Genomic DNA, 72,089 nt, shown 5'->3' on the forward strand with positions numbered 1-72,089 from the left:
TAATGTGCATTATATATAACCTGCCCCTCGTATCATTATTTCAAACCCACGATTTATAAAATATCGTGAACAGTAATTCTGGCATTGTTAAATAATGTAAGATTTCAACATTAGGAATATATAAAATTATTAAAATTAAATGAATCATTCAGTTTTAAAAGCAGCTATGTGAATAATGTCATGTCAAATAAATCTTGAGTAACATGAGAGTTTTTCTGAATCATTAATAGTTAACCGTAAGAATAATACCACGAAGGTTAACTATGATTATATCGTATTATTTTTTTTTTAAGAGAAAGTATTATGAGAGAGATTTGTGTATGTGTTTTTGTTTTTGAGAGCATTGTTATGTTTTATATAGAAGAATCTGGCAGGATTTGAAAATCCTAGCAGAATTATGGTTAGTTTTAACTTTTTTTTTATACGTAGTAATTTTATCTCATTGATTAATATGTAATTTATACTGTATTTTTGGGATTTTACAAATAAAATTTAAAAATTGAGAAAATTATCAAATATTTTATAATTTTTTTACACCTTATTTGAGGAACAAAAAAATATTGAGAAAGTACAGACAGAAGCTATAAAAATAAATGTTTAAATTAACCATATGAGGTTTTTAAAAAACTTGATCTTTGTGCAAGGAAATATAACATAGAAGTTTGGAAGGCAGTATAATATAGTGCGTGGAAACATTAAATCTGATCAGGATGTAATGCCACAATCATTAATGTTATTAATGAATACAAAAGTAGCCGTCTAACATTATTAGCTAATAATTTGTGTTTCTGTAAATAAATTATTTATAAAATAATTTATAAATTATTTTATGATAATTTATAAAACTCTTTGAAGTGTACTACTATATTTCTATATTAATATATGTAGAACTACATATATTCTAATAAATTAAATCATAAAAGTTAAAAACAATTGTTTTATTAGAACATTTTTTTTGTAAACCAAAATGATAAAAAAAAGTAGTGAAATAAAAGCCCATACGGTATCAACGGTAAAAGAAAGCTGTAAAGATTAAGTATTGTTCATTTTTATGAATGTATATTAAGTTGGACAACTTCAATAGTTTTAGACAACTGCCATCCCTGTAAATTAGAAAGCTAAACACAAGAATAATAACCATTCAATCATCCATTTCCAAACAAACTAACAAAATATGAAGTGAAGTACTTTCCCGTTCCCTTATTCAGTACGTCGAATATATTAATACAAATCGGCATGTCGATATTACATCATGCAACCCTTCAAGCAGGAAATTACTGCTTAATATTCGGTCCTAAAAATTACAGTAGAGCTTCATTTATTAGAAGAGTTGAAATCCGGGCGAAATCTTTCGCTAGCCCTAACTCAAAACCAAAACGTTTGCAAACTTATGTTTATATGAAATTTTTTCATTATTTTCATTTGCAGTACACGTCCTGAAATTTTCTTCATGGGACACTCTGTATATAAAAAAATTAAACAAAGACTTACTTATTCTGCTTTATTTTCTTTTATCACGCAAATGCTCAATTACAATTATAATTCTATTCAATTACAATTATTTATGGTACTTCTGAGCAATTACTTGATGAACTTCCATTTTATTCGTACTTTAATATACATAGTAAATATCTTAGGATCAGAAAAACACAATATCTAAATGTCGGAAAGCAGATTTGGACAGCGGATGACCACAACAAGGCAAAATTCTGCATCACATTATTAGTACTCTAATCGATTAGCAATCAATTTTGTGTCACGGTGACCTCTTCAGATCCTAATCCGTTCCGTGGAGAGAGGTTAGGGTTAAGGTTAAGGTTATAATTAAAGGGTGAAAGAGTTGATTATGAGTTTATATGAGTTGATTATAAGGTTAGAAACCTTAACTATCATTTTCACCATACTGTGAAAACCCACAATTTCAAACTCTTTTTATAATCTTTTAAAGTTTTTTTTATATTCTTTTTATAGTCTATTTATAGTCTTGTGGAGAGAGGAATAAACCATAAATTAACCTTAATACTCATCAGATTCGGACTCGGAGTCAGCCGTTGAAGATAACTGACGGCGCTCTTTGCAAGGAAAAAACAAAAATCCACGAAATCATGACTAGTAGCACGTAACGTGAGGGGGTAATCTCTTTCTGTAATAGTATATTTCTGTTTAAACATAAATTTAGCCAAGCAGCCTACAAGATGGTGTTATTGTGATATCTTGATAATTTATCCCTAACTTCTCTCCACAAAAGTTTAACCTTAAACCTAACATCTCTCTACAGAACGGATTAGAATTTGAACAGGTCTCGATAACTCATAAAACTGTTAGCTAATAGCCTAGAGTACACATAACGAGGCACGGACTTTGACCTTGCACATCATTCTCTGTCCAAACCTGCTTTCTGACATTTAGATTTTGTATTTTCCTAATCCTAAGCATATCTGCTATGGTACATTAAAGTATGAAGAAAATTGAAATTGATTAAGTAATTGCTCAGCATTACCTTTTATTTATTTTATCGTGATGCAGATAGGAAATGAATATTTACAGCACGTAAAAAATATCTAGTCTCACCGGAGTTAAACCCAGAACATTTCGAATGTGAAGGTGAAATAGGTTACTTTTTAAACCACTTTACTTTTCATTATCGAATTAGTGACATAAAATATTTTCCAATAAATAATTATACATCAATTTTTTTTCTTATTGCATAAAATAAGCCCACCTGGTTGGTCTGGTGGTTAACTCGTCGTCGCAAATCAGCTGATTTCGAAGTCGAGAGTTCTAAGGTTGAAATCCTAGTAAAGGCAGTTACTTTTATACGGATTTGAATACGAAATCGTGGATACCGGTGTTCTTACGTGGTTGGGTTTCAATTAACCACACTTCTCAGGAATGGTCGACCTGAGACTCAAGAAGACTACACATTATTTACATTCATACATATCAACCTCATTCAACCTCTTAAGAAATACCTTACGGTGGTTCCAGATGCTAAAGAGAAAAAAAATAGAGAGAAATTGTATACATTAAATTATACTGTTTTGTTTCAATGCATTGTTTTAATCAACACTGGAACGTTTAAGAAGATATAAATATTTAAAAAATAACATTGAGCTAGGTTTGTGGAGGGGGAATATCGACTTAATTTATTTTTGTCTGTACTGTAACTAAAATTTAAAAAAAACATAATAATTTTTTGTTGTAAAATTTATGTTAATAAAATGTAATATTAATTAATAAAAATATTTTTGACAATGGTTTAGTAAGTAATATTGACTACAATAAATCGTTACATAACTAAACCGTTAGAATAGAAAAAAAATAAAAATACTACGTAGTTGTGTGTGTGTGTGCGGGAGTTAGTTGATGAGGGTCTAAATAATACAATTGTCGAGCAAGTTAATAAATTACACATAATAGGTATTCGTTTAATAGACAACGTATTTTGCTACTGTAAGATGTTGAGTAAGCAAGTGGTGACAGTAGGGAGCGTTTATTGCAGTCGGGTGTATTTGTCTGTGTCACTGTAGATGGAATAACAGTGTCTAGCAGTTACAGTGGAGGGAGTAAGAACAGATACCACGTTGTGTTGGTCTGTCGCGGTCAGTATAGTGTTTCCCAGTTATAATGTTAGGTTAGTTCTGACGTTCATTCGTTAAGTAGTCTTGAATGTCGTGTTAATTCTCTTTATAACAACAGCTAGTTTAAAACTGCAAGATATATTTAATCGATTGAATAACTGCATCATCAGTGTATTTACTGTGTCTCAGGTAATAATTGTTATACGTATTTAGTACTCTTTTAATTAATATTCAGACTTAATATTTTATTTATAATCCAATCACCATAAGATCTATTTTGGTTGAAGACTTGAGTGCAGAATATTTTACTTTTCATAACTATTAATAACTACAGCTTTCCAAATTTTCTATTACAATTATAAGTTATGTTTGTTAAAAAATATGACCTGTCCGAAAATTTATTACAACTATGTTTAACATTCAAACGTATTCAATTTACAAACAAACCAAAAAAATATTGTTTGATTATAGTTCTACGTATTAAGCTCGACTTAGACCATTGGAAATGTACTTTAACTGTAATTTTTCTATTTAAAATCATTGCATTGAATCCAAATGAAATTAATCTAGTACTTATCCAATAAAATAAGCTCTGATTAAAAACACCAGACGTTATATATTAATTGATTGCTGTAGATATTACACTAAAAATTTACAGTTAAAAATCAAAATATACAACAAGAAGTATAAAATTGAAATATTGTCGTACATAACCGTTACTTTCAAAACGGTATATCTTTAATGAATTAAAGTATTAATGATTTTAAAAAGATTGAACATATTTGATTCACAGACCATCTTCCAACCATGCAACCTTCTAGGCTCCCTCTAAATAACAAAACTTTAAATATTGAGATATTAATGACGTTCTGCTATAGGAAATTTATGTAAAATTTAATGATGCGTAGAAAACTGATCCTCTTTAACTTTTAGGTACCTTAAATTCCTTTACATGCTTAAATGAAGAAACTTGAAATATTGCAGTATTTTAATAGTTTTATTTTTTTAAATACGTTTTTTTCATATGCAAAAAATAAAAGAAGTAATAATAATGGCGCTAAAAAAAATGATAGTCCTTTAGTTGCTGTAGATGAATAAACTGTGTAGCCCTCTTATTTAACAAAACATTATTTAAATATTACTATTTATATTCATTCATACGACCTTTTTTTCTAAAAAAATCTGCTTCCAAGGAACTGTATAAAATTTAAAGTATTTGAACTGTTTTATTTTCAGGAATAAATTAAAAAAGCTTAATATTGAAATTCTACGTTAATCTACTCTTTCTAGCTACCAACTCACGCTACTAATCCGCTCAGTTAAAAAAGAGTTTATTAAGAAATTTTAAATCTTATAATGGAAAGATGTTCTGTCTTTAAGAGCCGGTAAATCATCATCAGTATATCGTAAATTTTAAGTCTTCTTTCTGACGCTAATTGTTTTTCTGAATCATAAAACTGCAGTAAATGAGTATTAAAAAAAACAACCCTTCATGGATATATCTGAAACTTAGAAGTTTTAATGAAATTTAAACTTTCAGGTTATTATCGCAAATTTATCTTACTAAATTTACAATATACAGATTTTTTTTTTCAGTCTAGACTTTAAGTTTATTTAATCTTTTTATGTAATTTTAATAAAACAATATTATCGTATAAAACGTTTTATTATTTTATTATGAAATCATTTGATTTCATAGAATGTTTGAAAAATTCATTAATAATTAAATTCGTAGCGTTGAATTACACTGATGTAAAATACTGACTGTCGATTGTCGGAAATTAGATATCACTGAAAATGACTTTTTACACCCATTTTTCTGCACCTATAACGGTGATCATGTTAATGAACTCGTTCCTATGTAGAGGTTAATTACCAGTTACTTAAAAATTTAAGTAATTAATGCCAAAAATGACTTAAAACAATCGAGTTTTATTGTAATTTTAATGAAGCGTATATTTTTAAGGTTGTATTAACATTTTTAATTACGTTATTTTATGATATAAAAATGTTCCTATTTTAAACAATAATAAATTTTGTTAATGTTTCCATAATACTTATATAACTTATTTGAAGGTAAACAGAAATAAACATATAAAATTTTATGTACAAATTCAGCTGAGATATCATCATTAAAGTTATCTGATATATAAAATTTGTAAACAAATAGGACACTTGACTTCCTTGTACGCCTATTGAATTAGATATAAGCATTTTTTTTTTAAATGAAAAGTACATAAACTTTTATTTCATTAATAACTTCTGATATTTTTTTTTATTGTTATTATTGAATTATTATTTATTGTAAATTTTGTTTACAATCAGAGGTTAATACTTACTATTAAATTAATATATTTAAATTTAAAAAAAAAAGGAGATGAAGTCTGATCTGACCCGATTTGCTTTCTCCTTGAAAGATTCAAATATTTCATTAGTTAAAATTTCATTTGGCTATCACTCTGGAACCAATAAAAATAAGTACCACTTACGTATGATATATTGTTGAAAAGCTCTCAATGAGGGCTTATTACTGCAGTTAAGTAAAAGTCCAAAATCCAATTTTTGTTGGATTTTGGTGTTTTTTTTAATACTTCAGGTTTACTCGATTACAATCAAAAGGGGAGGTGCACATCTAAATGTTGCAACAGTCCTAAATACAAACAACATTCTATGGCTAATCGTTTTTAAGTTGTGCAAGACACAAACGTACATGCAGAAGTCATGTCGAAACTAATCAAAATGGATTCAGGGATGGTCAAAAGGGATATTTCCGTTGAAATCTGAAAACCGAAATTTTTCGCGATCACAGAACTTACATTATTTCGTACAAGGAAGTATTAATTGTAACAAAATCTGAAATAATAATCGTTACTTTTAAAATTACAGCAAAGTATTTTATGAGTCGTGTAGGTTTTCGGTCTTAATGAATTGTGTATTTCTCAAAGGGTGTAAAATATTACCCAATTGAGTTTTTGTCTTTTAGATAGTTTTAAATCTGTAATCCAAGTGTAATCTGTTCAAATCATTCGAAGTAAAAAAAAAAAAACATCAAAAAACAAGAAACTGATGTTAAAAGGTTCGTAGGTACAAGTACGTGTAGATAAATGTGTTTATTCCTTTTTTCTGTTTATTTCAGAAACAATTATACTGAACTTATTATAAGAAATTTCGTGCAATACTATCACTTAGGGAGGGTGATTCTATTACATTTTTAATAAAATCATGTTTGGGGAAGAATAGAAACCGGTCTTATTTTTGAAATCTGTTGGACATGAATCGATGTAGCTTTTGACTAAAAAAGATAAAAACTGGAAATATGATTGAAATAATACGATTAAACTTCTAAAAACCAATAAATAGAAATCCCTTAGTACACTTTTGGGTGTTAGTCGTTAAGAGAAATTTTGTTAAAAGTAATTCTCATTGAAATTGATTCATACGGTAACAAGTAAGCTTAAACAACCACAGAAAATAAATCACGCGCGCGCGATTGGGAATGTTATTTCCACATACATAGACGAGATATGTTAAATTCAAAACCTCCTTTTATGATGCTGGTTAACATTTTGTTTAAATATTAATTAAATATTTACAGACCAAAATATTTTCACGATATAAAACTTTTTTTATGATATAGTAGTATCTTACTATACTGAATTTCAGTAATATTTATACATTTTGATTTGCAATGAATTATCTGAATAAAATTTACATCAAAGGGAAATAATTTAAATATTTTTTTGCTGGCGATGGTTTAAACATTAAACTCTACCAAATACTTGGAAAATTCAACACATTGTTTGCTTTCTTATTGTTATTATTAGGTCAAAATCCGTTATATGCCCATAACGGTTATTGAAACGCTACATTGATATAAGAAAATAAATATACTCCCTAACCTTGACTAGCGAACGAAGCGAGCATAGGTTAAGATTGGTTAGATCATGGAGTTCGTTAAAACTTCGTCGGTAAGAGACGACGAAGTCAATGAACTACAGTTCTAAACTGACCTAACCTAACAGTAAAATTAAAATTAAAAAAAAAAAAATTAAGCATGAAAACATTATACATCAGTTCAATTAGATTAGTAATAAAGAATAGATCTTTTGGGTTTAGTATTCTTTTTAGTCTTATTGTTATCCGAGAATGGGCCCTTTACACTCATCTCGGACTTTGTTAAATTCTATTAGCTTTTGGTTTTATTTTAGATTTTATCTGTGATATTAGTTGTACGTTTTATTCATCTTTTAGATTAGCTTTAATTTGTTTTATTTTTTTATTAAAAAAAATTCTGGGTGATAACGCGCAGGCGTTTTTCGCCTCCCCCCCCCCAAAAAAAAAGTATACTTTTAAAAAATATCTCAAATTTTGTTAGTTAACTTTTTTCCATTTGATGAACCGCGGGAATCGATTATGTTATTTTATTCATTTTTTACGGTGACTTTACGAATCTCGCCGTTAAATAGCAGTACTTAATAGTTCTACATAGCGCACAAAAACTTGATAATGTAGTTGAAATAATAAAATTTAAAAGAAAATATACTACGGTTTTCTTTTAATCGTAAATGCTGATATGTAAATGAAAGTACTGAAGATAAAATAATTTGTTTAATTCCCATCACTTCTTTAAAAGAAAATAAAAGCATTAGTTTATAAGAGATTATACTAGTTTTATTAAAAAGGGAATAAATAAAACAGAAATAAATTCGAATTTAACGATAAAATTCGAGGGTTACACTTGCAAAAATCCATGATGCCATGTGCAATATTACATCACGGATTTTCAGTTGGTAAAGCTCATTATACTAGTTTTATTAAAAAGGAAATATGGCATGAAGTGAATGATATCATCACTATTAACAAAAAAAAAAAAAAAATTATTCTCTAATGTATATATTACTTTTAATCTAAAGAAACGGTTCATTTTATTTATTCTGTAATTTTAAACCAGTCTTGCAATAGTTAATCAGAGTAGATTTAGTCAAAGTTATAAATATATGCCTATAATTATTTTATACAATCAACGAATTGCCTTAAATTAAGAATAGAAAACATTTTAGTTAAGGTATAATCTTTACTTTTTTCTAAATATATTTTTAAATTGATACAGAGGAAATTATAAAAAAATTCTCCGTACTAGTAAAAATAAAACCTTTTAAAAATAAGAAAAAAAAAACAATTTACATTTTACTTTTTAGAAATCATGTCAGTTTATTTATACTTGCAATAAAAAAAAATAATTTATTACATATTTTTTTTTAGACTGACTATATAAACAATTATATAGAAGATGTATTAAAATGAATACCTTAATAATTAACCCACCGGATTAGTCTAGTGGTTAATTCGTCGTCTGAAACTAATATAGCTGATCTACGAAGTCGAGAGTTCTAGGATTCGATTCCTTATAAATGCAGTTGTTTTTGTATGGATTTGTATGGTAAACTGTGGATACCGGAAGTGGTTGGGTTTCAATTAATCAGTTCTAAACTGACCTAACCTAACAGTAAAATTAAAATTAAAAAAAAAAAAATTAAGCATGAAAACATTATACATCAGTTCAATTAGATTAGTAATAAAGAATAGATCTTTTGGGTTTAGTATTCTTTTTAGTCTTATTGTTATCCGAGAATGGGCCCTTTACACTCATCTCGGACTTTGTTAAATTTTATTAGCTTTTGGTTTTATTTTAGATTTTATCTGTGACATTAGTTGTACGTTTTATTCATCTTTTAGATTAGCTTTAATTTGTTTTATTTTTTTATTAAAAAAAATTCTGGGTGATAACGCGCAGGCGTTTTTCGCCTCCCCCCCCCCAAAAAAAAAGTATACTTTTAAAAAATATCTCAAATTTTGTTAGTTAACTTTTTTCCATTTGATGAACCGCGGGAATCGATTATGTTATTTTATTCATTTTTTACGGTGACTTTACGAATCTCGCCGTTAAATAGCAGTTCTTAATAGTTCTACATAGCGCACAAAAACTTGATAATGTAGTTGAAATAATAAAATTTAAAAGAAAATATACTACGGTTTTCTTTTAATCGTAAATGCTGATATGTAAATGAAAGTACTGAAGATAAAATAATTTGTTTAATTCCCATCACTTCTTTAAAAGAAAATAAAAGCATTAGTTTATAAGAGATTATACTAGTTTTATTAAAAAGGGAATAAATAAAACAGAAATAAATTCGAATTTAACGATAAAATTCGAGGGTTACACTTGCAAAAATCCGTGATGCCATGTGCAATATTACATCACGGATTTTCAGTTGGTAAAGCTCATTATACTAGTTTTATTAAAAAGGAAATATGGCATGAAGTGAATGATATCATCACTATTAACAAAAAAAAAAAAAAAATTAACGAATTTTGACCTGTTATTATTATTTTTTTATGTTAGAGTGGGAATCAACAGCTATGGTCATTAGCTTGATGGAAATGGTAACGTATGAAAAAATGCCATGCCTAATCGGGATTCGAACCCGGGACCTCTGCACGAAATGCCGCTACCTACGCAGCCACAAAGATCGGCGTATAATATTAATAATATTATTATTTTATTTATTTTTTGTTAATACGAAGTAATACAATGGAGTTTGTCATAATAGACAGTAAGTGATAAGACAAGACACTGAATATCCAAAATATTCCAGGATCGATCTTCAGTGCAATGCTCTGTTTTTGGCGTTAGAAGTTGCGGAGAACAAAATTGAGAAAAAATGTACCTAGTTAATTTCCTGAAGGAAGCCTTTTCAATTTGAAATCAACAAGAAGACATTATATTAATAAATATTCGGATTAGTTAATGTTATTACATTCCGATAAAAACTAATTACATGTTATCTTTATATTCTACGTTTTATTTGTTCAATGATTTTTATAACCTGTATTTATTTCTATACTAATTTTAATAATAAATCCATTAATCATGATAAGTTCCTAATATCTATAGGAAGAGGTCTTATCTTATTAATGCTGCTGTGGAGTGCCTGTAAAAGGGTTTTAACTATAACCACTCTAACTTTGCCATCCGAAACGGATATTGCTTCTAGCTCTCGACCTAATTTTCATGTCGAAGAGGAACGTTATACTTATTCATTATGTCTAGTGTTCCAACGTAATATTGTTTGAAAATTTCTTCCGTATCGCCGATTAATTATATTTTTGTTATATGTATATATTGTTTCATTTTTTATCCGTAAAATAATGAATTAAACTTTTTATTTCCTTAACGACGACTAATCTTTGACGTTTCAGTTTTTCACTACAAAAGGAGTTACCTTCCTCATAAAAGAAAAGTGATTTAACTTTACTTTGTAAATGCTAAAAGGGTGATTGGTAAAGTGATATAAAATCAATAAATATGTACATGGTTACAGATTATTGGTTATTAGTACGTCTGATTGATCTAGCATTAAAAGGTTGTTAATTTGACCACTTGAGTAAAGTTTTATAATTTTCAATTAATTAATACCAGCCGAGATAAAAATTAAAATTTACTTATTTAACAACTTAATTACTGAAGGAAAAATGTAATTCGTATGAAATTAGTAGTTAATCATTCATTACACATCTTTCTATCTCTCTGTCTGTCTCTCACTTTATATGTAAATATATATATAACATATATATAACGTTATATAAATAACGTATAACATATATATAACGTTATATATATAACATATATAACGTAAAATAACATATTGTGTGTCATACATAATCTACGCATAATGAAGATAAATTGATGAAAATGTGTAATCAATCATGATCTTTTTACGGTATTAGTGTTCACTAACAAAGGATTTTTTTGAACTTCAGAGTTTAAAAAATTAAAATGGAGTAATAATGAAATTTACTTTTTTTTTAATTTCTCAGTAAAACTGTAGATATCAAAAAGATTTTTGGTGCGTTCGAAAAACGATTTTTAGAGATTCACATGAATCGCTAAATAGATTACAACTTGATTTTTGTTGTCTAATCTTCATGTGAATATCTAAACTCTAATTTTTCGATTTTTCAAAATTCGCCCTTGTAAGACATGAAGAAAGGTAAAAACTTTTTGACCAATATTTACAAATTTTTTACATTTTCGATTACACTAAACAAGATATTCAGTAGATTTGGGCTTGCAAATACTCTTCAGATAAATATATAAAAATCATTTTCGGTTTTTTTTTAAATTCCGATTTTTTAAGGCGTGCGACGGTGTACAGCGTGGCTCTACCAACACAGACACTGCTGGCAGTAGCTGTGTGTGTGCGCATACAGTAATACTGGAATTACTGTATGCGCGATGCGACTGGCAGCACTGCCTCCGCTTTCTTGAATAAAATATATAAAGTAAAAAAAAAAATTGTCCGCTACTGCAAACGCACTTGCATTTGCAGTACTCGCTACATATGGTTATTTAACCATATATAGCGGGCGAAACCGGGACAGAGATCTAATTGATCTTCGTAAAACATATCCATGTGTGAACTTTTACATATCTGTATTACAAATATATGTATTATGAAAGAATATGCCGTCAAAAAAATAATCATATGCAGTATATTTTTGACTAAAGTAAAAAATAATTAATGAATCTAAAGTTCTGTTTAGAACTAGGCCTTTGGGTTAGGCCTTTTAAAATTAGCCCACGGGGCTGGACTAGTGGTTAACTCGTAATCGCAAATCAGCTGATTTCGAAAACGACAGATCTAAGGTTCAAATCCTAGTAAAGGCAGTTACATTTATACGAATTTGAGTACTAGATCTGGGATACCGGTGTTATTTGGTGGTGGTTGGGTTTCAATTAACCACACATCTCAGGAACAGTCGATCTGATACTGTACAAGACTACACTTTATATACATTCATACAAACATCCTTATTCATTCTCCGAAGTAATACTTACCGTGGTTCCGGAGGCTAAACAGAAAGAGTTAGAAAGAAGTCGTTTTATTATGAGTAAAACAAATTTGAATTCTAAATAAAAATGTTTATATTAATATTTTTTTAATATTTATTTTTCGACTGTCCATGAAGTAAGTTTTTAAAAATATTATTTTAATAAGTAAAAAAAAAAAAAAACTGTTCATAATTATATTTATGTAATATGTGTCAATGGAGTGTCACATACATAATATGTTGGTAATGTAATTATTCAAACATCATATTTTACACATTTTTTTTTCTTTAATTTAAGCACTGCCGACCTTTCTGTTTATAAGTCTCTAATAAAAGCCAAAACCATGCAGGTAAATTGTAGTTGTCAAGCTTAAAATTACAATTTTTATCGAGGGGTATACGATAACTCTGATAAGATAATACCACAGTTGTGTTATTTCGTACTGAAATAAGACAAAACTTTATCCTAAAGTAAAATTTATCCTATAAGTAGTTTAATAATGTAGAAAAAGTACGTGTACTTAGAAAGTAGCATTGATGAAGGGTAGAATCGCAGTCTAGAAATCAAATGCAGAATTGTGAAGGCCAGTTCAGTTTTCTTCCGATTTAAGAACGTTGTTATGTTACTAGACCTTTCATCGGGCCTGCGTGCAGGAATGCTTAGATGCTCAATTGCTTAGTGTTCTTTGTCTTGTATGAAGCAGAATCCTGGATAATCACTGAGTAAAAGGAATTATCTATTAAAAAGCTTGAAACCTTTGAAGTTGTGGTCTTCTAACAATGCTTTGAACAGAATGATTTTCACAAATGAATCTATTCTAAGCCGGATTAAAAATAAACTATAAATTGTGCGCACAGTCAAAATTCGGAAATTATCCTATTTTATATATCATGAGAAATTCAAATAAATATTTCCTGGTTATATCATGAGACATCCGGATAAATATCTCCTGGTACATCTACTTATCCAGGGAAAGATACCAGGGCATCGTGGTCCAGGTAGGCGGAATAAATCACGGCTAAAAAATTTGAGACGATGGTTTGGAAGATCGAGTTAGGACTACAATATATTTTTTAACTGCCAGCATGATAACCAACGTTTGCTGTAGGTGCTAACGCTTAAGAAGAAAAAGTTTAATAATCGAATAATATAAGGTACGAGTATAATAAGGTGAATAGTGTGTAAGTAAAATAATCGTATAAGAAGGTATATAATATAAGATATATTTCTGTACGTTATTATAAAAAAATGAACAGCTGCATTATAGTTTAAAATTTAATAATACTTAATAATCTTATGAAATTATTTTCAATAGGAAAATAGTTAAATAAAACCAAATATAACTCTACGAACAAGAAGTCATAACGCGCTTGAGATTGAGTATTTTCTTTAGGCGTTTAAAACAGAAAAAAGGAAAATTAATTAAATTGGTAGCTGCAGTACAAATGTTTAAACGGGTTAGGTGTATTTATTTCATTAAATTCGAAATACGCGGGTAGAAAGGAAAATGTCCATAGGGAACTAGTGGAAGTCATTCGGGAGTAATTGTGAAGATGAAGTGCTTGCTAACTACCGCTGGGGACCGTTTGATGAATAGATCAGATACAAGTACTGATGAAGTAGCCGCACATATTCAGTTCTACATTCTAAGTTGTAAATTTAAAACTCTATTATTGTCTTAAGGGACGATATCTGCAGTATAAATTAACTATTTTATTCTTTCATTAAATATAAATCTTGAGATTTTACGATCAACTTTATCTTAAAGTAATCTTCTTCTTTTTTGTTTTAAAATTTCATCGTTTCGTAATGAGAATTATATTTTTAATTTATTCACATTTTGTGTCATGAATTCAGTTAAATTGTAAAGGTTTCTGTAAGAAAAAAAAATTTAATCTTATTTGACAATTATGACATGATGCAGTTTTATCTAACAACTTACCATTCTTATAAGTCAAAAGAATTACTGAATATGTATAAATATAACTGCAAGCTTCTTTAACAGTATTTTGTCGTCGTCTTGAATTCCTATCCTTCTTAACGAAGTAGACTTACTCTTAAATTAGTATAATACTGTAGTTCTTAATGAGGTATTATACAAAGTTGTACTTATTCTGTTTAAAACTTTACTTCTCTAATGTATATATTACTTTTAATCTAAAGAAACGGTTCATTTTATTTATTCTGTAATTTTAAACCAGTCTTGCAATAGTTAATCAGAGTAGATTTAGTCAAAGTTATAAATATATGCCTATAATTATTTTATACAATCAACGAATTGTCTTAAATTAAGAATAGAAAACATTTTAGTTAAGGTATAATCTTTACTTTTTTCTAAATATATTTTTAAATTGATACAGAGGAAATTATAAAAAAATTCTCCGTACTAGTAAAAATAAAACCTTTTAAAAATAAGAAAAAAAAAACAATTTACATTTTACTTTTTAGAAATCATGTCAGTTTATTTATACTTGCAATAAAAAAAAATAATTTATTACATATTTTTTTTTAGACTGACTATATAAACAATTATATAGAAGATGTATTAAAATGAATACCTTAATAATTAACCCACCGGATTAGTCTAGTGGTTAATTCGTCGTCTGAAACTAATATAGCTGATCTACGAAGTCGAGAGTTCTAGGATTCGATTCCTTATAAATGCAGTTGTTTTTGTATGGATTTGTATGCTAAACTGTGGATACCGGAAGTGGTTGGGTTTCAATTAACCACACGTCAATTAAAAAAGAGTGGTCGTCCTGAGTCTACTCCAGACTACATATCTACCAATATTTTTGCACTTACACTGCAGCTACGTCAGGTCTGGCAAACCGGTGCCGGTAATTGCATTTGCCTATATATACACACCCAGACCCGGTAGTAGCTGGAAAAGTGGTTGGAGAAAACAAGCCTTAATAATTCAATCTAAATAATTTTTTAATAATACGTTTCGAATGTACCTTCATTTGTTCTTTTATAAATAAAACTAATCTCTTCTTTTTTTTTACGAAAAAGCAAATATACTTTTTTATAACAATTTATTTAGTGTCGTTTATAAAATAATTGGCGGTAATTTTAGAAATATCTAATTAATAGAGATAAAGTATGAACTATTGAAGTTAGAATATCTTCTTTCAATTATACTGTTTGCTTTATTTCATTGATTTGAATAATATTATTGAAAGTTAGTTTGGTATTCATAATGAAACATTTAATAAAATTACCTCCACCCACACACATGCACGTACACGCAGTTATAAAAATAGTTTGTATTTATTTTTTCAACCAAAAAAAAAAATTGTTCTTTTTTTAATGCTTAATTTTATTCAACATTCTGAATTTAAAAAAATATATATATGTTAAAATATTTATTTATACTTATATATTTATTTTTATTATTGTTTTTAATTTTTCTTTTTATTCTTTGTTATTAATGTTTGTTCTTGTGGATTATATGGTGCTGAAATTAATGTTTTGTGATTTATTACTGAGCTTGAAATTTCATATTGGACTTTAGGTTTACTTGCAACTATTTATTGTGTATTTCCTATTCGGGGGTTCCTTAAGGACCCCCATTATAACGTGATTTTTTAAGGAGACATATAGCTCCGCAGGAGAGTTGATTTTGATTATAATTATTGAGCAGAAAAAATATTTTGATTACTTGAAAGATTTATCATTTATAAACTAAATATTTATACCTGAATGCCAAAATTGAAGTTAAAGGTATGTGCTTTAGGGCCATCATTATTTAATATGTTAAAAAATAATGATTTTCTTTTTTAATAAATAGGTCAAATAATGTGTTTTGTTTGTATTTATTATTTTTATTTAAATAGAGGAATTGGCTAGAAATGAATAAATTTATTTATTTTTACATGACTGCTCAAAAAGAAGTGTAATGTGTATAGGGTGTATGTATGTTAGTCCACCGTAGCAGCTCAACAACTGAGTATGTTCGTCCACCGTAGCAGCTCAACGGCTGAAACGATTTTGATGCATGACTCCGCGTTGGAATCCTTACATTAGCAGGAGTGGCATAGGCTATAAAAATATGTATATATACAGATGTTTAAATAAATTAAAAACATTGAAAAAAAATTTCTACTACATTAAAAATACAAAATATACAAACAAAAATATACAAAATTGTCACCCACACGTTCTTTAATTATCCTGTATTATTAATTATCCTATACTAGGAGACTCGTTAATGCTTCGCTATTGCAAGGTTTGAGTATATATGTAGATTAAATGAACACAATTGAAAGTGTGATAAAACATTAAAAAACTGAATTATTGAACTTGACAAAATTTTACCTTTCACTTTACAAAAGTCAAAATGTAATTAAATCCAATTGTCAAAATAACAGCAGTACCTATCGGATTCAATTCAAACTACTCTCTAAACACAATAGTCTGTTAATAATACCCCTAACTTCCTTTTTACTGGTCATATCGAGGATTTTACTAGCTTTAAATCTTCTCCGGACAACGCGGACCATTTTGCAAAAAGCCGTGCGTAAATCGGTCCAGTTATTTTTTAGTCTGTAGCGGACACACATAAGAACATTGCATTTTGTGTTATAGAAGAAGAAAGTCGCTTGGTACATTTGTTTGTTTCGTAAATATCTCGACACCAGTGTCACCTAATGGGTAATTTGTAAAAATGTTTCTTTTCATGTAACTAATATATATTCTGAGTTTAAGCCAATACGGACCATAAATACAACCTTTCGAAATTTCTCGTCCCTAGCGCTACGTACCGGGTCCAAACTAATTCAGAAACTTTCGCGGGCGTGCGCACAACAACTCACTAAAGTTTCATCGCAGTCGAATGAATAGTATAGGAACACATACGGGACAAGCAAACAAACATTCATTCATTTATATATATATATATATATATATATATGTAGAAGATTATTATATACAAGATTGTTAGGGATATAGGATGTAGAGGGTATACTGAAATGAAACGACTAGCACTAGATAGGAAATCTTGGAGAGCTGCATCAAACCAGTCAAATGACTGAAGACAAAAAAAAGAAAAATAGAAGATTAAAAAGCAATGTTTGTCAGAAATGTTCTTTTAGCGGTCCTTTTTTCTTAATTTTTAATATTTATTTCTTGTTTTATAAATAATCTGGAAGTATCCAGATATCTCACGCAGCTTTTTGGGTTTGAAGCCCGTATGCAGCCGTACCTTGTTCGTGACTTGTGTGTGGTGTAGTTTTTTACAGTCTGAGGCTAACTAAACCTGAGACTTAATTGAAAACCTACCACCAAACAACATCGGTATCCATGATCTAGTGTTCAAATCCAAATAAAAGAAACTAACTACCTTTACTAGGATTTAAACTTATAACTCTGAACTTCGAATACAGCTGATTTACGACGACGAGTTTACCACTAGACAAATCCGGCGGGTTATTTATTAATAAATAATACAGAGTGTATGTCCGTTGTTAAATACAATTCAGGTAATTATTTGAAGTAATAATTTCATTATTGAAACAAAAGTTATTATATTCATGAGGAATGGCTCTATAAAGATCTTAAAAGACTAGAAAAAAACTTTCTTTTCCCTGAAGTATAAAAGGACTGTGGTGCTACAGAAATTTTCGTTGCTATTCCTTATTCCTTGAACATTTTTCATCTGGTTTCTATTTTATTTACGGTAATTTTGTTAAGCCTGGCCCGTTGGCATTAAAATATAAATTATTTATGTAATAGTTTCCACTTACCAACAACAGTAATATTCGAGCGCTTTCGAATTATTAATCCATCCTCAGAAACAATGATGTGTTATACATTATAATTATTTACTTCACATATCATTGATTATACTAAACTGAATTTTATAAAAATATAAATATAACAACTGATCGTCAAAAGGTAAAATAATGTTAACGTTATCCGTCTTGTCAGTATGAAGGTGTCAATTGTAAACTACAATAATTAACTACTCATATATTATTATAACTGGAAACTATTGTATAAATTATTTTATTTTATTACACATTGAAATATTTTCATATTGTTAGTACTTTTTTTTTATTCATTGTAGTTACCCGTTAAATTATTTTTTCGCGTTAAATATTCTAAGCGGTTTAGACCCATTAAATAATAAATCTATAAAAAGGATATGAAATTACAGTAATTGGTAAAACGTCTTTTAAATTACAAAATGTGTAACTCTAAATCACTAAAATTAAAATTATTTGTTAATTATTTATAGCTTTATCAGTTTAGTGAATAAATATTAATTAATAAATGTCGGTAACAATAGGTTTTATTGAATACCCTTTATATTAGCCGTTATGAATCGTTATTTTAGTACATGAAGTTCATGAAATGTAATATTTTATTAGTTATTTGATTGGAGAATTCAATATACCGCTTTCATGTAGTATCCCTGCGTTCTTAATCCACCCTCTTCTAATACACCAATAAAGCAGTCCCACTGTATACGTTAACTAGCATGTAATTATTGATGACATGCAAAAATACCTGAACTGTTACCTGATTTTCTTTCTTTTTTTTATCAATTTTTGACTGGTTTGATGCTGTTCTCTATCCCTTTCTTTTCTCTTACCCTCAAACTTTACTGTTCCATCCTTAACTATCCTTTTCATATAATTTATTTGTATATTAAATTTTTTAAATATTTTATTTTTTATTATTTGTAACCTATCTGCTTCCTTTTCGAGAAAATGCATTAAATTTGTATCTAAATGTATTATTATTCACCGCTAATATTCTTTTAATGAATTTAATACAATTGTTTCTTTCTTCTGAAATTTTTCATATTATCTACAGTTCGTATTTTATCAACTCACCATATTTTTAATAATCATCCTGATAAACCAAAATTTTTAATTCATTTTTTTCTTTTTTCCATATTTCCTTGCCATAAAGCGCAAAACTCCATTTAAAATCTTTAATTTTTTTTCTGTTTTTCTAGTCTAATTTTGATACTAACACACTTGTTTTTTTGTGTAAAGCTTTTTCTGATTTTCTACGTCTGGTTTTGGTATTCCGTTCATTTCGCCCGTCCTTTGTACACTATTAATTAATTTTAACTAGTTAACGCAAAAAATTTTGTACATTGAAAGAAAGTAAGTGGTGTTTAGAATTGTATTATGTAAATTTAAGTTGAATTTCTCATTTAGCAATGAAATCATAACAATTATTATTTTTCTAAACCATTCTAATTTTAACAAAAATAAATATCAGTGATTTAAAAATTTGATTTCTTCATTCCTGGATTGCTACATAGATATCAATTTTTTTTCAGTTTTACATATATACAATAAACCAAAGACCTAGATTATATTCTTGTTTCACACCTTCCTGTATTACAGCTTATCTTTGATCTTTATGTAATTATTTATAAATAAGTTTTTTTTTCTATATAATTACCATGTTATATATAAAATCATTTCTTAAAGCATTGTATTTCGTTGTCCATCATAAAATTCTTTTTCACATACAAATTGTGGGTTTCGTTGCTTTATTTTAACCTGCATTCTAAAATTATGGTAAGAATTAAAATATATTTCGATGGTTTTCTTTGAACCTAAATTGTTCATTATTTTACAAACAATGTATTTGTCGTTCTATTTTTTTTTCTTTAAATTATTTTTATTAATAATTTGGAAGCCTGAGGTGTAAAACTTAGGAAAATGGTTTCCCAAACTAAGGAAAATAAAAATATTAAATGACTTATCCTAAGTAAAATCTATTTTTGGGTCTCTTCATAATTATTAAGAGGATTTGTAAAAGATTTTGTATTTTATTAATTTGTGTTAATTCAAATAGAAATAGCTGTAAATATAAGATTAAAAAAAGTAACAATAATTTGCTTAATTTGCATCAGGAGGAATGATTGGCATAAGTATTGTAAATATTCCCTTTTCATAATTGTAATTATTAAGTTTTATTTTGGAAAGATATCTGAAATAATAAATTTATAATAATAAATTAATAAATCATTATCAAAATACGATATAAATTTAACACGTTGAGAGGATTTTAAGTTAAATATATTTTACGCTTTAATTACTATGCGTTAATACAATCTGTGATCGGTTATGGAAATACAATTTGAATTAATGTTTACTATTGTCATTTCAGGCCATTACAGATAAGTTGAATATATTAATTAGACATTACCAAAACACTGAATGTTTTGAATTGAACGATTATACCGTGATTTGGAAATATTTCTCTATTCATTGAGCACTGTATGAAGAGCCTACTTTTATTGATTTATAAAAATACAGAACTGTTTGAAATTTCACAATATTAGCATAAGATTAGTCAATAATTGTAATTAGTATGTACCGAAATTCTGAACATAACATTTAGTAAAGTATTTTTAAATGATGGAGCTAGACTGCTTATTGTAAAAATTAAAATCTGGAAAATATACCTTCATAAATAATTTTAAAAAAGATTTAAGTTATCTGATAATTTTATAATTTATGTTTTATTAAATTAAGGTTTTACATTTTTCTGCGAATTTTTAAATTTGCTATTTTATCACAATTAGTTTGTTTAACATGTTTATTAAACGACTGCCCAAAGAGGAGTGTAATGTATTTATGGTGTTTCTGTGTACGTGTGTATGTATGTATGCATGTTTGTTCCACTGTAGCAGCTCAGCGGCTGAACCGATTTAGATGTATGACTCCGCGTTGGAATCCTTACGTTACCGGAAGTGTCATAACCTGAACACACACACACACACACACACACACATATATATATATATATATATGATTCAATAAATTTAAAAAAATATATACTATATACAAATACAACGAGGTCAGTAAATATAGTAATGAGACTGGTTCATAATTTTTCTTTTCACTCCAATTATACATGGACTCTCATCACGTACGAAATAGTTCCCTTGGAAAGCCACGCAACGCTTCAAACGATTTTCCCACTCTTCATAGCTGTGGTGGAATTCAGAAACTGGAATATCCTTCAGACGGTCGGTTACATTTTTTTTTATGTTTTCTACTGTTCCAAAATGTTGTACTTTGAGGTGTCTTTTAAAGTCAGGAAGAGGAAAACGTCGCAAGGACTTAATTCAGGTGAATAAGGTGGTTGAGGAACTACAGGAATATTTTTCTTTGCCAAAAACTCATTAATTGAGAGTGCAGTAAAAGGTATATTATCATGATGCAGCATCCAGTAGTCTTTGATGACTGGTCTCACGCAGGCAACTCTTTTCCGCAGTCTTTCAAGAATTTGTCGATACAACAGTCTTCCCTGTAGGAAAAACTCCTTATGTACAATGTCATTACTATCAAAAAAACAAATTAGCATGGTTTTGATTTGCTCATTTTTGATTTTTTGGGACATGGTGAGTTTGAAGGGTGCCACTCCTTGCTGTGGCGTTTTGTTTCTGGGTCGTACTCAAATATCCAAAATTCATCACCAGTAATAACATTTTTTTTAGAAAATCAGGATCAGTTTCAATTTTCCCTAGAAGATCGCGGCATACTTCCACTTTGTTGTTTTTCTGTTCAACAGTGAGGCTTTTTGGGGCTAGTTTTGCACAAATTTTTTCATGTCCAATTCCTTTGTCAAAATTTGATGGACTGTGGTATGGTTCAAATTCAATTGCTCTGAAATTATTCGGACAGGTAATCGCCGGTCGTACCGTATCAAGTTTCTGATTCGCTTAACATTGTCGTCAATTTTCAACGGTAATGGTCTTCCAGAGCCTCGATCGTCAGCAACTGATTTCCGGCCATTTGAAAATGCTTTAAACCACCTACAAACTTGGGCTTATAACAGAGCGTCATCTCCGTACGCCCTTTTCAGTTTTTTAAAAGTTTCAGTAGCATTCTCACCGAGTTAAACACAAAATTTGATTGCACAACGTTGCTTGTAATTAGTATCATTCACTTTTGTAACGCACAACAGAAACTCGTTTCACGAAAAGTTTTTTTACGTCTCACGTGTAGACTAAAAATATTAATACCTAATATAAATCAACTATTCATATAACGATATGTTTACTAGTAAATTTACAGTGTTGCCACTTTGGCAGCCAAAAAGAATTAGTCTCATTACTTTATTTACAGACCTCGTACATGCAAAATTGTCACCCGCACGCATTTTAATTATCATATACTATTAGTTATTATTATTCTCTTCATTAAATGGTAATTTTTTTTAGCAGTCGTGTTTTTTTAATTTTTAATAATATAAATAAATTTTAAAAGATCTTTAATTATCTAAGTAGATTTTAACAGTCTTGTTTATAATTAAACAGTTAAAGATTATTATTATAAAGATAAATTAAATAACACGGGTTGTAATTTTTATTGGTATTATGATGGTTATTTTTTATTTATTTAAATTTTAGGGTTGCTTCTATTTGTTTTTTCTAAAATGATTTTCTTTTTTTTATTTCGAAATAGCCTACTACGGATCACCCAGATATCATCTCTTTTTGGTATGTTTTCCATATTTCTTTACATTCTCGCAATGCACCTGTCTTCCTTCTTTTGTCCGTTTCTTCAGGTGCTCTTTGTTTCTTCATGAAAGAAAGCTTCGTGAAGAACATTTGCATTATAAATTATTTCTCTAAATTTAATTCTATCCGAAGAGGTTTTTCTCTCTTTTTCTTACTTTTTGAAGTTCGTTTTTCATCTGCTTTATAAGTCCTTATGTTCAAAAATTTGTCAAATTTTCTTTATTTAGTCCTTTTTGATTCATTTGTTATCAGTCAAAGACTGCAATTGAAGTAAGAAGTCAAAATGAAAAGTTAATATCTTGCTGTGTAAAATATTATAAATCACATTATCGTAAAGTAACAACTGATTTACTATTCTAAATTTCTAATATATTTTGTTAAATCTTAACATTTCTAAAAAATTGTTTAAATTTATTAAATAATTTACGGCTGAAAACATTTAACTGAATTTTAAAATTAAAATAATTGAACTAGCCATTTGATTTATAAACGTTGCAAATTATAATTATTATGCGTTATTGTTATTATTATTATAACTACTATTATCGTAAAAATTGTAATTATTAGTGTTTGGACCATTATTCCAAAATTAACCGTTTAAAGTTTGCTATTGGATGTAATTCTAAAGGTTATAAGAAATAAGAATGGTACTGTCGGACGTTTTATCCCCTTACAACCACACTGTTCCGTTTTTTGTAAATTTGATTGCTTGCAATTCGAAAAGGAAGATATTTATCGAGAAATAGTTTTTCCTATCATTTTTTTTGTAAAATTATATACTCAAATTAAAATCATGTATCACATGTCTACCTTCCTATTTTAAAAAAAAAGTTTGTTTTAATATGGATTCAAGATGGTGGACAATAATTTCAAACACAAAGAAGTAATTTTGTTATGTAAATCCGCACTTGTTTCTACTTCCTATTATCCCTCATTTTTAAATAGTAATCGATTTCCATACCTTAATATCACTCTCCACTTTTGTTATATTTTTAATGTAACATTCCTGTTTATAATTTCTTGTGGTAAATATAATGTTTAATATCTGTATTTTGAAATTACGTGCTTGTTTAGAAAATAAAGAATTTTTTTTAATGCTTTTAATATATAGCTTTCTTTTTTAGCCTCCGGGACCACCGTTATGTGTTGCTTCAGAGAATGAGATGAAATATCAATTTTATAGAGTGTGAAAATTGCATTCCTGACCGGAATTAGAACCCTTGGATCAATAAATAAGTAATAAATAAAAATTTATGTCATTTTTTTTTATGTAAGGTGTTATTACAAAAGACTCGTTTAAAATTATAGTTCACAATTTAATTGTCGACTGTTGTAAGATTCTAATTTTTTGGTTTTTCTGAGATTGGCGGGATAGAATTAACTAATCGCTAACATCAATATGTGAGTTTTACGCCACTTAACTTCCTTTTATTTGATAATTAAATATAAGTAGACCGATACTCTCCCTAAAGTTAAAGAACGAATGAGAAAATATTTTTTATTCGTTAATCTTTAATTAATTTCAGATTTGATCTTACACTTTAAAAGTACACATATTATCATATAAAGCTACTTAGCAGATTTACATCTACTATCTACATCAAAAGGAATTCATCAGTGAAATGGAATGTATAATTACGATCTTATTGTTCTTGTCTTTTTGTTTTTTTTTATTTAATTTAATTTCATCTCATAATTAAAATGCAAGTACAATAGTCCATAAGCACGGATGTTTGCTTAAAAGCGTTTTAAAGGATTTTAACATCGTTTTCATTTTTTCATTTATTTCCCAAATCTTTGGGTCTTTTTAAAGCTATTTTTCAAAATTTAAATTTTCTATGGTTCAATATTTTAATCTCAACATAGCGTAGAAATAATTAGATTAATTTCTAAGTGAAATCTCCTCTATTATGATTAGGTTACTTTTGTAGCAACATAACCTGAGGATGTCTTAAGAAGAATAGCTGTGCATTACTTTTTTACTAATTTGATTATTATGTAAGTTTGAATTCCTATATTAAAAAGAGAGATATTATTATTATTATTATCATTATTATTAGTACCAATAATCATCCTTACTAAAGCTAAATGTAGTGTTACCATTACATTACTACAATACATATTAATTAATGATATATATTAGACTGGCAATTAGCATTAGTATGTAAATTATGTTAGATTGTCCTATAATATGATTGTAATAATTACAACATAATATTATCTCATTACGCAGTACACTACATTTCTGATCATAGAATTTACTTGTTTATGGTTTCTATTAATCTATTATTATCTATTATGTAGAATTAATTACAATGAAACTAGGTTATTGGTATCTATTCATTTGACTGGTTTGAAAGTTTTTTCTTTTTTTTTTAAATCATTTAACTCAAAATTACTTGCCAATTCTACAAACTCGATTATGTATTTCAATTGAACTTTAAATATTTTTCTACCTTATATTTCAGTAGTTTTTTGCCTTAACGATTATTATCTGCGTTTAGAGTTAAATATTATAAACATTTTATTCAGATCTCTAAAGAAATATTTGATAATGTCGATAACATTTAACGATAATATTTGATTATTGTTATCGATTATTGACGTCGGGAAATGAGTTGAATTTGGGTTATTTTTTTACTTAAAAACACTCCTTTTCGGGGTTAGTCTAACTTTTCTTCTCAAAATCTTTTATATCATTAAACTAGAAAAACTATATTACAAAAAAAAAATAAATTTAATGTTTAAAATTCGTAGGAAATGTAAAAAATAATTTTGTTTTTTGGAAAGTTACTTTCAAGAAAATTACTTTTATTAAAATTTTCTATTCATGCATGAGTAAAAAAGAAAATCTTAGTACGGCTGTCGTATACTACGACTTTATAATATTAATTAGCGTAACTTTATAGTTTTGTTCTCCTTGTAACTCCGATAATGTATACGTAAATGTTCTTTTTATAAAATATAGAAATACTTGAAATTAACAATGCATTATTGTATTGCCACCCGACTTACGTCGCTGTGTAAAAAATTTCACCATTGTATGACGTCGGGAAATGAGTTTAATTAAGGTTGTCATTTCTTTTTCGTTTTTGAGTTACGGCCAATTTAAGGTGGAGAAAAATTGAGCGGAAAAATTTAGAACCGTAGTTCATTATAAAGCCAAAAGTTGAAATGTAGACATTTAATTAAATGCGGTATCTTTTGTTAGCAATATTAAACCAAATTAATCTTAAATCTAATTAAATTAACAAAAAGTCAGTCTTCATACGTAGAACTGCGCAAAATTTTTTGTTTATTAATTCGTTTATTTGTTACCATTTAATATAGTTGTTAAACAAAAACATATAACTTTGCTTTAAAGTAACGTAGTTTACCTAATTAAAAAATAAATTGTGTTATTTTATTCACAGTTCTTTTTCTAGCATAGTGTTAATATTTGTAAAATAATTTATTATATGAAGTTTATCTCAGAGGTAACTTTGTATATGAAAGCACTGAGAGGTAGGTCATGGAGCTCGAGCCATCCATCGACCTGTGGGACAGGTCGATGGATGGCTCAGATTGCAGCAAATGGAGTTGGAGTCCGAAAGATGCAGATGCTGTCTGTTGTGGGTCTGCACCTAACACATGAAATTGAAATTATGGTAGGCGGATTCAGGATAATGGAGTCACCTCAAGTGAAGTACTTGGGGCTGTGTTTGGATAGGTCTGGCCGATACAGCAAACATATAGCTGAGGTCGCTGCAAAGGCAGAGAAGGCCATATCAACCTTGAGCAAACCAAAGGGTGCCAAGAAGGGACCGAGAATGGCGAAATGAGGGCTGTTAATGGCGGCGGCGACCTCCGTGATATTCTACACGGTACCGTTGTGGTGTAAGGCCCTAGACGTCAAAACGAATGAAGGAAGCTTCTCTGAAGCGAGGCCAGGCTGGCCTCGCTTCAGAGAATGGCCGTGATCAAAATAATCGCGGCATTCAGAACGGTGTCTGGGGAGACTATGGGAGTTCTAGCGGGTGTCCCGCCAGTTCGACTGAGGTCTCTACAGTTGAAGCGAGTCTGTGAGGGAATGCCGCATCCTGAATCCGAAACTTCAGAAATAGCAGGAGAGGTAGGATGCTGCGAATACGGGAGCTTGGACCCGTCGGAGGTTCCAAGGTTGAAGGAATAGTTGGGGAGGAAGCATGGGGACGTTGATTACTACGTCTGCCAGCTCCTCTCTTGTCACAGAGGATTCGGATCTTACCTCTACAGGTTCTATTGTGGATTAGTGGATACTACGGAGCACACATTTTATGAGTGCCCTGGATGGGATGATATCAAGGCACGAGTGGACCTAGGACGGATCACGGCGGAGGACACAGTAGCTTACATGCTACGAATTGCCGAGCAATGGAAGACGGTTGCGGAAGAAGGAGTCAGAGTACAGCGTATGGGGTGCAGGCTGACTGTTGTGTAGTCTTGTGGTGAGGGGATCTACTAAAATGATGAAGCATGGGACGAAGCCCATGGCTTCAATGAAGCATGGGATGAAGCCCGTGACTTGGGTAGCCCCCAAGTCTAGCGTGTTCTTGTCCACCAACATGTAAGAGTGGGGTGTCCGAGCTACCCGAGGGGGAACCCTCAAGGTGTTAGAGGACGGGTCGCGTGGGGTAAACACCAGATGAAGGGCAGCTCTCCAGTTGAAAGATGGGTTGACTGTCTAGAAGAGGAAGTCGGCGTGTCCTGCCCGATTCAGGGGTTAGACAGGGAGGGCGAACTACTGCCATGACACCCAGAGGTGACTGTGTGATTGCCGGACTGGTTGCCTTAGGGGTGTTTAAATCAGAGAAGAAAAAATCTTATATATACCTTTTCATTTGTCTTAAGGAGTTATTCAGCAGTTTCTCTTGTATCAAAATTTTAGAGAAAATGTTTATTATCAATCTTTAATCCAAATCACTTGAATACGTGAATGACAACTTTGTATATTTTGTTTAGAATTTTAGATATTTTATAAGTTCTAAAACTTTATTAGGCATTGTTAAAAAAAAATCTAAACGTAAAGCGTAGTAATGCTACAGAAAAACAGTATTAAAAATAAATTTAATTACTATTTGAGTATACAACAGTAATCTATCGTAAACAAACAAAACCACCCCATTTTGGTATGTATGTTAAAGCTGTTTAGGAATGTAGAAATATGAACTACACTTGAAAAGGTAGACAATTTATTTGCATGAGGACAGTAATAAACATGAAATATTGAGAGCGAACAAAGCCGTTCTACAATAGAGTCCTAAACGCAGCAGCGCACCAGTAGAATGGCGACAACGCCAAAAAGTATTGTGCGGATGCAATACTTTTATTACAATAGCACACACAGCATGAAACAATTCCTAATGTGCAGGCTATGTACGAATATACTTCATTTGAAAAACAAACAGAAAATAAACGTTTATAGGGCTCAGAATCTGTTTCTCGCATTTTATAGAATTATTACAGTTTTGCACACAAATGTTAACGGCATTATATCTTTTAATTTAGCTTTTATTTTTTATCTTAATTTACAAAATCATTTTAAAAATCCAAAAGAGTTCAATACATAATTTTTTAATAAAAAGACACACACACACACACAGACGCATACGTTAACATATTTGTACCGATATTCGCTTAAAACTCAAGAATAGCTAGGCTGTCTGAATGATTCTTTTACCAGTGTATTTAGTGAATTTTGAAAATTATTTTTAAAGCCTAAACTTATCCAGTATTTAGTAAGCTGAGCTGAAAAAGAAAATCTTTGCATTTTATTGCATAATTTTTCATTAACGATTTGGAGTTGAATAATTCAAGGGCAATAGGATATATTTACATGAATAATACAGTTGAAATTCAGACATAAGCACTGAATTTTATTCCTCGCAATTGTATAAATATTACTTCGAATATTAGCTATTTAATAGAAAATTTTAACTAACCACAATCGATTGGTAAGTGTATAATGTACGTACGTTTTATTTATTAGAAGTTATTTTTATATTTAAAAAATAAAAAAATTAAACTTTTAGAGTTTAAGTTGACTTTTTTTTATTTTTTTATATTAAAGATATACAGTAAAAATTGTTGTGTTTTGTTTACATTTTTCTCTACATTCTGAAATAAGGTTTTTACTGTAATAGTTCTTTTTAAATTTGTACCCACTGAGAATTTATTTCTATTAATATCAATATATTGGTTTGAGTTTATCTTCCGCTTTCTAATCGGAATTATGAATACTTACTTTTAACAAAACTATAAAAAAAAGAAATATTTAAATTAACTACAGCAATCTACACAATTACATGATTAAAATAATATCTGCTATTTTGCTACTTCAAATATATCTTTTTTTTGTTTAGCCTTCGGAACTACCGTAAGATGTTACTTCAGAGAATGAATAAGGATGATGATATGTATGTATGTAAATGAAGTGTAGCTTTGTAGCGTCAGGTCGATTATGAGCTGTACGGTTAATTGAAACCCAACTACCAAAGAACATCGGTATCCACGATATAGTATTCAAATCCATATAAAATTAACTGTAACTGTATAAAAGTTACTGGATAACCTAGTAAAGGCAGTTACTTTTATTCGGATTTGAATACCAGATCGTGGATACCGGCACAAGTAATTCACTAGACACCAGATGTCAAAGCACACTGTCAAGAATTATATAACATTGAAATATAGCAATAGTAGTTGCGCAAAACATTTAATCCAAACATACTCTTCCATCTGCTAAGCTTAATAAAATTCGGCTATTACATTAAGATTTGGCAAAATATTTCGGGATGCACTTTAATAAAGGGTTTTGAGCAACTCAAAAAAAATGTTTAAAAAAATCAGAATTTTTTTCATTTTCCTTCACTAATTTCAAATGAATTTTTAACTAAATGTTATTCAATATCTGATACGTATGTGTATAAATAATCTATTGGTATTTATGAATCTGTTCCTCTTTGAGAACGCAATACACATCAACAGCTAACATTGGGACAAAAAAACAACTGAATATTGAATGTCTGAAAATTATCTCTGAACAGGTCAATAATTTATATTGGCAACTTTAAACCAATTTGAACCTATTACATCCAGTTATGGGAAAAATAAGCCGATGACATAAGTATATCACGTTTTCAATCCAAAGTATAAAGCATCTTCATACATACGGTACATTAAAAATAACGTACATCAAGAACCTCAGCTATACATACTGTCCCAGAAGAGATCTTGAGGTTTGCTTCAATATATGATTCATCGCTCAAAACCCATGCAAATATTCTGGTAATTAACCTTTCGGAAATCATTGAGCGCTTGTGGTAATTGTTTTATGTTTTTTGTTTCAAGTAAATTATGAACGTTCACCACTTCTATTCATTCTTCCGAGAAAACAGCTTGTAGAAATTAATTTCCCCCCAAAAAAATAATTTTATTATTTTTAATTACATGTACACACCACATTAGAAGTGCAATATTATTTTAATATATTACCACGTTTTTACTCGCTTTTTTTTGTAAGTAAGTTAAGAAATAATTTTCATAAATTATATCTATTTTATAAAATTGGGTAATAGAACATAATTTTTCTCATATTTTTTTTTTATAACTATGATGTAAATTATGCTAATGAGTTTTATAAGTTGAGTAATATAATTAGAGATATTTTTAAAACTGTGAGACGGTTTTTTGGGGGTAAACGTAAGATCTTTACGTTATATACTTCCTAAATCAATTTAAAAGCACGATGTGGGTGGTTAATGAAGATAGAATACTAATTAATCTGAAAAACACATCATAATATCGACATATGTTCAAAGTTTATATAGCCATACGCTGTTGACCGTGATATGTAGATATCGAACCATTTCATATGACACAGCCTGTAGGCTAGCTTCAGCCCCGCCAATTGAGCTGTAAGCGAATGAACGATTGAAGCGATATGAAGGTACGGGGAAACGTGATGCGATGGAGGCTACGAGAAATTCCTGGCAAATGAAATGGACGACAGGTGGAGATTGGATGATCTAATTGACAGGATCTAACGACAGGTGGATGATCTAATTGGATCAGGCGGCTAATTACAGACATAGATCTTTGGCAAAATAGGAGTCATGGCGAAATGAATTTCTTCATGACTCAAGTGTTAACAGGTCATGGGACTTTCGAGTATTATTTTCATAGGTTCAGCAGACGTCGTTCCCTCTGCTGCATGTATTGTGTTAGGGTACATACTGCGGAACATACACTCTTCGAGTGTGAGGAATGGGGCGTTTTACGTAGACAGGTTGGCCTGGATGGGCTCCAGCCAGAAAATTTAATACGTTTTATTTTGACATCAGATGAAAATTGGAGGTCTTTTAATTCGTTTGCCACTAAGGCGCTACGCAACACAATCGAGGAGGAGCGCCGGCGCGGATTTTAGAGTTAGGGAAGGGCGGATATCCCAGTTCGTGACGGCCGGCATGCCGAGGTGTGTCGGTTACGGTGATCGACCTGGGATTCCGGGGTCCTTAGGCTGTGATGGGGCAAAATAACAAACCCAGACCCGGCTGCTGTGTTGGGGGGGCTGGGTGCGACTTGGTCAAGCTCGGTTCTCCCTGCTCAGTGGTTAAAGGCGTGAAGCATGAAAAGTATAGACCGGGACCCGGTCTCCGGGGAGGGGCCCGGGAACGACATAGTCGGGTCCGGTACACCTGTTCTCGGAGATTAGAGGCAGGCGATAAAAATGATCCACCGGGGGAGGCTGAACTGCCATGCCGGACGTACTGCCAGTAATTGGGGAGGCCCTCTTAGAGTTAAAGGACGATTTCCTGGGCTGAGCTTTACTTGGTTATATGTCCGACCCAGGGGAGTAAGGGATTTTTGAAAAAAAATATCGACATATATTTTGTAATTCAATTTATGATTGTTTTTCTATACCGTTAAGATGTGGAGGTATATCGTTTATGTCGAAAACATTATTAGAATAAATTTATTGATACACAGCTCTAATCAAATTAAGTTTGCTGAATTGTGTAAAAGATCCAAAACATGGTATGTAAAAGTCGAATTGTTTTAAGTAATATCGTTTCATGGTATTCGCCAAACAGGAAATTTACTTGTACATCAACTTATTCTCTATAACTAGTTAAATTTATCTTGCATATAATTTAAAAGTTTATTTATTCTGTGAGAGGTTTTTTGTCACTACACTATCTTATAAATAATAGATCTCTGGAAACCTATTACTTTAAATTTCTTTGTCCTTCTATTTTAATTAATCTGTAAGATCAATTAATTGTAAATATAAATTAATCTATCTAATGGAATTGATTAATAATTAACCAGTGATAAGTTTTGTAGAATCTTTATCATCTTTAAAGAGTTCTTTTTCTATAATGTTACATGATCCAAGCTCAAAACAAACTATAACTTTGTTACGACCGTTGACTATATGTTCAAATTAATTACTTTGCTCAATAAAGGTCAGGTTTAGTTTCCATATGATCTCACGTTGAAATATTGTGAATTCTAACATAAAAAAAGTAAAACGAATATTTTTTATCTTATGTATTACTTTTTTTGTTTCATAAATTTTCAGTAACATTTAATTTTGATAAAAATTTATTCTAAGTAAACATCAAAATTACTTCAAAAACAGGAAGTAATCTTTCCTTTTTGTGTTTTAAAGGTATCTTTTATGAACGATATGCAGAATGTTGTTGTATTTTGGAAGGATTGGAAATTCTTCGTCGTGTGAAAAAAATTTACACCTTTCATCATCATCATCATTTACACCTTTCATTATTTTTAATTTATAATTATTTTTTCTAAATCTATGAAAGATTTTTTAACCGATTACATTTATTATAATATAAAATAAAGTAATTTCCATAAGAAATTGTTTTATTCTTAGAAGAAAACGTAATAAGAGTATTGTTTAAAAAATATTAATTATAATATAAGAAATATTTGTTGATTTATTTTAACTGATTATTGTTAATCATTTGCGTTAACAGCTTGTAACAATTTGTACATGCATATTTACCTGAATGAATCAAACCGTAGGAGATAAATTTGTGTAGATGCTTCCTCTCTGAAACTTATTACCGTAGGCAATTTACCAATCCCTACCCCTCTTGTTATTAACATCGGCAATTGAACCATCTCTTGAATTGCAGCTGGTGTTTAACCTCTCGCAGTCTACTGCCGCTATCAGTAGTGTTACGAATACCGACCCCTGCGATATAGCTTGCAAACACGTTAATGAAAATTCTCTTACCGTTTAATTATTTCAATTATTGTTTTATTTTTTTCTAAAAAAAATGCATCAAACGATTAATATAAATTAATTATGATTATATTTGTATTTTATGTAAATATACTTGTATTTTAATAACGGCATATTAAACTTTTACAGTTATGGTTATGGAAATTGAATTAGGGTAACTGTCTCGTTAAATTTGTTTTATATTTATTTTATACGCTTCTAATTAGGTTACTGTAAAAGTGGGTGTTGAAAATTTCATTAGAATGGTAATTAATTTTTTACGGTTTACTTAGAACACCTTACAGTATAGAATACTTCTGGTTTTTATTATGGCTTATATATAAACATAAAAAAAGAAAATAGATAGTTACAACTATATTACTGTTATAATAACAATACTGAAAGCATTAAAAGTTGTTATTTATAGCTAATAATAAATAACGATCCTAAAAACAGTGAATAATGTTTAAAGCATTAATTAAAAAAATAAATAAATATAAATTTCAGTCAGGTCGTTTTAAGTTTTTATTATACCTTTACGTTTTATTTATAAAGTAATCCTACATATAAATTTGTATGTTCCAAGATTATCTTAAATACTAGTACATTTTTAACATAATGATAAATAAAACTGAAATACGTAAAAAAAACCTTTATCTGCATAAAATTAGTTAAATAAACAATTTCTTCACAGTTATTCTTCACAGGCATAGAAACACCTGTAAGGAAAAAGTTTATTTTTTTAAATAATCTTTTATTTAGTTTAATCATGATTCAGCTTGTCTCTCTCGATAATATTCTTCGTTCCTTTCTGTTCTATCTTTATTTTTTAACATTAATATGTGCTAGAGGTCATATAATATACATAATTATCTGTTTCATAAAATCCATCTTTGTTTTTCATTACAGTACTTTCTAGACGTCCCTCCATTAAGTGTATTAATACATATTCTACCACCCTACTTTGTTTCTTTAAAAATTTCCCACTCAAACTTTGTCTTCTATTCGTCATTTCGCCAATCCTCTTCATTGAATCAACCCAGATAATTATAAAATCTTCATGGAAAACACACTTTAAAAGCCGTAATTCTTTATTTTTACTTTCTGACATCGTAGCTTTAAAGCTATGCTGCAAGAAGGAAAGTATGGGAAAAAATGAGGTATGGGTTTTATGAATTTACTGACGTTTCATGACCCAGAGATCCTCCTAAAAACAAAAATGGGGTAATGTTCGTAGGTACGTATACTGATGCATTGGCGTGTTTGAAGCTTTATAAATTTTGACTGAATAAACCGATTTTGATGAAATTTTGTACAAAAATTTGCATATAAGGAAATGTTTTGGTAAAATGTTGGGGTCAGTATCTCCAGGAGATGGGGTAGATTGTCTTTGGGGCCAATTTTCTCAAAATGTTGTAAACATAATCCCCCATTATATTAAGCTCAGTATATGCGTGCATGCTTACATTACTATTTTTGAATAAACGTTTACCCAAAAATTGAAAAAAATTATCTTTTTATTAATCGCATATTTTTTAACTGATTTTTTTAACATCTTTCTAGGCATAATAGTAGTACAACGACTCAAAAAAATGCTGTAGGGCAATATTGTGGACAGGATAGCCACTCAAAGTTTTAAAAATATCAATTTTTTTTCAAATTTTTTTTGGGTTAAACTTTTTATAATATTAAAAGTATCTCCAGTATCCAGTAAGTAGGTCAGTATCTCCAGGAGATGGGGTAGATTGTCTTTGGGGCCAATTTTCTCAAAATGTTGTAAACATAATCCCCCATTATATTAAGCTCAGTATATGCGTGCATGCTTACATTACTATTTTTGAATAAACGTTTACCCAAAAATTGAAAAAAATTATCTTTTTATTAATCGCATATTTTTTAACTGATTTTTTTAACATCTTTCTAGGCATAATAGTAGTACAACGACTCAAAAAAATGCTGTAGGGCAATATTGTGGACAGGATAGCCACTCAAAGTTTTAAAAATATCAATTTTTTTTCAAATTTTTTTTGGGTTAAACTTTTTATAATATTAAAAGTTTAAATAATAAATTTTTAGTAATACAAGAAAATTTCATCATAATTCACCTCCTCCCAAAAAAAAAAGTATTCTTAAGTAACTTTTTATTCGTGGTATATTTATTAGTGGATTTTTTTTTTTAGTTTATTTCCTTTAACATAGTGAACGTAGAGAAATTTTAAAAATTCTTTGAAAGTAATTTTGAAGAGGAAGGAGAAGAAAAAAGTAAAAAAATACCCATTTTTTGGTTCAAAACTTTTTTTTTTGTTTAATTTAATCAATTAATTATAATTTTATTTTAAACTTCGTCATAGATTATCCCCACCCCAAAATAGAAATCTTATGTAACTTTTTTCATGTATATTATTTTTACACTATATAAGAATAAATAACCAATGCCAGGAAATTATTACAAATCTGTTGTTAGATTTTTTTAATTTTTTCTATCGTCCATAATTCGCTACAATCCATACAGATATTTTCAAAAAATCATTCTTATTCATAGATTTACATTTGGTACTAGCAGATTTCTTTTTTCAATGCTTTTTCCTATCTGATATTTGATATCTGTATTACTTCTTCCATCCTTTGTAATCATACTATCTAATTAACGAATTCTTTCAATTATGAATTACTCAATCTAATTATACAACTTCTCGTTGTCATATCTTTTTTTATTGCACTTTAAAAAAAAAAAATAATAAAAAATGCATCTTATTAAATTTATTGATTGGTGATTTTTTTTATAAAGTACAGTTCTTGTTTTTACTGCTAAGTATACTCAGTTGCAAAATTATTTCCTTATTAATTAGCATAATCATAATTTTATGATTATCGTACTTTCGTATTCTGAAACAGATATAACTCAAGAAATCTAGATAATGAAAAATAATAATCTTGACAGATAATCTGTTGTCTGTTAAACTTGGAAACATAATTAAACAAGGGTAATGAGGTCAACCTGTTTAGATTTAAATCCATTTTAATATTATAATTTTCATTAATGTACGTATTTTCTTCTCAGTTTATATCGTTAATCATATAAGTGATTTTCATAAATATTTTATTAATCGTCTTTTATAGTTTGTGTAATGTTTAATTTTTTCCCCGTGAATTCCTCTAACAATCTGATGTTAAACAATTTTGTTTGATTCCTTCAATTTTTAAAGTGATATTTAGGATAAATATTTAATTTTATTCCAAAAAAGGAGAAATTAAAAAAAAAAGCAGATAGCAATATTTTATTAAAATGATCAGAATATTAAGTCTGTATATTTAAATTCCAGTCTTTTTTGTTCTGATTTTAAAGCGCTAAATATTAAAGAGATTCTTTTATATTTTTACGTTATAATGAAAAAAAAAATTAAAATATTTTCAGTGAATTTATTACTATTTTTACTTTTTTTTTAAATTTCTAGTAATTAACGAAATACAGAGTGTCCCACATAAAACGCAACCCAACCTTATATTGGTAGGTATTGAAATAATAAAAAGGCATGTGGAATTGTAAATGTAATTTTTGTTATTACCATCCATTACCTTACATTTAGAGTAAATGTTGGAAGTGGCCGCCATCTTCTTGAATACAAGCTTCAATTCTTTTTACAGCGTTTCTTGCAACTTTTTTCAAAGTTTGTGGCTGGATATTTAATACAGCTTGTTCAGTATTGACTTTCAATTGTTCAAGTGTTCGTGGTTTGTTGCTGTAGGCTTTTTCTTTGAGGAAACCCCATAGAAAAAAATCCGCCGCAGTCAAATCTGGAGATCTTGGTGGCCACAAGCCTCGACCGATAACACGATTACCAAAGAATTCCTCGACGAAATCAGAAGTTGAACCCGCGTAGTACGATTCGCACCGTCATGTTGTAGCTAGCAGTGTCTGTCTTCCTCTTCCAAGAGTGCAATGAGCTGAAATAAAATATCCTGATATCGTTCTGCATTAGTGGTGTACTCGAAAAAAATAGGACCGATTATTTTCTTCCGCGATATCGAGCACCACATGCCCAACTTCTGCGGGTGTAATTGTTTTTCGTGATAAACGTGAGGATTTTCAGCACTCCAAATACTACTGTTTTGGCTGTTTACGTAGCCATCCAAATGAAACCGTGCTTCATCTGTGAAAAATAACGAATCCATAACATTAATTCCCTCACGCAGAAATCGACGGAACCGTTGACAATATTGTAGCCGTTTTTCTTTGTCGGGCTCAAGAAGTCGATGAACCGTTTGAATGCGATAAGGTCGTAATTGTAATTGTTTGGTCGCCCGATAAACAGTTGATGTAGAAAAATTAATTTCAGCAGACAAACGTCTGATCGATTTATTTGGGGAGGCGAGTAATCGGTCTTTTATTTCATTGACTGTATCTGTATTCAACACTGACGCAGATCTTTTGTGTTCCTTGTTATTAACAGAACAAGACTCTCTAAATTTTGCAACTAACCTTAATACTGATGTTTTGTTAGGAGCTGGTTTATCTGGGTACTTATGGCGAAACAAATCTTGCACTGCAACCACTGATTTCGTACTGAAGTACGACTCAACATTGAAAACACGTTCATCTAGCGAAAACACCATCTTGTCTCTAGTAATACACTGAGCGTTATGATTGCATTGTTGTTACTATCGGTAGTGTTCTACTGCGTCGCCGCAATGTTCAGATGTTGGACGAGTCCATTTCAGTAACGAGTAAGGGAGTAAGCTTGACTTCTGAAATTTCATGGATGAGTGATTGATGGGTTGCGTTTTATATGGGTCACCCTGACTATTCATTATTTTATACGTGCTGTCACGAAGAAAAGTTGAAGTAGGGTTTAATGTAGGGTATAACACAATTATTTAGATTTTTTTTATTTTAATAATATAAACACATCTTTAAAATTAATATTACATATTTAATAAAGAAAAAAAACGATTTGGTTAGGTTGTACGGCAATTTCTTTTTTAAATTCTAAAATACAGTGCTTCTCATTTATCGACATCATAGGAAATAGTTTTGTAAATTATTACAATCAGTTTACAGGAAGGATAATTTTTTATTTTTATTGAATTCATACAAGATGGTTCTTCTTTAAATTTCAACTTTTTTGGTTGATACCAAATTAAACACAACAGACAATACTAAGAACTTTTCATATAATAACTATACGCTGACTTCATAAGCCAAATATTAAAAAATATATATATTTAATCCTTTTGCATTGTTTTCTTGTTTATTTTGAATAAATCGTTTATTTCTATTTTAATTATCGGTTGACACAATAGAAAGTAAATTATTCCCCAAATAAGAAAAAAGTTGTTGAAAGAAAAGTAAAAAGTGAGAAACATACGTTTTAGAAAAAGAAAAATAGTTCATTGACGTTAATGGTGTAAAGGCTATTAATTTTTAACCTTAAAGTTTTCCAAATAGTGTTTCTTAAATGTTCTGTTAAAGTACTTTCAGTATTAGAATTTCGTCAAGTTATTTATAATTGTACTACAATAATGTAATACAGAGTAATGATGACGATGACCCATTTAAAGAAAATTATCAAATCGTCTACAAGCTTACTAACGAACCATCCTAGAACATAAAAAAGAATAACCAAAATTAGTTCATCTTGTTATTAATAAGATTTTTCCAGCATAAAAAAGAACCTCGTCTTTTTTTGAAATTATCAAAACCCTTTCGTTAAAACAAATAATTACTTCTTTGTATTCAAAATATTCTGGTTTCCGTTTGTAAAAGAGTGATGTGTTCTTATAATTGGTCTTCAAAATAAATAAGTAGCTATTTATTTTATAAAGCTAAATCGTGTGATTACTTGTATTAAGAAAATTTATATAATTTTTTTATTGATTATAGGTTTATATTGTTCTTTCATTTGCTTATTTATTGATAAACAAAATACAGAAAGTACAACTACAAAAGCCGACCGCTCTGTTGCCACAACAAAAAAAAAAACTTACGCTAATGGTATAAATATCATTGAATCGCGGTTAATTAGTTACAAACGACCTAGTTCACGGATTTATTTTAAAAAATCCGCGTCAATAAAGAGGACAGTTAACACCAGTTATTTGTTCCAGTCAATCGTTTAACAAAATTGTTTTGGTATATCACCTTATGATTTGAAAAGAATGAATTAAATCGGTTCACAGTCAAACTCCTATCGCAAGTAATTAAATAAAATACAATCAATCATGAGAACATTGTCTGATTAGTTAGAAAATTAGTGTTTGTAATTAATTTAAGTGTAATTCTATCACAATGTTTACTTTACACTTTACACCAGTAATTACAACATTTTAATAAAGGTTTCAAGAAATGAACCCAACATAAAATTGGATATCCATCATTTTTTTTTTTATGATCGTCGAAACTTTTGTTTGTATGTAATCTACATAATTTTACTTCATCCGATATAATTAAATAGATGTTATTAAATTTATTAATTTTTATTCTATTAACGTTATTTTAAGATATGAAATTTCTTTTTCATTATCATTGTTAATTTAAATCCTTTAAAACAGTAAATTTGAAGACATTTAAAATATAGATAATATTTTACATCCAATAAATTTGAATAGAGGAACTACTTCAAAACAAAATTGGAAAAATTATCAGATGAATAATTAAAGGAAGCCTTAGCATACTGCTTTCTTAATCCAAGATGTGTGAAATGTTCGGGTGGTTATTTCTCAAGACTTCAGTAAGAAAGTGAAAGGCTTTCTCTGTCCTCCTGTTAATACTGTAATTAAAAGTACACTGCCAACTGTAAAAGCTGTTATGAATTTTATTTTATTTTATGAAGAACTGCGAGGCCATCGATATGAAACATTCCAGAAACTACTGGATCATTACGTAGTTGCGCTAATTCTAGTATATATAATTCAAAACCTTTTACTAACAGTAAAAATATTTCTAACTCTCAGTACAGTTTTCCGTCAAAATTCATGAAATACAAATAACAATAATCTAATAAATACTCATTTTAATAACAATTTTCATAATCGACATATTTCAACTGTTTCGAGAAGTTTCCTCAACTCATACAGTTCAATAAATATTATTTAATAACTATCATGCCTCCAAATAATCTTAAAGATCATTTGACACTCCTATGGAATGACAATGGTATTAGATAACACAGAAACGAACTTAAATTTATTGCTTAAATTATGTATTAATATAGCTTTACTTAATGAACTCAACTAACTCTCTAACTCTGACACTAAGATTTTATATTTCTTTAGCTTTACTTATTATCAGTCCAATCAATCGGATCGCGCACTGTAAATAAGTCAGAAACTTTAAAATACAATAATCATTTTCATTCCTTGTAAGCTACAAATTTTCATGTATAATTTTCATACAAACAATCCCATTTTCAAGTCTTCCTCTACTTTTCTAACGCTTGTTGCATTGTAATACCTACCATAACTTTCTATTTCTGATCACACATTTTCTTAGGTCAGGATTCATACCCAGCGGTAACTTTAATGGTAAACATACCTTATGGGCATTTCATCTGAATAATCATATTGGTAGAAACTTATTCCTACTTCATTCCTGATTTTTTGAGTTGTTAATCCTGGGTATAGTTAAAGGCCTATATCTAATAATAAATCAACATTTATTTTATCTTGTTATATTTTTTCATTGTGTGTAACTGACGTTGAGCTTCAGTGGCGGCTCGTAGCTAAAATTAGTGGGGATAAGCTGCGCCAGGTAACTTTTAGTCTTTGTTTTAAAATTGTGTAAAAAGAAACAAACTTGTATATAAAAAAAAATTATCCAGAAAATTATAAAATCTTAAAAGAACAAAATTTAGGTTAAAGTAAATAAAAAACATTTTTTTATTTACTTTAACCTAAATTGTTTCAACCGTGGTTAAAGTTTTATGTAAAATAAAAGAACCGAAAAAATGAATCAAATAGAATACCTGGAAGCACACTTTATCATGTTCAAGAATATGGTACACGGTTTTCAAGCACAACACACGCCCAAGTACGCCAATGACGCCCAGTAATAGAAACTGATTGACGATAATGATTAATGGCAAAGAAAAATGACATGGCTCTGACTTGCACTTGAACCTAGAACCTCCCACTGAAAGATAGATGGTACTACTTGGCTACGAAAATCGGATGAATGGTTAAGTTTTATCACACAGTTGCTGCTACACAGTTTTAGCACACAGCTGGAAATTTTCCCAAATCAAAATAATTCTAAAATCTGTTAAATATTTGCACGTTCTTAATCCTTATTGGCCAATTATTTCTGTTCCAGATTATCTGAAATTGATAATTTCCAGTGCTTAATCTTTTTTAGAACAGTTGTAAGTGGTACCGAATCATCGGTTTGGTTTCAAATGCTAACACTCCATCGTCTATCAATTTCACAGGGGGTGGATTTTGTTGGAAATCCCTATAGAGGAATCCCTATCTTCCTGTAATTCCGGTCCAACTTCCACTTATTTTAAACTCCAGCTAACAACAACTCATTTGGGTACCGAGTTATTGTTGTTCAAAAACATATACCGTATTTCAACATCGTTTTTCTAAACGAGATTATTAACGAACATAATTCTTCAGCTTTCCATGGTAAAAAATTCAAGCTTACACTCTGTCTTAGCTACACGCCGATTACAGACGAATTTTTACTATACATCCTATGTTGTAATTACGTGTAACCTCATAATTTAAATTAAATCGTTACCTCAACGAAATACTGATATGTATCAACAGACTCAGTACACTTACCAACCAGCCCTCTAGGAATACTGCTAGTAAGTTGAAGTAGAGGTATAATACAACGTGTGTAGTTAAAATATGTTCTCATTTATCTACAGTAATTTAAATTTAGTCTCAGTTGGAGTACTACCTCTGGACAGTAATTAACTAATTTTTAATTCTCTAAATTTTATATTTATTTGTTTTTTTAATAAATGAAGAAGAATAAAATTTAGAAAAATTTTTAATTAATTTTAAAAACGATCTGAAATTAAATTCTTCAAAAACCTTTTTTTTCGAATTTGCTATAATGTTTAATTTTTTTGCGAAGAACCAATTTTCTGCATATATTTCCTTCAGTGGAAAATTTTTCAAACAATGAAAAAGTGATTAATAAATGAAAAAAAAATTAGTAATAAAATGTACTTATATAAAACTAATATATTTTTAAATCTATTGCCATAGGAAATTAAAAAAAAAACCTGTAACAATAATATTATTAAAAGAGATTTGTTTGATTTTATTACAGTTCTGCAAGTTATCTATCTTTTAAATGAAATTATGTGTAGATTTCATTTAAACTGGTAGTAAGACGGAAGTTCTTGAATTTAATAATGATTTCTACAATTTGTTCTGCTTGTTTAAATCCTTCCTTATTTTTTTTTTACGCTCATTTAATGAAACGTTTTTAACTTATCAGTAAATAATATAGTTCAGTTTCCATAAAAAATAAAAATGTAATAATTTTTATCTTCCATAAAACTTGTATTATTCTAATTAATTAAAAAAATAAAAATGATTTATTTTGTAAAACTACTTCGTGCTAGCCACTTACAATAATTTCATAACTGTTTACTTAGTAATGAAAAAAAACTTTTATAATATTATTTTATAAGCTTATAAAGAGATTCGCTTAACAAAAGTTTGAATATTATTAAATATTTATGGTTATTAACAACAAAGCCATTTAATGAATTAATTTTAAATGCTCATAAAAATCCATTTGAAAAATCTGTAAGAGAAATATTTTATAATTTACTAAACTTTATTAGGAATTTCTGACTTTTATATAGATGAAATTATGCGTGAAAGAATAGAATTTCTGTGAGAATACAAACAATTTTTTTCTTTTAAAAACTTTTTTCATAAGCAATCTTATGAAAAGGTTTATTTTTCTATTCATAAGCAATCGGCAGTAACTCTTAATACTTTTCTTCATTTCCAGTCTAAGAAAAAACTATAGATTTAAATATCAAAAACTCATGTGGAAGAAACAAGATTTAATTTATTGTATTTTTTTTTCATGAAATAAATCCTTCTGTTATTAATTGTTTTAAATTAAAAAGTTGATTTTAATAATTATCGGTAGCTATATAGCAACTTATCCTGACTGATTCATCAACACCCACTAAAAACTACTTAAGATAAGTTGATAAAAATTTTAATACATGTACCTCTTACGGTGTATAAATGCATACTAAGAAGGCGTTTTTTAATCCTAATTTAGAGGTTTAAAATGAAGTAACAAAGAAATTTAGTATTTTTTTAATTTCTCGGTAACAAATGAAGACGTTATCAACTTGAGTTTTGGTGTATAATATTCCCGTGAATATCTAAAAACTAATTTCTAGATTTTTTTAAATTCGACTTTGAAAGGGGTAAAGAAAAGTAAAAAAATTGAACAATCTGCCAATTTTCCCCATTTCTGACTATAGTAAACGACATATTTACTAGATTGGGGATTGCAAATACTCTTCAGATAAATATCTAGAAACAATTTTCGGTTTTTTTTTTTAAATCTCAGTTCTTTAAGGGGTTCGACGGTATACGGCAGAGAGGATCAACCAACACAGCCATTGCCACCACTGTATGTGCGACGTAACTGATTACTCCTGCCTCCGGTTACTTGATTAAAAAATATAAAATAAATGTAATTAAAATAATATACAAATATATTGGAAATGAAGTATGGACACCTCCAAGTGGTTTTGTTGGATAACGCTAAGAACCGGGAAAAATACATTTTTCCTGATTTTTACCATTTTCATCAATTATAACCAATATTTTTAAAATGGCGTCTGACTGTTTTGAAACCCACATCCTATACTGATTAAACTGTTGCTCGGAAGAAATTAAAATATACTGATTTTTTTTTTTTTTTTTATAAATTAAACAGGCTTTAATTTTTAATTATCATTATTATTCTCAAAAGCATGAATTTAATAAACACAGTAGGGTCCAGGAGGCAGAGCATCTGGCTAGTCGGGAAAGGCAAGTAACCATAGAGCACGGGCGAAACCGCAACTAGCACTCATATATAAAATAAACAAGCTTATTATTAAAAGAATATTGCAGGAGAAGCCGGGAGGGGGTATGCTTGTATAAATATAAATATACGAATCTAACTCTACAATAACTGCATGAACTTACTTCACTATAGTTTCTTTACCGCTTATTTTAGTTGCCTCGAGCAGTTTTTCATTGCTTTACCATTTGTAATAATCTTTTTGTAACAACAGTGAATACTTCCTACATTCCTCATTCACAGCTACACAATATTAAAATGAATATTAAAATTCAAGTTTTCTGTTAATTTTTATTTTATTTTCTTCATCTTAACTACAATGAAGTACTGTTAAGTATCTGCCTTAATTAATGCTCCTGCAATTTCTTTCTTATAATTTAAGATAAGGTAAAATATTCAGTATTTTTGTATAACCTATTGATTACAATCTTTGTATCAAAAACACACAAATATGAAGTGAAATTACGTGTGTTAAGATATCCTCTATTTTGACCTAATTTATTTTTTAAATGTTATTTTTTAATGAAATATTTAATGAAAAAAAAAAATGACTATGTTCTTACCATATGATCCAATTTACTAAAGGTTTATGTAATTTAACCGATTGTGAAAACGTTTTGAAACTATATAAAAAAATATATTTTACAGAAACGTATTATCATACCTTATGTAAGAAAGCTATCTTTCTAAAATAACTAAATTAAGTAAATAGATTCCTTATGAAAAATGAGCGCAATCTTTTGTTGATAGTAAAACCCAAGAATAAAAAGTTTTTGCAAATTATAAAATTATTTTTAAATAAATCTTATCTAGAAGCTTTGAAGTTGCATCTTACATAATTAATTTTATGTTCCAAAGCTGTTAGGGTACCTTTCAAATAAAATAAAACTAATATATAAAGTAACTATTTTATTAGAATAGGTAGAAATTACACAATTATTTACTAGAGATTCTTCTGGCTCGTGATAGGGTGAATGTCTGTCTAATTGCAGTTTTATGTATGACTTTCTTAGATCTTACTCTCTTTACTCTTAAGGCAGTGTCATTAATTAACCGTTGATTAATTGGAAAAGATAATTACGTAAAATTATTTTATCTTATGTGAAATCATGTTCCATTCGTTGCACCTGTACCTGTATGTTCCATTCATGTACCTGTATATGTTCTGTGGCATCACTTAATTGTGACTGAATAAATTTAAGTTCTCCTTTGAATTGAATAACCTTTTGCTTGTTTTTCTTTTTAATTATATTACTGTAGCTACCAAAATTTCTTCTTTTGTGAAGTATAATAATAAAATTTTCATTAATAAACACCATTAATGTTAATGAGCTGTTTAATGAATTTTTTCAAAGAATTTTCTTATGAGTTGACGTAACAAAACTTAATATGACCGAATCATAAATTTAAAATATAACTCGAGAAATTCCTAGAAAAAAAATTTCATTTACATTATTTTAAAGGCTACAGCGAAATAAATTTGCAATAAAAAAAAAAATTTATATAGACTGTCTTACTAAATTTTGAAAATACTGTTACGGAGATTTTTGAAAAGTTTAGAACCGTTTGGTAGTATATAAAAGTGGTGGTAGTGTCGCCATCTTCCTGCATTAAACTTAAACCTTTCGACCATCTTGGATTTTAAGCCATTCATATTGCAACATTACTATTGGCGAGAATTTGGAATCCAAATTTCTGTATACAATTTAGAATGACAGACAATAAGAAAAGCCATGTTTATTGTTTACCTACTTATTTTAACTATTTGAACTTTGGAATACCTAAATTTATAACTGCCGAACTACAGATCTGATTACATAATGGTAGCATATTAAAAAATATAGCTGACCTCTGACGTAAAAAAGAAGAGATTAATCGAAGTCACTTTAGTGGTTCTCGAAGTACAAGTTTTTGGAAAAGAAGGAAAACTTAATATTTAACTTAACTTTTTTGTCGTTCTTGAAGTTCTTTAACTGATAAACCCCGTTACGTGAGTAGTTTTTAAAATGGATAAAAATAAGTCTGCTGCTTAATGCATGTTGAATTTTTTATATTTAATTTGAGTAAAAATATGTAAAAATTTGATTAAAACTTTCAGTAGATTAGGAACGAAGATTTTAAAGAATATGGAATTATTCGAAAATATAAAGTACACTTATTTTATAAATCGTGTTATAAGAAACACGATTATCGTACAGTTGCACACCTTTTAATATTTTTCCGTAATAGTAGTTTGGCTGTCGCCATACAAAATGGTGATTTAGATAGTTATTATATTTGAAAATCACTGCGAATGAAAACGCAATCATAAAAACGTATTCTCATTTAATTTTATGAATCAGTTATCCAATATTTCCTGTGAAATCGCGAAGTGAAATCAATAATGAAATTTTATTGATAGTATTTGTTGAATGTAAATTTACCACCATTGATTTCACGTATTTTAGAAGGATTCTAATAATAAAAAATAGTACGATTCCATAAGAAATATTCGGAAAGACCTCAATCGTCATGTGATTTGAGCAATATTAGGCTACGATCAACAATGACGACATACTACATTTTCATTGATGGAAAGTAAAAGATGACGTCAATGATAAACTACCAATCCATGTTGGCGGTAATGGTCCACCAGCACTTCAAGTTAACTTAAAATGATACCCAGAAATTTAATTATTAAGTATTTACATAACTACTTTTTACATTAAAAATACAAGTTTATTGATATATATATATATATAAAAAACAAAGATTAATAAGATTTTTTAATTTATTAACATTTTTAAACAACTCACGTTCAATTAATTTAACAATACTCTTTCAAAGAGAAAGAATATTTCCTAATATTTAAGCAGATTCTAATAATTATTCCAAAGGGGATAATTATTAGAACCTGCATTTTCTGTAGGATTGCTTTTAATACAGCCCGTCAAAATATAATTATTGTTACTGCTTGCAATATCTGAATGTGTTCCTTATGCATCTAAATATGTTCAGTGTAGTATTTAGTCGAATAATTGCAGTTTAATTTATATTTTGATCTTTGTGGTGGAATGATAGCGTCTCTGGCTTTCATTCGGATGGTCTGAGTTTGAATTCTGGTCAGGCAAGCCATTTTTTCATTCGCTACAAAAAACTCATAATCATTCATCCTCAGTTGCAATAAGAGCACTTGCCGGTATATTTTCGTTATACTAATTATTTTAATTTAAATGTGATTATACATATGAATTTGAATTAACATCTTTTGGGAAATCCCTGGCGATGGAGTAACGGCTCCGAAAGTACTCGGATATATATTTTTTAAATTGTTGGTAAGTGGAACTTTAATTTATACAATTATATTAATACCAACGGTGCTGAATGCTTAGTAAATTAAATATTTTCATTATTCTACTCGTAACGCAAGAGTTAACTGGTGTTTGGTTTTTCTACTTCAAGTCGATTCTGAATATTCTCTCTCCATGTCTATAAATTATTTTGAGGGAACAGGTAGTAGTTTTTTAATTTTATTTTTAAAAAAAAACTTCCTGGGCTTCTAAAAATCGCTTTCTAAAAACAATTTAAAGTGAAATCTAAATTTTATTCATATCATTTAAGAACTTAATTTCACCATATTTAATTGTTCTCAGCGCTTTGAAATATAACAATCGCTAACCCGATCGAATATGTTATTCGACTGAATATGTAAGAGGTCTTCTAATCTGGATAAGATACGTTTTATTAACAACTTTGCTACTGAAAACGACGTATTTAAAAGAATAAACAGAAAAAAAGTAATTTTAATAATTCTTATAATTTTTTCCGTAATTCTTTAACAAAATAATTCTCTTACAAAGCAAATAATATCCAGTTAAAATCCAGTGTTTCCTTAGAGTAATACTGAAGACAATTTTAAGTGGTATCAAGGATTCTGAAGGTATCGCATAAAACTCAAGTACATTTGTGCAAATTGACGGTAAGATATTCATACAATAGCAATAACAAAACATCGATTTCATTGATTTCACCAAACCCTTCATTAAATATTATATAATATTATTTCTATAATTATTTTATGACAAAAATATCTTATTGTGAAGCGTAGTTGCAATTTTTTTTTTGTATTTAATTTATTCCTTCATTTCTTTGTTTGTTAAGCAGTTTAATAATTGAAACTAAACTCTTTGTTTACTGTAGACTCGAATTTATAAAGAAATGATGAATCTTAAATAAATTTTATTATTTTACCTTTTATTTAAACAGAAAATTCTTATTTAGTTATTTCTTATTTTTTCATCCATTTAAAAAATAAATAATAAAATAAATTTTTTACCGTTTTAGATTATAAAATAAACAATTATTATATCTTCACTTATTTACTTATTTTTATCAGACAGTAATATATGGTAATAAAATATTAATAAATCATTATCAATATATACTACATGGTGAACTTAAAATGATGAGAAAAATTATTTTTTACCGCATGAAAACATGATAATAATTTTGATTTAATAATCGAATTTCTTCCCAGCGGAAATTTAAAATATTGTGAATTTTTTTGTTTTAATAATTTCGTTTCTCTACAGTATCGTTGAATATGCATCATTGAAAAAAATACATTTTTTTCAAACAAATTTTTATCGCTTTAAACAAATAAATATTTAATAAATATATATTTTTTTTGAAATGCAACACTTCAGGGAGATTTAACATAGTCGTAAGAGCGATTGTAAAACATTATGATTCACGTTTTGAAAATTTACATTTATTGAATTTCGTCCTGTTTGATGTTATAAGTATATCGAAATATTTATAAATTTTCATTAACGGTCAAGAAAAGACTACACATAGCGCTAAGTAAACGTAGGTTTCCGTTTAATATGATTTTAATAATGAGATTCTCTTGTTAACCTTCATAAATTTAAATATTATTAGATAATTGATTGTCCTGATATAGCAGTTTTCAACCACTGCTTTTTTTAGTGAGAGATATTTGTAAAAATATAAAAACACGTATTACTGTAAGGTTAATTTTGCCTGAATTGTTAATAAATACTCATAAAAACGAAAAAGAACCAGAATATTGGCTGTTAGGGGTTAACGGTACTAGAATGATAGCTCTTTAATTATACCGTGGTAAATAAATCTTTCAACAAAAGTCTTTGGTCTATTTGTAGTCTCGCGACAATATAAAGTAAATTTCTTATAAAAATAAGCACTTTTTGGAAGCCGAACAGATAGCGTTTTTCTAGATAATAGTTGTTAGTCCAAAAACCTGTCATCAATTGAAATTAACTAAATAACTATTCTTATTTAAATTACATTGAAGCAAATGACTTTAGAATTGTTATTGTTATTACTATATTGAAATAACTGCTTCTTTCTGTACATAGAAATAAACAAGCTAATTAGTGTATATATTTAATAAATAATTCCTATTTTTATTGTAAAAACTAGTATATATATATATATATATGTATATATATATTTAGAAAAAATTGAATAAACAATGGGTCATCTTGTCTGAGGGCTATCGTCTTCGTCTTTCATCCAAAGATCTGGATGATCCTTAAATTGCCGTCAAGCGTGGCATTTTTAAAAAGTTAAAAGTGTTCTGACTTAATGTTTTCAGTAGAATAATGCCAAGAAAGACATCAGGTTTTTTCACATAAAAAAAAAATCTAAAGTGGATAACTTAGAACTAATATTAAGTAAATAATTTACGTGTTGAGTTAAAAAATGTTCAACTGAAACATGAAAAAATGTCCACCATCTCGCAGTTAAGACCTTTTAATTATCAGTCTGAAATAAAGGAGAACTTATATTTAGTACTATTTTAATTTCGTGAAATAAAACTATTATTTTTGTTTTTATTGTTATCAAAGTACGGAAAGTCAACCCAAATCTTATTTGGTTGATTTGTTGGATATATCCGACCTCCTTTGGAGAGTTATGGTGGGTCTGTCATTTATCCGAAAGGTTTTGTGTTCAAATGTAATAAGGCTTGACTTTTTTCAAATGTGAAATTTATTTCTCAAAAAAAAATGCGACAACTTAATTGGTGTCACCCTGGAATTTTGAACTCGAATTAATAAACATATAGTAGCGTGTAGAAATATTAATATTTTAATTATATTCTTGTTTCAGGCGTTTTTATCGATGAAGTTTATTCTTACATTTTTCATTAGTTTTAAAGAAAACCTTACACCAGAATCATATAAGAAATGTTGAAGGATTTATTCTTCTAAAACTAATTAATAGCTTATAAAATATTAGATTAAATAAATAAACACATATTTTCTTTTGTAATAAGTATTAGTGTGATGATGAAAAAACGTTATTTGGCTCCTGTGATAAATTTCTTTATTCGTTACTGTTCTAAGAAATTTTTTTAATCTCAACATGTTTGTTAAGTCATTCATCTTCATTTATCTGCTGTATATAATCCCTGACTTTTCTTACGGGTTTTCTCTCTACACTTCCTTCCATTATCAAATTAACTAACCCTAGATGCTTTAATATATGGTCCAGTAACATATTATTTTATATAAGATTCTGACACAAGCTTTTTTCTGCTACTGTTTCTCTAAAAATCTTTCATTTTTTTTTAATTTATCAACCTGCATAGATTCTAATAAAAACAAAAGTTTGCAAGCCTGTATCTTTATATTCTGATTTTCTATTTTTTAACATTCACTGATGTGTTTTTAAAATAACTTTAAATGGTATTAAGAGTTAATATTAATAACTGTTTGTAGTTGATGACGTCTATGTCTATAACAATAAAACTTAGAACAAAACTTTTTATATGTTTTATACTTATATAGAAAAATGCATATATAACTAATTTTAATAACACCAAAATTTTTAATAAAACTTTATTAGGTAACCTGATGAGGACTGTTATCATCTGCATAGATTTAGAAGAACTGTTATGGGTTACTTTTTATACTCGAGGATATTAATAGTATATACTACCTTTTAAAGTAGCTTCTCAGGTACTACAAATGCTATAACGGTTGTATTAATATTTATTTTTATTTTTCATTAAAAGAACTCATCAGAGAAGTTATGTAGTTATTTATTGGCTATAAATAATTAAATTAGGAGTCACCTGAATAACAGAATAATACGATATTAGTTTTCTATGTATGAAATACGTAAAGGATAGAATTGCTGCAAAAGGAATTATATTCAAGAAGGAACTTATAAGGCTTTGACCGCAAAACAGAGAATGTATACTCTCCACTTCTTAATTTACCGTATTATAAAATGGTTTACGTAGGATGTATAACAAGAATGAAATTTTACTAACTGGTGTCTTGTATCACCTGCTTGATACAACAGTATTCCTTTAAATAGATTTAATTCTATCTTTTCATCCCTGTCGCTTCTTAGCTCGCACAATATGGTTACTTGCGTTTCCCGTCGCGATCAGGAAACGTTTAGCCGGTCACGACGAGCGAAGAAAACCCTTCCCGTCTAGCCAGGACCTCCTGGATCCCCTGTTTTCATTAAACTGGTTACCCGTACTTCTTACGGGTAAAAATGTATTTTTCCCGGTTTTTAAGCGTTACCCAACAAACACCGCTAGGAGAAGACCGAACTTCATTTCTCAGATTTTTTATATTATTTTAATTACTTTTATTTTATGTTTTTTTAGTCAAGTAACCGGAAGCAGGTGTATTCAGTCGTGTCGTACATAGGATTACAATAACAGTGACTGTGTTGGGAGTTAGTTGAGCCGCCGCGCCGTACACTGTCGCAACCCTTAAAAAATCGAAATTAAAAAAAAAAATAAAATTTTTAGATATTTATCTGAAGAATATGTGCAATCCCCAATCTAGTGAACATGTTTAGTATATTGGGAAATAGCGAATATTTGCAATCATGCTTAAAAATCTTTTACCATTCTTCACGCCTTTCATGGTCGATTTTAGAAAAAATTATAAATTGGTTTTTAGATGTTTACATGAAATTTACACACTAAATATCAAGTTGATGTCTTTATTTTTTATCAAGAAAATAAAAATAAAAAAAAATTGTAAAATTTAATTGTTACTCCATTTTAACCCTTTAATCTCAAAGTTTCAAATAATACTTCCTTAGTGTATTCTTATACAGTAAGGAAAATATGTATACAAATTTTCATCAATTTATCTTCAGCAGTTTTTGCTGGCCGTTGATGAATCAGTCGGTTAGTACAAGTTGTTTTGTACTTACAGATATATGTAGATATATACGTGTATGTGTGATCATTCAAGGTAAAAGTTTTAGCATTATTATTGTAGCTGCTAGATATATTATTTACTTCGGGTTAGTCTGAAATTCAGCCAAAGTCCTCCCTATAACTAATTTTATTACTTCTGAATTATAAAACGAGTATAAAACTATTTTACAAGTATTAACCTCTTTTTTATTTACCTCAGTTTTATAACTCTTAATTTATTCATTAAATTCAGTTTTTTTAAAGTATTAAAGTATAATAACATCAACGTTTTATTCTTAATTTTACAGAATTCAGTGAGGTTAGATATTATTCTTTACTTGAAACTTTAGAGTTTCCCTTTTTCCTAAAATAAAATGTAACGTTCTCTTTCATCAAAGAAGAATTAGTAATTAAAATTCTCTTTTATATTTTTAAAGAATATTAAAGGATTACAACTTTTTATTAGTGTAGGTTGACAAAGCACGACTCTTATTTAATAAAATTAAACTAAGTATAATGTTACATTCTTTGTATTCAAAATTACCGCAAAAAACCTTTAGACAAACCAGAGTTATTAATCTATAGTTATTAGTGAAAGAGAGTAAATTATAGTTTCAACTTTTTTTATTCTAAACTAGCCGGTCCGTCTAGCTAGATCCCCTGGCCCAGGTCGGCCCGGGTGAACCCCAGAGTCAACTCAGGGGCTTCCCGGGCGTACCCCATGGCCGCAGATCTCGCTTCGTTCGCCATTCCCATCTACCCAGAGGGTTCCACCTCCTGGATCCCCGCACTGTTAGTTATTCTCATGATTGTGAGAAAATACTGATAAATAACAACTAATGTATTTAGGCTTTATAGGAACCTGAAAAAGAAACTATATTACAAAAGATAGAATAATAGTAACTATGGTAACTAAAGTAGCAGCTTTGATGTTGAAAAATGTATCATTTATTTTTTGTCATGGTGGCAGGGATATAAGAATGAAGTAAAAGGATTAATCTTTTTTCTCTTAATGAATATCTTTAATTCACAACTTTACCGTCCTTGGGGGTGAAGAAATATTGAATATTTTTTTTAATATCTGAACCTTCAGGAAAGCTAGGGCCTCAGTCTGTGGCTTATAACCTTCCTTGGGATCAAACAGACAAATTATATATATATATATATATATATATATATATTGAAATATATCTTGGGAGTGGCTTGCCATAAGAATGGAGTATCAGAATTTAGTGGATTCGCCTCCTAGCGACCCCAATGTAACAGTAACGGATTATTTATTGTTTGCACTTTTTAATAAATAATTTTTCATCTTAATACAGCCTATGACAATCCGGATTACATAACGAATCTATTGTAAAAAAATTAGTATCGATTAGTTTAGCGGTTTTTGGAGATTTCTGCTAAATACAAACGAATGTTTTTTCTTTATATAACAGGGAAACATTAATAATTTTTACCGTTCTTTAGTAGATCAGTAACGTTTAGTTTATAATATAAACTCCCTAGGAAACATATTTATGGATAAGAGTAGTCGTATCAGCCCACCATTTAGTAACATGTAAGAAAATAAATACACACAAACGTTTGGACATTAAATTTTGTATTTTTTGAATTAATTTTGTAAACATTTAATTATTCCATCACTTGTATGTTGTGAATTAGTATTGCGCATTGACTTTTGTGTAATATTTATTTTCACAAATCCAATATTCGTGGTAAATTTTCAGAATAAAATTATGTAAATGCAGCAAGAAAAAAATAGGCAGATGTTTTTTTACTCTTTTATCCGGGATAAAATAATTTGTTTCAAATTGTTATTGAATGTATATTGAACGGATAGAAGTATCTGATTTTATCACCCAATCGTCGATACGGATTTAATAGCCAATCAGAACGTAGAAATGTAATTCGCCGCTACACCTTTTTTTAAAAAAAAACTTTGTTCTTTTGCCAATTGTTAGGTTATAGAAGACGTAGTATCAGTTAAAGAAGCACCTTTTGGTACTTTTTTTAATTTTATTTTTGTCAGTGTCGATATACTGAACTTCGTATTACTGGAATCCGAAAAAGTTTAAAAAAGGAAGACTCAATTACGTAAGGTAAATAATTTTATCTTTAGTTAAAGCATAAAATTGTAAATTATTTTACAGTTATAATTACTATCTAGCAATAATGTGCTTCAACATTTAAAAATACAAAATGCGTTAATGTTATTATTATTATTATCTATAAATATCCGCTTAGTAAAGTATATTTTTTTAAATAATACTTTATATATGGGCTGTTAACTTATACTTAGGTTAAATATTATTTCATTACTAGAACATTACAGGTTAAATGGTATTAATAATTAAAAGAAATATAATCTATTTTTTGTTTAGCTAGTGTTACCTAATAAAATTTTTCTACAGCGTAGAGTTCACTTTCCTTTTATAAATTTATCTCTTTTAGACTTAAAACTTCAACTTGGCAAATGACATCCGGAATTATTAAAAAAAAACCTTTATTGGCAATGATATACACATTAAATTTATATTTTTTTCTTTAAAACCCACCACTACTGGATATCCAAATTCTATCTAAAACAATTTTTTTTTTTTAACCGAAATAAAATTTTTTTAATGGAAATAAACTGATTTTTTTATTTAACCGTTAACGATTTCATTAATATTTTCTCAAACATTTCGCTGTGTATTACCCTTTTTTGGGTAGCTAATTTTTTAATATATCTAAAGTGTCTGATTTATTTCATTACAGAAATAATAATTTACTTAATTAGGATCAAAACGAAGTGAAAAATGTGTTGGAAGTTTTAGTAGATGGAAAAAGAACCCGTTTTTAAAGATATTGTGAAAATCAATATATCTTTCATAAAAAAGAAAAATAGTTGGAGAATAAACTTTTGATTAAGATTTGGAACTATATGGAGAAGGTTTTGAAAGAATATGCAGTTTTAAATTCATATGAACAAATTAATAACAATATGAATAAAGAATGCAAAAGACATTATCAATATCGATTTTAGTAAGAGAAAAGAAAATAAAATAAATTGTATACAGATAATTGAAATTAATTTACATTAAAGAAGTCAAAACTCAGCATCATAATATGACAAGCAAACATGAGTATACATTAACGAAAAGTTTGGTATCCATGTAAATGAAGTGTTGAGGAAAAAAAGGTTCAATACAGTAAAATATAAACTGTAGAACCAGAAAAAATTAAATTAATTATTAAATAAACCAGACCGAAGAATAGTGGGAAACGACTTAAAAATTGAAGTGTGTGTGTGCGCGTATGTGTGTGTGTGCGCGCGCGCGCGCGTGTGTGTGTGTGTGTGATGCGCGCGCGCTTGTGTGATTGGCTTATTAAAATATATCCGATCAGACATTTAACACCAGGAATGGACCTGAAGTACATTCTTTATTTTTTTAAAAGAACAACAGACATTTCCACCCATTTATACTTACATTTCATGCCGATAATGAATCTTATGAAAAAATGCCAAACTGACCAGAATTTAATCCTTAACCTTCCGGATAAAGGTAGCAACATTATCACTTTGCCACGGATGACGGCATTCATTTACTTATGACAGCAATTACAAAACTTAGAAGAATCTGACGATTTAATTAAGTGGCTTTCGAACATTTGGAAATTTTATAAAAGAGTTACAAATAATATTTTCTTAGAATTGATTACAGATTTCTCTTTAGTATACATTTAGTACACTGAAAATAAAATATACATTTGATTTCATACCCCTCGTTCGATATGTATGTAGGTATGAAGAATAAGGGGAGTGATTATTTTATAAATTTTTCAGTCATGAAATTATAATTAATGATTATTTTGAAAGATAGTAGTAGTAGTAGTGATAGTGGTAGTGTGTGTGGCATTTTGGCAGTGGTAATGTGGTAGTGGTAGTAGACTAATTTAGAGTGCCAGCCAATTAAACGCACATTATTTTGTACTGAAATCTTTTCGTGTTTGAAGTTTTTATCCGTTATTAATCATTTACTATTGAATTATTGTAATCAAGTTGTTTAAAAATTAATTAATAAAATCGTAGTTGGAATGTAGCTTGTTAAATATTCAGTTTAATCCTAAAAAGAAGTGTTTATTTTTTCATGAATAAAAACCTAATATATATATTTTTTTTACTTATATAAGATGTAAATTCTTTTTCTTAAGAGGGCAGACTAGCTTCAAATTCATGTAACGAATAGTAGCTTCAAGCGGTGTGTGCTTAGTTGAAACATTGTTCGATGGAAACCATAAAAATTTTCCATCTTTTTTCACACATTTCGTTGAATACTTATATAGACCGATGAAAATTAAATAAAAATGGATTGAAAATAAGACTGCAGACTTTTAATAGAAAAAAAATTATGTTTTTTAACATAATCATGAAGAAAATAAAATAAAATAATAAATTCACGAAGAATCAATTAAAATTAAGAAAACGACACGCATTTTTAGGCCAAAACCAGGAATAAAATAGCAAAAATTCCTTAGCTTACTTTTATTGTTATTAAATGAAAGAACTTTGATTTATAATTTTTAAATGACAGTGAGATAAGACGTACTACATGTCTATTAAGTGTTATGTATATGTTAAATGTCTCTTAAGACCACTTAAGGAACTGGCTAATTTCAGTTCCTTTATTTGAGATTAGACATGTATTTAATTAAGAGAAATTTCGAAAACGATCCGGTAAACTAAATTTGGTGGACATTACCAAACTAGGGTTTATACAAGAAATCAAAAAATAAATTTATTAAAAGAAATCATTAAAATTCCTTCTATTTGTGGTATAAAATATTAAAGATAAAACTTTTAGCATCAAAAACATTTAAAGGAAACTAAAAAATAGTGACTTAAAAGAATTGTGAATTTTATTTTTAGCATATGTGATTTTTTATAAATTTTATAGCAGGTTTTTATTTTTATTGTTCTCATAAGGGAGAACCTGAATAGTAGTAAGAGAATCTTGAGAAGACAATATATAGAAAAGTATAATAAAATGTTTATAAATTTTGTTCGTTTATTTTAAGCAAGTAAACTTATTTTTAAACTATGCTCTTCGTATGATATCAGTTTCTTTTTTGCTCGCTTTCTTCGTGATAGTTGCTTTAAATCTACGAAGATTTAAATCGGCTCTGGTTTCAAAGAGTAGAACAAAAAACAAAAGTTTTACAAAAAGAATAATGCTTAAGAAAAACTTTAACTTTCAAAGAGAAAGTAAAATTACAATTCTTCTCGAATAAATTTTTATACAAAAAAATCCATTCGTGTGTGTATGTTTGCGTGTGTTTTGTGTTCGCGCGCGCACGTGTGTGTGTGTGCGTGCGCGCAAGTGGGAGTATGGGGGTTTGAAAGTGGGTATTGGGTATGTGCCTGTTTTAACTGTCCCATTAGTATAATACCGTAAATTTAAAACTATGTTAGTTTCAAAAATATTGCAAAAGAAGTATGAGAGGAAATACAAAAAAATTGGACCAAGAAAAATGGGGTATGAATCCATTGATTTTACTAGGTCAGAGCTATATAATAAAAATAACTAATAAATTTTTGTTATAAATTTTGTTTTTGTAGTATTTATTATTATCTTTTTTATTTACTTATTTGTTAAAGGAAGTTAATGACTAGAGTAACTGGAAAAAAAATTTAACCTAAATTGAAGTAAAAACTAGTAATGGAACAAGAATATAAATCAAACTGTTATGTTATTTGCTTTGCAAGTAAATTGTTGTATAAAATATCAATATAGTCTTAATGTAATTGAATGAAATAAAATATTTATTTACTCAGCACGCTATTTAAGTAAACGAACAAACGTGGTTTCAGATATTTCATAACTGAGACTTATAAAACGTATACATTTAATATTGTTCGGATTTACCTACACTAATTATTTATTGATCTCTTATTTTTAAGTAAGGCTTTATGACTTTAAAATCTACCAAGATCCAAAAATATTTCCTTTGTAAATTAAGCTTTTTACGCCCTACTCAGATATGATTAGGTAAATAAAAATAATTTTTATGAAAATTAATTTAAAAGATGACAAAAAATTAAACTGATAGTTCAACTGAGAATATTAAACTTCAGAGTTATTTTAGTGTACGAAGATATACTTCATATCTGATCCGTTTTCTAAAAGAAAATTTATCAAGTTCTTTTTTTAATTCGAAATCCATCGATATTTATTTTTCTAAATAATGTTTCTACGTTACGAGTTCAGCAGAATTACGCACAGTATTATATAATTTCTTTTTAATAATTATACTGTTGAAAGCAAAATGGAAAATCCTTCTTGTCACTAAAAGAATATTCAGTAATAAACAAATATAATGAGAATAATTACTTTTACTCATCCCTAACATTACTGAATAAAAATATTTTTTTATTTCTAATTCGTTCTTCTTTTTTTCTTTTAAAAATAGTATCGTGTAAATTTTTATTTTTAGAATATAAAATTACATAAAACCCTTACATAAAACCTAATTTTTTTAGAGTACCTGGAACATAATTGTTATTAAAATCTAGGAAAATGGGAATATGAAATAATAATAAAATACCACTATATGATAACATGTTATCAAAACAACAGTGATAGATCTCTTCAGTTAAACAGACAGCACTGGCTGCTTTTCACCGTTTAATGGAATTTATTTAGTGTTGATGTCACCTACTTTTATTAATTTTTTTTTTTTTTTATTAAAACCACAAGGACTAGAATGAAAAGAAAAAACTAAATAATACTCACGACCATTTTATTATTATTGTATAAAATTGTTTTTTTTTTTTTTTTATACATATATGAAACCAGTGTAAAATAGAAAAATCTAACTATTTGCTGTTAAAAGATTTTTTTTTTAAAAACAGCGCATTTTAAAACAGATTACCTTTAAAAATTTAACATCAGTTATACTATAATTTAATTAAAATTTTGAAATTTATTAAATATGATTATATTTTAGATTTTAGTAATCTAGAAAAATTGGTTTTATTTTTGAAGCGAAGCTTCTTAACGCAGGCTTCAGGATGGGGAGTCAATTGAGAAAAAACGAGCGTCACGAAAAGCATCACGCGCTAGCGTAACATAGTTCATTCAAGAATCATGTTCAACGAATGATACTGTTACTCTTTTTTGAACGGTTTTTAATCACGCTCATATTTGTTATTTTTATTTTAATAACCGACACATTGTTTGTATTATACAATGTTGACGAGGAGTAGTGTAACTATTTCTATTCCTTGTTAATTTAATTTTGTGTAACTCGTGACTACTAAATTTTCCAACCAACTTATTGCAAATAAAATCGCATCTTAAACTAGTTGAGTTTCTGTGAGTAATCTGAAAGCGCGCGCTCTCCCTCTCTCTTATACACGGCTTATGCGGTGAAACAAATCTGTAAATTATTTTTTTTCCATAATACTCTTATGTGTATTTTATTGTTAGATCATATTTCTTATTATTAAAAAATAAACATCATTTGCGTATATTGCGTGTAAATTATTTTGCAACATTAATAATCCATATAATATTGCGTAAGAAGCTTTGCTTCCGTCGAGAGTTCAAGCGCCGACGCTGTCGTTTTTATTAATGTTTATTGTATTTTACGTTGATATTTAAAATATATCTTTGTATATTTAGAAAAAAAGACACCGCATGAAAAAAAGGCTTTCAGAAGAAAAATAAAAGATGAAAAACCTTCGTCTTGATAAAAGTAGGAAAAGGATTAGAGAAATACAAACTATTACCAAGAGTAAAATAAGGCCGGTTGTAATTAGCTTATAATGTCTATAATAACATATATTATTTTTACCTAAATTTTTTCACTGAAGGTTCTTAATATTTTGACTTCAAGTTACATGTCATTACGTTGTAAGAGTCTAATATTGAGGATATCAACAAAAAAAAAATTATAAAAATATATTTGATTACATATAAAAAAAAATTTTTAAAAAAGCTTTTAACTAATATTAATATTAACATTAATAAATAAAAGGAAACAAATTAGAAAAACCCTCTAAAAAATAAAAAATAATAATTAAATCAAATTGAGAATTTTAAACAAAAAAATAAATATATTAACAAATATAAAAATGCACTGAAAAGTAAAAAATAAAGTATATAAATATCTAATAAATAAGCAATAAATAAAAAATAAATAAATATAATAATTATTAAATTTTAAAATTAAAATTAATGAAAATATTTAGTTAACTAAACGCGTGGCGCAGTTTTTAAGCGGTAGGGCCTGTCCTATCCAAATTCTAACATCGTAGTATTGTAGTGTCAACGAAGTTACATATGTGTACCAAATTTCATTGATTTTCATACGATAGATCAAAAGATAAAGCAGTTGCAAGATTTGTTTATAACTAAAGCAAGTTAAATAAAAGCTTATAAAAATAAAAAATAAAAATGAATTTAAATAAACTATATGACCCTATATTTTTCCTTAAAAAAATCTTCTGAAGAAACTAATTATAGTACCATCAAATTATATTTTGCACAAAATAAGAAAACGTTGAATTCTATCCTCCTGATTTTATGACTTCAACTTTCTTGAAAAATATATATTTTCGATAAGAATCTTCTACTACTTAGTCTGTTCAAAATAGTCCATTATTTTATTAATTATTAACATAATTTAAAGGAATAATAATAGAGAAAGAAAAATAATTTATGCGATATGTTTTCTACTTAGGCATTGTGTAAGCTGCCTAAATAAAAGTTAATTATGCGTTGCAATAAACTCAATGTAAGTTGGAAGTTTCTGATTCTACACGAGTGGTGTGTAAGTAGTGATACAGTATATCTTTAATTTGTCTTTTTTTTACGCACCATCTAAACATAAAGCCTAAGTGTGGAAATATGATATGGAAATTTGTATAGCGTATGAAAAATGTCACGTCTTACTCGGATTTGAATACAGAACCTTCTAGAACTATTTAATTATTTGAACTAGAACACTGAATTTTATCGTTTATCATTTTAATTATAATCTATAAATTTAATGAGATAGGATAATTAAATTTTTTCGTTATAGAGGTATTTAATCTTAAAGTTACTACGAAGAGAAGCCGTAGTTATCTGTACTGTAAGATGAGCTTAGTTGTTAAGTTAAATTAAATTTAGCTGGATTGTTAAGGTTTACAACTTATAAAAGAGTTCTTCATTAAATAAATTGCGTTTTTCATGTTTAACTCGTAAAATATAATTAATATGCAATATTTTAATTTTAATCTACCAAATACTAAGCAGAAGCCCAAATATTATTTAAAAAATAGATTTTATTAAAAATAATTTTTACGATGATAATAAAAAGATCTTTTAATAATAACAAATATTTAACTTTTTCGAGAAAAAAACCAAAATAAGCTCGTTCGTAGAAATCGAAAAAGATCTTAAAAAAATAATTTAATGCTTCTTAAGAAATAATTTTCGGGTGATAATCTTTTAAAAAACTAATGGATGAATCTAAATTTCCAGAGTTATAGAAAAGGAAATATAGTGAATGTACTGAAGAAAGGAGAGAAAAGTAAGGGGTAAAATGAAAGAAAGTAGTCAGGGTTATATGATGTTTGAAGGTGATAATTAGGAAATCCAATCGCAATAAAAGTAATAATTTAATTATATTACCATGCAGAGTAGTATACTTCCTACACGCTGTTACAGTTACAAGCAATTTTAATTAAAATCCTGAAAATAATATATATGTTCTGAATTTCTCAAAAGGTATATTAACTGTTATTGTTATTTATTTTATAATTTCACGCCTTTATATCTAGAACATTCTATTCTTGCTGAAATTTTTATCGTTAAGCTTACATGTTATTTTCATATATAAAATCACATTTTTTCTTAGTTATGTTTGATATTATTTGAGTTAATGTTAAAAATGTTAAATGAACCGATTTCACCTTGATATGCTAATGAGCTTTTGCTAAAAGAGACTATTTAAACAAGATCTATTATGATTAGTTAGACCAATTATCAATTTATTGACAATAATATTTGCTCCAGTGACTGCTACAGTAAATTTTGTAGTTGCCCTCAAAGGGTATAATGTGAATTTTAGTAAAGCTCAAACATCAATACAATGATATAAGTAATTAACTAATTAAAATTATGTCAGTTTTTAATATTTTGGTTTATTTTAACATAATTTTAATTTATTTTTTAATTAAAGTTGTTTAGATGGTCGTAGCATCTACAAGACTGTAAGGTGAATCATTAATTAACAGCTTTCCCTTATAATTTGCCTACAATGAAAGAGCCTTTGTTCTGCGTTTGAACATCATTCATCTGTATGGTACATTGATTTTTTTGTAAAGCCTGTTATGGAACCGTCATCTAGTTTTTTTTCTTTATTTATTAATTTCAAGCTTATGTAAGTTGGTTCAAAGTAAAAAAAGTGATTATTTAAAATACAAATTTACTATTATTTCATAAATCTCTGTGGCGGAGTAGTAGCGTGGAGGAGCTCCGGATTCGAATCCCAATCAGGCACGGCATCTTTTATACGCTAAGAAATTCTATTTTCACTTTCCCACGGTTTTTTGTGTTTGTTCTCCTGTTCCCTTGGACGGCTCAACAATCAAGTATACTCAATCCCTGTGGAGTGTCTTTGCGACTCTAATGAATGAGCTTCCCTCTTACCGGCAGTACGTCCGGTGTAGCAGGTCGGTCCACCGATATTAAAATATTATGAATTAAGAGTAATAACTATGAAATAATTGATAATATTTGGTATTGTCTGGGAGTATAGTTAAATACCTTCACATAAATTATCAAGTAGGGTACGTAAATAGAACAGCAATAAACGAAACATTAACTTTAAGATAATCATAGATAATAAATAAATGTAAGCATCCATAAACTTGAAAAAAAGTTATAAGAAGTGGTATCTCCAACAAACCGGATCATCATAACAGTTCATCTACCAGATCAAGCACATGGAGTGTTTTCAACTTCCTAACGTCCTCACTGTTGTCAAGTAAATTCAAAGCTAGATGAATACCATGGTTCTCCAACCTGGACATATATCTCGAATGTAGGCTTTCAATTTCTTCCCGAACGTATGGAATTCCTATGTAGTCGTGTATCTCAATTTTACACGCGAATCATTGTGCTTGTGTTATGTTTTGTAATCGTGGCGCTTGTGTTATGTTTCGTAATATTTTATTCAGAAACTGTTGAGTGATCTCCACATTGTTGTTATTGTTTGTGCCCCCAGACTTGAATTCCGTAAGTCCACACCGACTTCAAGAAAGCCCTGAAAAGCAGAATCTTGTTGGAAAGTTGAGATACCTTACGTAATATCCAGTACATCCTTGTAAACTTAATGTCAAGCAACCTTTTTCCTTCTTTACATGATCTCTTCAAGCTAAACGAAGATCACGGTGAAAGCCTAGATACGTTACCTTACTGGCACGAGAGATTGTGACACCATTTAAATGAGCTTTAGGGCAATATTTTCTTCTCATCGAGAAAGTTACGGGACTGGACTTTGTCGGAATTACCTTTATTTTCCACATTTACTTAAGGCAAACCTTGATGGTATCCAGTGAAGATTGTAATTCCTTCAAAGCTATATTAGGGCTACCGTCAACCACCAAGATTGCTGTGTCTTCTGCATATGACACAACTGCAACTTTGACTGGATTAGTAGGTCAGTAATGTAGATCAGGAATAGAACCGGCCCCAGAACTGAGCTCTGTGAAACTCCTGAGTTATTGTCGAAAATTTTAGGCATTTCTTGATTGTAGTTAACTGGTGAGAATTTATCCAGATAGCTGCATACGAATAAGTAATAGCTGCATACATAGGCAAGTATCTTGCCTGTGTGTGGCAGGCAAGATTTCAATTTGAAAAGAAAACGAGGCAACCATACCTTGTCATATAGTTATTCTACGTCCAAAAAGGCGTTCGAACATTGCGTTTTCTACACACCTGATTATAATACTAGTAACTCTATGGGTTTGTTCCGCTGTTGAATAACTGCACCTGAAGACGAATTGATGGTCAGGTATCACACCTGGCCACAATCTTTGCAGGAATATGTTTTCAAACATCTTAGATGAAATCGGTGGTAAGCTCGTAGGCCTATACGAAGATACTTTCTGCGAGGTTCGCCGGCTTTCAAGATCATCGTTATTTACAGTACCTTCCATTCTGACGGGTAGTGAGTTGTCCTTAGGATTGCATTAAGTAATTCCGTAGAAATAGTTCTAGACGGTAGCACAGATATCATACAACGCGTAATGCAGTTAAATCCTGGAGCCTTTCGTATATTCTCCATCCTCTTCACTTCTTGTGTTATCTCCAACTTCAAGAAATGGCCTCAAAGAGAGACAAAGGATTCGTGCGATTTAAGAAGTTATTAATCTCCTAACCAGTACTTTCGTGTATCTCATGAAACTGGAAAACCTTACCTAGGCGCATAGCAAACATCTTCGCCTTTTGGCTGTTGTTAAAAGCCCACCCATTAGCCGTGTCTAACGGAGGTAATGACGTTAGTGGTCCCTTGAATTTTTTCCACAAAAAAATGGACATCTGTCTTCAGGGGAGATAGATTTCCAACCTATTCTTTAAATGATTCATTACTTTCTTTTTCCTGTTTAGTCTCCGGAAATTACCGTTCAGGTATTACTCTAGAGCATGAATGAGGATGATATGTATGAGTGTAAATGAAGTGCAGTCTTGTACAGTCTCAGTTCAACCATTCCTGAGATGTGTGGTTAATTGAAACCCAACCACCAAAGAACACGATCTGGTATTAAAAAAATGATTCATTACTGTACATATCTATTTGTACGCATACCTTCAATCTGCGGGCCGTCTTGTTCATTGCCGCCCTGTCATCAGGCCTCCCCACCGTTACCATCTCCTTCTAAATCTTTCTTTGATCTAACTAGGTCCATAATTTCCCTGGAATAGTCCGCGCCTTGTAGTATTACGTTTACCTCCAACGGAGTAGAATGATTTGCCACCTCCTGCATGACAGCAGTTAAGCACCTTGTAGCCACTTCCACATCATCTGCGCACTTCAGGGCTATATGGAAAGGTAGCTTTTCCTGAATCCAACTACAATACGATTCTCACTTCGTTGTAGGAAAAAATTAAAAGTGAAAATTTGTTGTAAAAGAACAGTGATCCCTTTTTTCTCACAATCATTACACTAATTTTCAGAGGTAGAGGCGAGTGATCATACGTGGAATCGTAGTTGTTTTTTCTCATAAGTCGATACTCCTGAGCTGACGCAAAATTCCAGCAAGTCAGAAATTTCGTTGGATCAGAAGGTCGGTTGAAGTCCAGATAAAACGTGTAGTAGCATCTTTTTGCTATTCACCTTTAGGGGCCTTCCGCATGTAAGCTGTGATCCGCAGAATACATTTTTCCTGTTCCAACGACCTCCCGCAATGAATTGGCACCCAAGTGTGTTAAAGTATTCGCAAAACAAGTCGCTGATTTCCGGAAGATAAAGGTAGATTGGTGAAAGTCTGATAGATGTCTCCCGATCCAAAATCTCAATCGAGGTTGCCTGAGTGTGGACTGTACTGAAGGGAGCGAGCTGACTGTCTTGCAGATCACTTCTTACCACAGTCACAGTACCCTCATGTGCCCTGCCATCTGGATGTTTGGTTATTTTCACTGAACAGCCTGTAATGTTAAATGTGTTTAAACGTAAAATGAGTTTCTGACAGACATAAGGATGACGTCCAGCATTCGCAGAAGATCAGAACCTTCGGTTCATTGCACGGTTACATTACTTCGGTTCATTATATTGATATTCCATATTCCTATTTTCAGATAAACTCTCATCAAAAAATCTTAGAAATTACCTTTGTTTCCATACCCAGCAGGTTTCCTATCCGTTGAACTAAGAACTCAATGCATGAAAATATTTTTAAATATTAAAAAAAAAAATCGATATTTTTTACTGTTTTTGCTCCCCTAAATTTAACTCCCAGGAAAAGTTTCTTTGATTTTTTTACGTTTACTAGATTAAATGGAAGAAATTTTTTAAAATTTCAGTAAAAAATGTACAACCAATGAAAAGTTATCCAAGATTTATTTTTTGGGGAAGGTGAAATTTTATTGTAATGTAATTTCTAAAAGTAAATAAACTCGAAAAAGTTTATCTGTATTTTTAAACTTTGATCGGCTCTCCCCACCCCATTATTGCCTTCCAAGTATTTATTTCTTTTGGCCACTCACACATAAAACAATTCGGTTAAAGATGTGCAATAAATCAAAAGTTAGCTTTATTTTGATATTTAGTGAAAGGGGTGAATTTGGTGGCAATATTTTTTTAATGTTAAGAAGCATGTACGCATGTACTGAGTTTAATATAAAGTGGGATTACGTTAGCAGAATTTTGAGAAAATTAACCTCAAAGAAATGATGTATCTCATCAGCTGTAGATGTTGACCCCATCCTGAGTCCCATTGCCCCATTTTCACGAATCTTTGTGCCAAATTTAATCAAAATCAGTTTATCCGGTGGAAAGTTGTTAAGCTTCAAACACACCAACACTCGTAAATACGTAAAGATGTACGCACGTACTTACGAATATTACCCCTCACTTTTTTTAAGGTCCCTGGGCCATTAAATTTCAAGAAATGAAAAAACTCATACCCAATTTTTGACTGGTTACCATACTAATTTCAAATATAATAGTACTATCTTTAAGTAATTAGTAGTTTGAAGATTTTAAATCTATTAGCATGTTCTTTATATTTTTAATTGCCTTTCCATTATAAATGTAACAATTTTGAAAATAGCAATCGTTCCTGTCACATTAAAATAAAAGTAATTAATTTTTCATATTTTCGTTAAAAGTTTTTTAAATATACTTTTTAAAATAAAATATTTATTTAATTTTTAAACAAATAAAATAATAATGTAATACTTAAAAAGCAATCCAGCTTACATATATAAATAAGGATGATGTTGAACATACAATATACCGCTCACTCTCTCTCTCTCTTCGCGCGCGCGCGTGTGCGCGCGTGTTTCATTATAATTTGAATAAAACAAAAATTACTGGAAAGAATATTTTACCCAAGTAAATGCTAGAGTTGTCAATTGATTGTGAGTTAACTGTACATGATACGTTAACTACAAGGGTCTAGCCTATCCAATTATAAGTCAATTTTATAGGAAATACATTTACTTTTTAATAAATCATATTTCTTTAAGACTTTACATAACATTTTCACTGTGTTATAGATTAGATCAATAAATATATCCTGCTCATTTCATACCACACGTGCGTGCGCGTACACACACACACACTATATATATATATATATATATATATATATATATATATATAATTGTTTTAATATTTTTACAGTCATGGTGTTAATAGGTGTACCTCTCTATTATTTAAATAAAAGTAATGTGATCGTAAAGTCGTGCAATCAAAATCTTTCTGGTTTGTAAAAAAAGACGGTTAAATTTGTAGATGCTTTTATTATGGTATTTCTTTGTGTGACAGAATAGTGCATGGAAACACAGCTAGATCACGCCTCTGGACAACAGTAGGCGTGGCACCAAGTAGTTTTCTTAGTCAGAACAGTGATGTCTTTTACGCAAGAATATATTTATAGTTGTGAGTTACTACGAATCGAAATTGTACGCGAAATATCAAGAACATTTTTTAAATGCTTTTCTGGATGTAATATACCAAACAAATCCAGTATATGTCTTTTATTTAATCGTTTTCGGGATACAGGGTAGTGTGCTTGACTCTAATCGTATCGGCCGTACAAGTTTTTTAACTGACGACAGTCTGCAGACTATAAATGAAACGTAAGTCATCAGCTCCAAGAATCAGATAAGGAAAAGATAAGGAAAAAGGAATGCAGTATTGTTGGTGGTTTAGAAGTTCATTCGAAATGACATGTCTGTTCTAGACAAGGTTTTTTTTCAGAGATGAAGCTTGATCTCATCTTAGCGTATATCAAGTCAAAATTACACAATATGGTCTTCAGAAAACACTTAGTGTTCCAAAAACAGCCATTACATTCGCGAAAAATTGAGTTGTGGTGTGGTGTATCTCGTCGAAGAATTATCGTGCCCATCTTTTTTTCGGAGACCATCACATTTGAACGGTATCAAGAAGTAAACATGCAGTTTATAGCTTTGCTACATGCTGATGAACGTGATTGCTGGCTACTACAATACTGACCCCAACTGCACACGCGGCGAACAGTTGTATGCAATTTCTGTGCAATTTTTTTGATGACCGGATAATTTTTCGTCAACTATGGCCTCTCGTTTACCGGATCTAAGTCTTTCCGATTTTTATTTGTGGGGCTTTTTGAAAGATAATGTATACTCAAACAACCCGCATACACTTGATGAACTTGAACAAAATATTGAGGACTGTATATCAAATATCACTACTGCTACACTGAAAAAGGTCACATGCCATGTAAGAAAACGCGCTGATGCATGCATTGAAAATCATGGCGGACATTTCCAGCACTTATTATAAACTTGTAAGTAATACTTTTGTAAATTTTAATATTGTTTTGTAAGCTAATAAAAAATTAAGAAAAAGGCTTTGTATAAAACAATTTGTTTTCATTTGAGTTGCGTGAATTTAAAGATCATCCGTGATAAAGACATATAGTTCCATAACAATATTAATCGTCATTAATAGCATAAAATGTGTAACCAGTGTTGGGATAAAGCAGTTAGTACTGGATTTGATTAGTAAATGAACTGCTGGTTGGATTCACCGTCCTTATGGCAGCTACCTTATACCATCTGTTGTAACCATCATTTAATATCTACTAATTCTTGTTTTCAAAAGTACATAAATTAAAAAAAAAAGTATGGATATAAATTATAAAACACATGGATATATGTTCAATAAAGTTTACATATATATATATATATATATATATATATATATATAGAGAGAGAGAGAGAGAGAGAGAGTGTGTGTTTTTTTTAATAGCCCCAGGCGGTTTTCTAGTAAACTAGGCACAATGCAAAAAATAACCTAAACAAAAGTTACTCAGATTGGAGAACAACTCATGGCGACCTAACTTGACCTTGACCTTTTTCAAGGTGAACACGATGTTTTTTTTCAAATAGAATGATTGGCTTGTTTTGACCCCACCAATAAAAAGAGCAAACAATTTTCGATTGGAATATTTGGTTTTTCAAACAAGCGAAATTTGTTAAAATACATTAGTTTAGGTAGTGTCAACTGTCGTCACTAGTGCCGCCACACCTGCGCGAATTAAATACAGTATGCGCACTCCCTTTAGTTAGAATCATTGAATTAAATAACAAAAAACTATTACATTTAAATAAAGTGATAAATATTTTTAATTAAGTTGTGTATGTAAGCCGTGCATCAGAAACAACTGTGTTGTCAGATTTTTTATTTCTATAGGTTGAGAGAGTATTGTGCAGAAAATGTAAAAAGAAATCTCAAATTTTATTATCAAATGTTAAATATCATTTCAGTTTTTGAATTATTTTTTGCGATCAGAGCTAGGTTATTGGTTGAATGTTATTCCTAGTCATTGAATTATTTTTATTTTTATTAATTTTTTTTAATTTTCTTAAATTTAAAATTTGTTAGTAATGTTTAGTAATATTTTATCTATATTTTAGTATTTATAGATTATAAAACATAGCCTACGTTAATAGTCAAATTTTCTTTCTAGATTTAATATCTCTTCGATTCTACTGTATGATTATTTAAAAAAATTAACATTATAAATTCATCTAATACACACGCTCCCATACGGAATTAAATGACAACAGGTCAAACCTTTGTTAAAATCTAAAACTATTCAGCATTTCCTCATATGCTTAATTATTTATCGAGATTTAAATGTTATTGTACTGAAGAACTTCAGAATTTTGGTAAAGAGAACAATCAGGTTTACATTTTGGACTAGAGCAATACAATTTTTCTGTTAATATAATAGCAATTAGGAAAGCTAATAAGAAAAAAAACATGCTTTAGGAAATTGATTAAAGAATATATTATGAGGTAAAGTTATACTATTTTACCAGTGTAGCAGTGCAGTGTAACTATAACGGTAAAATTATAGCAAAATCGATTTTCTATTTCATTGAATCTTATTCTTATTCATTGAACTTACTGAATTGTTGTATTACTATTGTTATTATTATTTATACTGTACGTTTTAGTCATTTTTTGTTTCAGTGAAATATTCTATTATTTATTTCATATTTAGTACAGACTATCGTTATATATATATTTATAATTTTGGAAATAGTCAACTTGCAGAATAGAATTAAAAAAGTTATAAACGAGTGAATCCTTGTGTGTGTTATAACTTCAAATTAATTTCCATTATAGGCCGAAATGTTAATGGGTTTTTATTGGAAATCAAATTCAAGTTTATTAATTAAAAATAATTTCCATTTTACATGAATTAAAACATTTTTTACACAAAACTTATTTCATTAAATTAATTAAACAATAGTCGTAATATATTTAAATTCACAGAAGCAATTATAATTCATCATTAAGTAAACGAATAAATCAGTGGTAAATAACCAGGCTTTCAAAAAGCATGATTAGTTATTAAATCCATATAATAGGAGTTTATATTACAGTGATAGATTCCAATTAAAGTATTTGCATTTAATAAACCACAATAAACGCTGATAATTTCCATTATGATTTAATGAGATTTCAATGAAATAGAAAATAAAATTTTGATATTTTTTTATTATTTTAATGGATTTAAATAAATTAAAAATTTGTTTCTAGGCTAGGGTATAATCTCCTGTGACAAGATTTTATAAATTGCCTTTTTTTTACTTTTAAAGTTGAGTGAAATTTTGTTTCCTTTTTTTAAATGCGTTATAGTGAAAACCTAATTATCTTTTGATATTCAAAATATATTTAATTTCAGGTAATGTAAAGCGATTTATAAACATATTTAATGTTGTATGATTGAAGTAAATGTTTTTTTATGCAATCGTAATAGAAGAAGTTTTTTACTAGCTCTAAGAAAATAATATTTATATTTATAAAGTATGTATACGTTACATTTATATAGATTGTCTATGACAACGACTTGTGACTGCTGATTAATATAAGTTCTGCACAAACAGTATTGATAACGTACATTGATACGTACAATTAAGAATGGTGAGAAGAGTTTTTTTTGGCGTCTTGTACGATTTAAAAGGGAAAAATTGATCTTTTTACGGTTCTCACCATTACATCCTGCAAAATTACAATAGATATTAAACTCGCCAACATTTAGAAAGTCTAAATTCAGAGATGCTCAGAAGTTCACGTGGAATGTCTAAAATAGTACTGACACTGCTAATAGAATGTATTATGAAGAAGATAATTTTGACAGATCATTCAGCAAGGAACCAGTTACCGGACCCAGCAATCCAACACCAACTTTTAAACTATGACGAATATTTTATACAAATTAATAAATAAAGATAATTAGAGATATTTCAACTATTTAAAGTAAGAGCTTTAATAGAAGTTCTCGTAGCTAATCGTTTTTAAATATTTTGTTCCATAAAAATTTACTGTAATA

The sequence above is a fragment of the Lycorma delicatula genome, chromosome 3 (genome assembly GCF_047948215.1).
Source record: "Lycorma delicatula isolate Av1 chromosome 3, ASM4794821v1, whole genome shotgun sequence".
Lineage (NCBI taxonomy): Eukaryota > Metazoa > Arthropoda > Insecta > Hemiptera > Fulgoridae > Lycorma > Lycorma delicatula.